The following is a 72,089-nucleotide window of genomic DNA, read 5'->3' as shown; positions in this document are numbered from 1 at the left end:
AGGTATGCTCATGCTTGCTTTAGATAAAGCTTGATAAACTCTTACAACTCAGAAGCGTGGCAACGAGTGAGTTTTTATAAAATATCGAGCAGGTAGCTGCAGTCGATGTAACAATTGTTTTTTGCTCATCCAGATATAGCTTTCTCCAGCTCGAGGTAAACAAGCATCAGTTGGGAAAAAGAAAAGAAAAGACAGAACTAAGAGTCACTGATTTGTTGCAAGCTAGGCATTGATGCTCCTGCTAAGAATGACTTGACGAGAGTGAGAGCTTGCTTCGGTCTATGCAGAGCGACTTCATGGCCAGCACCTCTTACAGTAACAAATGTCAGCCCTTTGTACTCCTGTGTCCATCCTCCGACCTGTTTTACCCCGTTAAGCATAGTATGTTAGTAGTTTGACGCGATCAGAATTGATACTAAATCAAGAAATAAGCAATTCCCGAGCTATACAACAACAACCAACCCGGTGTAATCCCAATGGTGGTGTCTGGGAGGGTAATGAGTGTGCAGACCTTACCACTACCTTGTGAAGGTAGAGAGGTTGTTTCCGTAATTCCCAAGCTATAGTCAGATCTAATTTGAGGTACTTTTAGACTATGTTGCGTAGGCTCTTCAAAACAGTTGTCACACCCGTGTCGAATCCTCAAAAAATGCACTACTTTTGGAGGATCCGACACACATCCATCAACATTTTCGAAGAGTTCGAGCAACATAGCTTTTAAAAGACTCAAAATGGAAAGGACAATAAGCTAAGATTGAGCAAAGAAAATACCTGTCCATCATCATACCACGCTCGCCAGGGACTAATTGTTGGCAGTTTTAGAGCATCTATGCTGTAACGGGTTGATGTAACTGGAATCACAGCATCCGTGTCACCACTGCCATAAAAAAAACACAATAAAAGATCCTCGTGTTATCTGCGTATTATCAATCTTGTTCTTGGAAAGTCTACAAGAGGCTGAAAAACATTTTGATGTGCATGACTGAAGAGTCTTCACTAGCATAAGAAATTCAAAGAATGATGTTTGTGAGCAGTTGAGTATATATCAAAGCTTTCGACTTCTATGGTTTCAAGAGGGAGAAAATGTTTATTCTTCAATGAGTTTACTCCCTCCGTTTCATTTATGTGGCATTATTTTCAAAAGAATTGACACATTTCTATATTTGGGAACGGTTTAACTTTGAAGGTTCGGACCTTAGTGGCATGATTTTATAGCCATAGTTTTCTCATTGCATATTCCCACAAATTCCAAAGGTCTCTTCTTTCTCAAACTTCGTGTCCAGTCAAACTAGATTACATAAATTGAAGCGGACGGGGTGTATGCTAGAGTGAAGTATCATCAGCGATTTGCAACTACATCTCATGGCCTTTTTCTTGCATCTTAAAATCTCCATGTTTTCCAACATAGCAAGTAAACATGAGAAGAGAAAGAAAAGCTTAGTATTTAGAATCAAAGCACACCTGAAAACCCAAATACGAAGGCCTGACTGTATCAGTTCACGATAGACGTCCAGCACTGTCTTGGGAGAATCCTTCCAACCACTGGATACTTCTTCACTGCAAGTAGGGCAAATGAGTAAATACATGGCGTGCAACCAAGTATAAGACATTACAATTGAAAGACATTGGGGCTCACTGAGTAGATTAACCTAAGCAATAATGCATTTTGACTCTTATACAATAAGGAAATTGCACGAGATTCCCTTTAACATCTTTTTTGCCCCATAGAATTCAGCTTTTTCTTTCTTTTAGACGGCAACCAGCCCTCAACTTTTGACACCATTGTAAACCACCATGTTAAATTCTTAACCTCTTCTACTTTTTATTTTGCTATGCATGTGGATGGCAATGAAAGAAAGAGGGAAGAGGTGAGAGAAAAGCAATAAAAGAGTAACTCGCTGCTAAAGAAGAGAAGATATATATAGCAAGGTTGCTGATTTTTCCAGTGAGCAGGTGCTGGAGGAGAAGAGAAACTGGCTCACTTCTGTTGTTTCGGGAAGGCGGATAATAAGAATAAATAGGAAGAGGATTCTTTTTAAGTCCTATTTTTGCCCTGTGATTCAATTACTTCTAATATAGAATGCAAGAGTTGTCAACAATATATTTATGTGGCAAATAGGTTCGTAGCACCACCATATGAATTCAGTAACATAATGTCCTCATATTCCGTAGATGTACACACTTCTTTTTTCATTGAAATCAAATTGAGAAATCTTCTCTTGTGGTAACCTGCTAAAATTTTATTCATTCCAAATACCAACTTTCGGGTAGCTACAACATTGCGACTAGGAATCCCCCTAGATCTTGAGGAGATATCCACTAAATGAACAAAATGAAAATACCTGCAAGCTACCCATTTGAATGACGAGTTTCTCTTATGAACATGAAGAGCCTCCTGAACTTCAGGAAGATTGAAGTAAATCACGGAGTGCTGCTCTGTACATGGATCATAGCTTCTTCTGAGATGGCCCACCCTCTATTTAACGGCATGAAATTTTATCAGTGATCAAAATAGTGCTGGTTAAATCTTTTTCAACATTTTAATCTCCTGTTCTATTCAGCATGGTATCCAAGTTCAAGAATTACATTGTCATCATTTAAGAAGTCTATACTAAAAAGATAACATATTGATAACATCTCAATCATCGTACAGGAAAATGGAAATAAATAGAAGAAAGTACAATTTAGTGATAGTTTACTTTCCAGTCCATCGCCTTCACAATTATAGGCCGGCAATGACCTCTAAAAGCTTGGCAAATGAGTACCAAATCCCAAAAATATCGTACGTTAGCAGTTTGGAATACCAATTTTGATGACGTAAACCATTTCTATCTTCCCCATTACGATATTTTATAAAGGAAGTCTAACTCTTGCCAAGGTCATAAATCTCGCTCTTCTGAGTTTTGCATATTAATTATACTGACGTCAAACTTTTGTTTGAGTTAAGCCATTAACAGTACTCACATGGTTATCACTTTTCTACATCTGTAAGAACTAAGAAGTGGCTCTCACTTCTTGCCATGCCATAACTCTTTCTAATGAAATACACTGACAACATTTGACAATGAGATAAAAGAACAGATAAACAAAAAGCAAAAGCTGTCCTCCAAAGATATTCACCTCATCACTGTAATCTGTCATTTACTTGAACTATGTTCGAAACTCATTCCTTCGAAAAACATTAATTGATACTTAGACTTCCCTGATACTAGGATTCATCAACATTAGCACTCTAAAACAGCCATGAGCCCATGATAGCGAACACTAAGTGAATAGAGTTAAACCTTTATCATTGAACTTAATGCGAGAGTAAAGTTCTAGTCACTTACGTTGCTCCTTTTGAGCAAGTGGTTTAGCATACTAAACTTGGCTGTGCATGTTGGGGTGAAGATGCTGTAGCTATCAATATTTCCAACTTCTTCATTAGCCTGATCCAGAATCTTATCACACTGCTCTGAGGGTCTTATAAATGATTGGTAGTCGCACAAAGCATTCGCCTGCTTGAATGTTTGGTCGGAAATCATTCCAGCTGACCACATGAATTGAAATAGTCCTAGGTGGTCATGATAGTCATCGGTCAAAGCATTTCCGACCTGCAATGCTCATTACCTTGTATTAATACTAAACTACACAAATGCAAATGATTCGTCTTTGATAATCTTATATGTGTGTGTGCATAGAGTTGAGAAATAGGCGTGCATACCATGAAACCTTTTAAGTTGATTACTTGCTTCTTTACACCCTTGTTGTACCTCACAATAGCTTGACTTAGCTGAGGAACATAATGCCCTGGTCCACAATCAGGAATAAGTAAAACCGAAGTTGTTTCGGTAATTGAATTTAGCTACTCAAGAAAACAAACATAAAAGAACCAGAATATATCAAGGAAACATAGTTGCTTGTATAAAGTCCAATCAAATATTGAGAGGCTAGATTGTTGTTGTCATCTCGACATCTTTGAATATTGAAATATTGGCCGCAGTAAATCATATGAAGAAAGATATTTATCAAAAACAGACAACAACAATATGAAGAAAGATATAAGATTAGTGGCAGTGTGGTGAATTGTCAACGAACAACTTGAAATCAATCAACTCCAAGGAATGCTAACGCCCAAGATTTGGCGTACAGTAAATTATATTACTTAGTTGTTTGAAATAGGGATTTATAAACTTTCTATCAACCCTTTAGGCAAGCAAGACAAACCATACTTGAATCTGTACTGTCAATAACGGCATCGAGCAAATGACGTCAATTAGTAAGTTATTAACAAGTTAAAGCATCTTTACGAGTCCATCTATACATTAATATATACAAGCAATCGAATTCCTGAAATATTTAAAGATTTCCTCTGTAAGCATAAGAGACACATAATTTCATCTTGATGACCAGTTACTTATTTTGCTGCAATGCACCCGATAAATTTGGTCGCCATCAATCGAGTAGGGTATCTAATCATATTGCACAGAATACAGCTAACCAGAAAATGATCAGAAATAGAAATTTCACAGGAAGCTTAGAAAATTAATTTTACCAGCATAGCTCTCTCCTGTAATATAAAAGTCTCTTCCTTTATATTCTGGAAATCGTTCAAGCCACTTCAGTAAAAATGCAAGGGAATCCGCAGCTGTAATGCAACAATTGAAGGAAATTTAATACATATATACAGAAATATATGAATGATAACATCAGGGAGATAACTTAAAAGGTCAAATTATTACCTGTACGAGCGTCACCATTGTTGAGATGATCAGATGAAGCGTTTGAATAAGAATAACCAACTCCAACAGGAGAGTCGAGAAACAGCAGGTTTGCAGCTGCAGAAATAGATAGAGTCAGACTTCGTCCTGATAAGTTCCTAAGACACTGCTTCCTAGAATTATGTCAAACCTATACATACTTCGGAAGCAATGTGACTCAGGGTAAAAAATGTAACAGCACATGGAAATATCCAGTGAGTTTATGCACTATAGGGTGATTGACTTAATCCTGCTTGTGATCATGCAAATTTAGTTTTTTGCTATCCTTTTAAAATTGTTTGGAGAAACACCGGTTGCCAGTAACTACTCAAGTCAGGCCAGGTAAAATCTTTAGGTCAAAGAATCTGTATATTATAAACTAATCAAACTCAAAATCCAAATCATGCTTCAACAAATTTAAGCTTCCTTGATAATCCAAAAACCAAATCCATGAGAGAGAATCCTTTTTAATCAGATTGGACCATTTACAACCTCATGTGAAATAGGAGAACCATAAGGTTCTGCCTGTCACTATATTCTATGTTACCAAATTGCTAAATTTTTCAATTAATGTCGAAAATGCTGAAGTGAATGGCATGAAGAGAGAGCTTAGAAATGCCTAATATGTATATTATATATCTCATAATTGATAATTTGACGAGAGAGCTTAGAAATGCAAAAACCCTCAGAAGCTAGCATAACTTTTTATAGCAAGAAAGAAGAGATATTGAGAAACATACCTAAGTTCCAAGAGTAAGGATTCCAATAAAGGGTCTTCCCATCTTTCTCAATATGAAAAGGTCCAAGTTCCTCAGCTAACCCATAGGCAATCGATGAACATCCCGGCCCTGCAAGAACCCATAATCAGTGAGAACAAATCATTTGGCACAATCGACCACATTGAGCAACCAAGAACTATTCTTTTAATAAATCTTTGTGTGAGGAAAATGATCATTCAACGTCAAGCATATGGGAATTGATGACTCTTTCAACAGTGGTGTACCTAGGAATTTATACAAAGAGATTCAAATGTAGCAATCTTTTAACCCCTTTGCCACTTCACTAGAATTGTTTCTTATGTCAAGGGATTCAACACCATATATATAAAAAATTGCTTTTGCCCTATTTGAACAGTATAATTTTTCAGCAAATCCCTTCTTTCTTCAACCTAGCTCCACCACTGCTCTTCGATTTTTGTTATATACAACAAAACAACCAAAACCAACCTAACACAAGGGCATTCAAAAGTCGCAATTTTTGAACCCCTTTGCCATTTCACGAGAATTATCTCTTATATCAAGAGATTCAACAGCTTACATGTAACAAAAAAATGTATTTTTTTCCCTATTTGCACAATATAATTTGTCAATAAATCCCCTCTTCAATTTTTGTTATATAGAACATAAGAATTAAAAAAAAAACAAAAAAAAAAAAACAACCTAACATGAGCTAAAAGAAAACAAGAAAATGTAACAAGAATGCAAAAGTAGTCATTTTTACCTTTGCCACTTCACTGCCATTTTCTCTTATTTCAATGGATTCAACAACCCATATATAACCGAAAAAACGAATTCACTATTACCCTGTTTGCACAGTATATTTTTTCAACAAATCCCCTCTTTCTTCAACCTAGCTCCATCACTGCTCTTCAATTTTTGTTATATACAACATAAGAATCAACAAACCAACCAAAACCAACCTAACACAAGCTAAAATACAACAACAACAAAAAAAAAAAAAGGGCATAATCTCATAAGTGGGATCCGGAGAGTGTAGTGTATAGAAAACCTTACCCCTAGGCTATTTTGGATAGACACTCCGCTATGGACAAATGTAACACAAGCTAAAATAACAACAACAACATACCCAGTATAATCCCACTAGAAATAGTACTAGAAAATGTAACAAGAATGCAATAAAACAAAAAAAAGAGCAAAACTTGAGAATGAGTTATTAATCAAACCTCCATTAAGCCAAAGAACAAGAGGTTTTGAAGATGGTTCATCTACAGCTTCAAAGAACCAATAAAAGAGAGCTCTTTCAGATTCTTCATTTACAGTAACATAACCAGCATAATTTTCAAAATTCACATTAAACCCTTGACCAGGAAGCTTACTAACTTTATCTAATTGCTTTTGTACTACATTTGAGTCTACAAAACAACTACCCAAATGAACCTCAGTAATGAAAAATAGAGCAAAAACAAGAAAACCCCACTTGAGATTTGACATTTCTTGGTAGGATTTTTAGTGAAATGGAGTATAAGGGGATATATAAAGAAGTATTTTTTTTTCCACTGTTTTTGTTTAATTTTTGAAAATAGAGACCTTATTGGCCAAGAAGATGGGGGGGGGGGTGAATTATTATTTGTTAACGTAAGGGGTACTGTTGTTTGTTGCAGTGTTGTGCACATGATTCATGTTTTTGCTTGTTGTGTTGATAGAAAAGCTGCAATCATTGTTGCATATGATGGAAACGTGTACATGTTGCAATTGGTTGGCTAAAAGAAAGGTTGGAGATTTTTGTTTATTTATCAAGAATTAACTCATTTAATGCTTAAATTAAAAATAGTCCGCGGATATATAATATATATACTTTCTTTGTGGATATATACTATATATGTGAACTTGTTTCCTTTTTAGCTCGTGCCAAAAATAATGTACACTTTCTTTATTTGAAAATAATTTATCTTTATGGAATGATTTATAGCCACACATAATACATGTGCCTCATTTTATACTAGTTCCAAAGTCTTCTTTATTTCTTAAACTTCGTGCACAGTCAAATACTTTCATATAAATTGAAATAGATGGAGTATAACTTATCTATAATATGTGGATAACTTTATGTATAATCAATATATAACTCTTTGAGGTGATTAATTCGAATGCATCGCTTTAGAATAAATCGCGGCAAGAAGTTCCGCTTTAGAATAAATCGCTTCCTACCAAAGACGACTTTGCTTTCAAGATCGAATCCAAGACCTCTAGTTAAAGATGAGAGGGTATTTGCTATGCCATCAGAATTGTAGTGTTTTATGTGTTTCGCTTTTGTGATATTCATTTCAATTTATTTGATGTAGTTTAACTAGCAACAACAACGGCCCAATAAAAATTCACTAGTGGAGTCTGGGAGGGTAGTGTGTACGCAAACCTTACTCCTATCCCGAGGGAGTGAAGAGGTTGTTTCCGAAAGACCCTCGACTCAAGAAGACGAAAAGAGAAAAGAGATAATATATCAGTATCATCAACAGAAACCAAAGGAATAGTAACAGCATCATAAAAATCAGAAAATAAATGAAAAGCAATAGCCATAACCAATAACTAGACCCGGTACTATGAAAAACAAAAGAGTAGTGAGAACACATCATTAACCACTAGCAGTCTAAGACAAAAATCCTATCAGACTAGCCTCATATAGTTACGAAGTAGAAATAGACTCAACTACCTCCTACCATACAACCCTAATATTCGACCTCCACAGCTTCCTATCAAGGGTCATGTCCTCGAAAATTTGATGTCACGCCATGTCCTACCTGATTACCTCCCCCTAATACTTCTTAGGCCGCCCTCTACCTCTTCTCGTGCCTTTCAAAGCCAGCCACTCGCACCTCCTTACCGGCGTATTTGAGCTTCTCCTCTGTATATGCCCGAACCATTTGAGTCTCTCGCTTCCCATATCTTGACATCAATAGGAGCCACGCCCACCTTCTCCCAAATATCATCATTCATAATCTTATCCATCCCAGTGTGCATAGTTTAACTAGCAAGAAGATTAAAAATGGAAGAAATATTTTGGAAACTTATGCAACATATCTTGAGATTTCTGTGGCTTCTAAATCATGTCATTAAAATCAAAATAAAACATTTAAAATTGGATTGCCTTCAAATATAAAAATATGTAATTCTTTTTTAAATACACTAATGAAAAATTAGTGTTACAATTCTCTATTTATGGATTGTGTAAAGGTTTCTAAATAGATTTAAATGGCATTGGATCACTCAACCCATTGCTTTAAAATTCTGAGTTGGATGTCCAAATTCTTTCTCAACCTTCTCCCTATATTAATATACTATTCATCCTAAAAAGTTTTTAAACCTGATTTTGATAAAATTAATCTTAAAGAATATTATCTCTCTCTTAAACTTTCATTCTATAGCATTTCACTAATTGGAGCAGCAAGGATGGATTTGAAAGAGAAAAAAAAGTATTAAATGTAAACTTATTTTCTAATAGAAATACATTTTGCATTTTTGATGAGTTATATTAAACATATTTACATGGAACAATCATCAAGAAAAAACTGAAACAAAGTGGACAATGACGTATTCATCCTATTAGTTGGAAAGTTAGATCCGTCTAGTTTTACAATTTTTATTAAATTGAAAGAGAAAAATAACCAATCAAAACTTTAGAAAAAATAACAAAAGAAAGGGATAGCAATTTCTTTCTTATCAACCGCACAAGTAACTTCCATATTCTAACAATTTAATTTGAAGATAATGCATAAAATTTTCAGAATCAGGCATCATAAAGGATCAAAATTGTCTTTACTAATATAGTCCATATGAGAATCACAGTTTAAATCAAGTCTTAACACTGAAGACATGATTCAAACTTGCATTTGCTTAAAGCAAGAGCATATCTCACTACTTTCCTAATCTGAATGTGTAATTGTCGTAGCAGGAGCAGAGTCGGTCAAATCATATGTGCATACATAAACTGCTCAAATAGAGGTTATGAACCCTTCTGTGTTAGAAGTAAATTTTTTGTTGTAAAGAACCTATTTCGGTACTTAACATCGGTTGATAACGCACAATGGAAGACATTCAACCCAATGAGACCGATATTTCAGATCTTGATTGGACGAAACGAAAAATATTATGAATAAATAGAAGTATGTCTTGTTCATTAATATCTCATAAACAACAGTCATACCAACTCTCACACAAGCTTCCCGCGGTTCATTCATCTGACTGTAAACTAGGTGAAGAAGTCAGCTAGTGTTCGGGAGTGCTATAAGAATCCGATGGCAAGAATAGTATCATATGCAGGAATAAGAGTGACATTGTTCACAAGACTATAATGTAGTACATGTTAAAGAGTTATAGGCTATGCTTAGACATCAATGTGTTTTCTCCCTTAAATAGTAGAGTTGTAGCATGGAAAACTAGAAAACTTGAAGTAGAGAGGTTTGAGCTTGTAGAATCTGCAAAAGGGACATATAAATCACAATGATAATATGACTTATATATCGCAATCCGATAATGTAACTTATAACCGCAATTTGAAAACGCGACTTTAAATCGGGATCCCATAATGGGACTTATAAATTGCAATTTTGTAAATGCGACTTATAAATACCCAAACACGATTTATAAATTGCAATTTCGTAAATGTGGCCTTATAAACAAAAATGCGACTTAACCTATAAATCGCAATGCTCAAATGCGACTTATAAATCACTATGTTCAAATGCAACTTATAAATTGCAATTGTCAAATGCTATATAAATCGCTATATTGAAATGCGAGTTATTAAGCGCGTTACAATGCGACTTTAGTCTGAATGGCCACTAATTGATCGACTACAAGTAGAGAACTGGGGCTTTAGTTTAATACTCAATCACGAACTGTTAAGGATAATATCTGCTTTTTAACATCTTTTTCCCTCTAAATGTCTTTGCTAAATTTGATAATTTTATTAGATTTGTCAATGGAACAGTAGTTTGAGCTTCAGCTGAACTTCAATGGTGATGAGAGCATGACCTCTTTGCCATGAGAGAAGGGAATGGAGAGAAGAGGGAAGAAGGAGAAAATTAATCTTCCAAAATTATGATCCTCTGATTGAATTCTAAGTGGAGAACCCACTATATACAAAAAATGAAAATGAAAGAGAATAAAACTAAACATAACTGACTAACTAATAAGTGAGTTGGCTACAGCTGTCAACTCACTGCTACACTAACCAACTAACTGAGGACTAAGCTAAGTAAAGCTCTTACTAATTTATATAATTAGTCTTAACACCCTCCCTCAAGTTGGAGGTGTAGTAAACACAACCAACTTGCCTAATGTAACACTATGTTTGATCCCAGTCAGAGCCTTGGTGAGAATGTCTGCTAGCTGATTATCTGTTCTAATGTGGTGGAATGAAATCAAGCCTGTTTGTAGTTTATCACATACAAAATGACAACCCACTTCTATATATTTGGTTCTTTCGTGGAATACTAGATTCTTGAAAACGTGGAGTGCAGACTGACTATCACGGAACACTGAGATAGGCATAGAAAAAGGGACGACCAGTTCTTCAAATAATCTGCTCAACTATACCAATTCCCCCACTACTTTCCTCAGGGCTCTATACTCTGCTTCTGTATAGGACAGAGATATAGTCTCTTATTGCTTAGACTTCCAGCTGACGGGGCTATTGCCTAGAAGAACTAACAACCTGTAATGGATCTCCTGGAGTCTGGGAAAGCTGCTCAATCAGAATCACAATAGGCTCTAACTGTGTGATCTGCATCTTTTGACATGAAAATCCCTAGAGTAGGATCCTTTTTTAGGTATCTGAACATGTGAAATCCTGCCTTCAAATGAGGCTCTTTGGGCTCTTGCATAAACTGCCTCAAGTGTTGAACACTGTATGCAATATCCAACCTTTTATTAGTTTGGAAATTCAGCTTACCTACCAGCTTCCTATAATAAGTAGTATCATGCCGAATGGTGCCTTCCCTGGCTTTTAGTTTTATAGTGGGATCTAAGGGTGAGGAACAAGAACTGTGATCCAAGCAATTGTACTCTTTCAACTAGTCCAACATAAACTTCCTTTGGGATGTAATGGCACCAGCATCTTTGTACATGACTTCCAACCCCAAAAAGGAATGCAATTGACCAGGTCTTTGATCTTGAATTGTTCATGTAGAAAGGTTGTGAGTTGTGCAATTGCCTGCTAATCAGTCCCAGTGAGCAAACACATTATCCACATATACTACAACATATAATGAGGATTCTCCATTCCTATTGTAGAAGAGTGAGGATTCATTAATGGAATGTGTATAACCCTTTGAACACAATGCTTCAGTCAATTTTGCATACCACTGTCGATTAGCTTGTTTTAAACCATAGAGAGACTTAATTAGCTAACAAACCAGTCTTGGTTTATCCACAACAAGTCCAGGTGGTACTTGCATATACACTTCCTCATTAATATCCCCATAAAGGAAAATATTGTTCACATCTAGCTTAGATATGGCCCAACCTTTCTTAACTGTTATGGCTATCAATTCTCTCACTGTTGTCAGCTTCACCACTGGTGAAAATATTTCTGTGTAATCAATTCCTGCCTACTGAATGTAGCCTTTAACTACCAATCTAGCTTTAAATCTTTTAATGCTACCATTAGTTGTGTGCTTCACCTTGTAGACCCATTTGCAACTTATTTCTTGCTTCCTAAGTGGTAAAAGTACTAGGTCTTAGGTTTGATTGGAATATAATGTTTCAAACTCTTGTGTCATTGCAACTTGTCATGCATGATCAATAGCTGCCTCCTCATATGATGATGATTTCCTGTCATGACAAACATTTCTCACAAGAACCTGACTATTATGGGTTAGTAGATTAGAGGCAATGTTATGATTCATAGAAAACAAAGCATTAAGGGAAATAGAATTTGGTTTAAGGTTAGGAAGAGAATTGTACATACTCTTACAAATAACCAGGTGGCCTATGTATTCTTTGAGATTGTCTCGGTTGTAAAGGTTGTACAGAGGATTGTTCAGCATAATGTTGTGGTGAATAAGGTAGTGGAGATATAGGTACTGTAGAAGGTGATAGGGAAGCAACAAGTGCAGGTGACATAGAGTTGGATGTGCTATCAGGACTCCTTTGACCAGGGAGAACATCAGACAATTGTTGTGCAATTTTTGTGTCACCAGAAGATTGTTCATAAAAGGACTCGATGAAGGGAAAAGAATGAGGAACATAAGGTTGAGAAGATGCATTCATGCTGACTGCAAAGGGAAAAATGGACTCATTAAAGATTATATCTCTGAAAATTTGGATCTTCTTAGTGCCTAGACTCGAACTTTGTACCCCTTTGTGTTAAAGGATAACTAACAAAGATGTGGTATTGTTCTAGGCTCAAACATGTCCCTGTGTGGTTTTGGTACAGTAGGATAGCACAGACACCCAAAGCTTTTTAGGTGAGAATATTTTGCTTTCTTTTGTACAATAGCTCATATGGAATCTAGTTTCTAATAGAGCCAGAAGGCAATCTGTTTATAATGTGGGTGGCACAAAGAACACATTCTCCCTAGTATTTTAGTGGCAATTTCGATTGGAAAAAAAGTGCTCTGCCTGTTTCAAGAAGATACTTATTTTTTCTTTCCACCACACAATTCTGCTGTGGTGTATAGGGGAAAGTTCTTTGGTGGATAATACCTTTAGATTGGAATAGCACACTTGCTTTCTGTGTTGGTGAATTCTAACCCATTGTCTGACCTTATGGCCTTTATAGTCACAACAAATTGATTTTCCACTAGATTAATAAAGCCTTTGAGCACTTGGAGAGCATTATTTTTACTAGATAAAAGGTGAGTCCAGGTAGACCTACTGAAGTCAGCCACTATGGTCATGAATGTGTAGGAACATGATATGGGCCCCATAGATCAATATGTAATAGTTCAAAAATTCTGCTAGTTGTACTAGTTCTCTAAGGAAATGGGAGTCTTTCTTGTTTAGCCATGGGGCAAATGGTACAGTTGAAAGGTTGTTTGGGAGAGAAAGTTAGAGGAATGAAAGAAATGTTCTTCCATTTGATAAAAGGGACATGTCCAAGTCTGTTGTGCCATAACACATTCTTATTATCTCCAATTCATAAATGAGAAGATGGATTTATAAGAGAAAATTGTCCTTCATTATTTGCACATGAACTATTTACAATTGGATGGAAGGAAACATACATATTGACATGTAATGGCTTATTTACAACAGAATGAGTAGGACATTATGTATTATAAGTGCAACAAGTAAAAGTAGCTGGTAAGATATCAGAGGTCTTTACTATAGGGCTTGTATTGTTGCTCTTCAAGCAGCTTGGGCACATGATGTACAGCCCATCATTGACCCTACCAATCACCAGAGGCCACTTCATTGAAGGGGCCTACAGTATTCAATACTATTTAGCAAAGGCAACAAGGCAGTTGAGATGAGAGGCCAGAGAATGAACAGAGATCAAATTGTATCTAAAGGAAGGAACAAACATCACCCTGTCTAAAGTGATCTTAAGAGTGAGTATCTCACTACCAATCTCTATCACCTTTACTTTGCAGCCATTTGGAAACATAACTAACAAAGGATAGGGTAAGGTTATTATGTTGGTTAATAGGGATCTATTAAAGGTTATATTGTTTGATGCCCCTGAATCTATAATCCATGAGTCAGTCTTGTTTTTGAAACATTCACATGATAACTTACCAAAATCAATAAAGGAAGTGTAGGCTATAATATCTGCAAAGCTTGCTGCTCCAGTTGGAATATTGGCACTGTTTGTACAATCTCGTCCTCCTTCTGATTAAAACTGTTGCAACAGACTCACTAGCTGACCATATTCCTCTTTGGTGAGGCTCACACTTTGAGCATTATCATGAGAAGCACATTTCTTAGTGTCAGTAGGTTGTGTATCTATGGCTGCCACATATGCATTAGCCACTACTCTATTTCCTCTATTGAGCTTACTGTTCTGGTTACCATTGAGATTATGTCCATAGTTGAAGTTTTGTCTTGGATTCTGATTGAAGTTGGAAACCAGATTGTGATTTGTGTTTGGATTCTGATTTTGACTGAAACTTTGAGGATGGTCATGAAGCTTATAACATTTCTCTTTAGTATGACCTGGTCTCTTGCAATGATCGCAGAATGGATTGTTTATATTGCTGTTATTGTTTTTAGGAGAGTAATTAGTCCTGAAGGACCCTGGTCTACTTGTGCTAGATTCAAGGTTGTTGATTCAAGAGCTAGATGGTTATTTGGCTTGATTTCTCTTTGTCTTTCCTCTTGAATTAGTAGTGAAAAAGCCTGGGCAATTGAGGGAAGAGGATTCATCATGAGTATACTACCTTGGACTAAAGTGCATGTCTCATTCATTCCCACGAGGAACTGTATCAACCTCCTATCTTGTTCAGCTTTGTGCATACTTTCCTTGGCCACACACGTGCAATTGCAAGTACAATGAGATTTGGCAGTTAAAGTGTCGAGTTCTTCCCATAACTTCTTCATCTCAGTGTAGTAATCAGTGATGTCAAGAGTTCCTTGGGATAGATCATTAATTTTCTTTTGAATTTGGTACAGTTTTGTTCCATTAATTTGATCATATCGATCTTCAAGTTCTCTCCATAATTCAACTGCATCTGTCACATACTCAATACTGTCTGCAATTTTTTTAGCTAGAGAGTTCAGGATCCATGAAGTTACCATATCATCACACCTTTTCCACAATCGATATTTCGATGAGTCTAGATCTGGTCTTTTGCATTCCACGTTGATGAACCCTAGCTTATTTTTTATTGGTAGGGCTCACATTCCACCTCTTCTCCATGAACATTATCCAAAACCATCAAATGGAACAGGAACCAATGCTGCTTCGGGATAATCAGACGGATGAATATAAAAGGGGCTACTAGTATCAACAATTAGCTGATTAGGAGATTTAGCCATGGACGATGTAGATTGTTCATCATCTTCGACGTTAGTCATCTCGCACAGTATGAGATCTTTAAGTGACCGAAGACTAAAAAGTAGTAATTACAGATCTAAAAAGCTAACAATGAATAGAGTACAACTTTTTCAAAATTACGACTCGAGATCGATGAAAAATGAAACTTGCATGAGTACGTTCTAATCGAATTACAGGATGACGGATCGAGATTTAACAGAATCAGAGGAACGAGTCAAAACCTGTGATAGGCTATGATACCATATTAGATTTGTCAATGAAACAGTAATTTGAGCTTTAGCTGAACTTCAATGATGATGAGAGCTTGACCTCTTCGCCATGAGAGAAGGGAATGGAGAGAATAGGGAAGAATGAGAAAATGCATCTTCCAGAATTCTAATTCTCTTATTGAATTCTAAGTGGAGAACCTACTATATACAAAAAATGAAAATGACAGAAAACAAAACTAAACATAACTGACTAACTAACAAGTGAGTTGGATACAGCTGTCAACTCACTGCTACACTAACCAACTAAGGACTAAGCTAAGTAAAGCTCTTACTAAATTACATAATTAATCTTAACAAAATTTACCTTGAGTATTTGCTACATTTGATATTTTACATACAACGCTATTTTTTTGTGTTCAATTAGTTGTAACATTTTGTGTTCTTTCTATTTTTCTCTTTAAGTTTTAATTTATGAGTAAATGAGAGGCATGCATTTGTAGGCTGGCTCCATATTAAAGAATGGCATGACCATTTGACCTATGTATAACATATAGTGGTCATACCCTGTAAAATTTTGGAAAAAATCTTGTATATATATGCACTTATACCTTAAATATTAGTATATAAACAACTTGGTAACCTGAACATTAAAGCCTTTAGGGGCACCAGTTGAACAGAATAGTTGTGCCCCTATAGTGTGAAAATTCTGGGTCCGCCTATGTTCTTGTATATCTACTATTCACACCATCTGATTCTTCGTTTCAGGAGGAGATCTTGAGCTCTATTTATATGTAGTACCAGTACTTTAATTTCTCTCATAGCAATGCAGAGAACTAGCTGACTTCTCCACAAGTTTGATGTTTAATTTGTATCAAAGTTCCAGAAGGAATAATAAGTAAGTCGTGTATATGCTCATGCATTTATGTTTTATATACATATTATTGTATATAGTGAAGGAATATTATTATATTAGTATATGAGTTGAAGGGGAGTCTTGGCGTAACTGGTAAAATTGCTGTCATGTGACCCGGAGGTCACGGATTCAAGCCATGGAAACAGTTTCTTGCAGAAATACAGGGTAAGACTGTGTACAATAGATCCTTGTGATCCGATCCTTTCTCGCACCCCGCACATAGCGGGAGCTTAGTACACTGTGCTGCCTTTTTTAGAAGTTTTTCTCCTAGTTAAAGTATAGCACTCTTTGACTATATAATACCTATTATTATTGAAATATATGTGTCAAGTTCACATGTAAGTTAATGCTTTATATTGTCAGGTGTTTAGTCAGTTGATGTAGTTTCTTTTTTTTCTTTTTTCTTTTTTGATAAAGGAGCCTGGGGGCGCTGATTATTATTAAGCATTAAACTTAAAGAGAGTTATTACAGTGTCAGACTGATTTTATCGAAACAATTCCTAATTTATCTTTGTGGAAAGTAGAGAAAGCAAATAAAGGTGGTTCGCTCCAGAAGTGTTCTCCACACTCAGCATTAGTATGTGAGTTACAGTAGCTCCCAAACTTCGCTAGTGTGTGCGTCATTTGGTTTCCTTTACAGTAGACATGCCTAACTTCCGATTGATCCAGTGCTTTTAACAGGAACCTGCAATCATGGAGAAGATTAGCATTAGCTTTAGTGTTTATGTAGTTGAATACTTTAGTAGTTTCCTTTAACCTTTTGTGTTGTCTCCATTTATTTTCTCTTTTTAGTTTTAATTTATGAGTAAAGCAGATGCCTGTTTTATTTGTAATTCTATAGAGTAGATGGTTCAACACGAAAAACTTTCTCAGTTGTAGTAATGTCAACTGGAGTATTTGATATCAAGAATGTTGTGAAGGCAATAATTAGTTAGAGTTAGCGACTAAAATATTTTAACACGTGAAATATTTACTTGGGTTTAGTCCATGATAAGCAGTTTATACACTTCCTCACGTTCTTTCTTTTGTAGAATTTAGTGAATAAGTTAAACATTTAGGGAACATTTAGGTCGTTTCTAGAAGGACTTAGATAAGATGGTGTGTGGTATCCCGCACACCAAAAAGCTTTTCGTAGAAGGAGATTTCAACGGCTACATTGGAGTGACATTTGGGAGTATGATGATGTGCATGGTAGCTTTGGTTTTGGAGATAGAAACGAAGGAGGAACGTCTCTGCTGGACTTTGCTAGAGCATTTGATTTGGTGATAGCAAACTCGAGTTTCCCGAAGAAGAGGGAGCACTTGGTCACCTTCCGGAGTTCGGTAGCTGAGACTCAGCTTGATTATGTACTTTGTAGGAAATCCGATAGAGGTCTTTGCATGGATTGCAAGGTCATCCCAAGTGAGAACCTCTCGACCCTTCATAGGCTCCTGGTCAGAGGAAGAGGAGGAAGAGGGCGATGTATAGCCGACATAGGATAAAGTGGGGAGCCTTAACGGAAGCTAAAGCGCAGGAGTTGCGGGTCAAACTGGTGACTATGGGGGCTTGGAGGAGTAGTGGGGACGCAAGCGCTATTAGGACCATGACTGCGCAGTGCATTAGGAAAGACGCGAGAGAGGTATTAGGGATCTCAAAGGGTTACTCTAGTGGTCACAAGGGAGACTGGTGGTGGAATGGAGAGGTGCAAGAAAAAGTGGATACCAAGAAAGCAGTGTATTTGAAGCTAGTGGAAAGTGTAGACAAGGAGGAGAAGAGGGCGAATAGGGAGCATTATAAGTTGGTTAAGAAAGAGGCTAATATAGTAGTTACCGCGGCAAAGACTGCAGTTTTTAGTCGTCTGTATAAGGAACTCGAGGGCCGAAGTGGGGATAAGAGGTTGTTCAGGTTAGCCAAGGTGCGAGAAAGGAAGGCGTGTGACTTGGACCAAGTGAAGTGCATCAAGGACGAAGAACGTAGAGTTTTGTTGGATGAGGCGCATATCCGTCGGAGATGGCAGACTTATTTCCATAGTCTCTTGAACGAGGATAGGGACAGGAGCATTGTACTAGGTGATTTGGAACTCTCCAGGAGTCGTTGTGACTTTGGGTATTGTAGGCAGATTAGAGTTGATGAAGTTGAGGATGCTATGCGTAAGATGAGCAGGGGCAAAACGACCAGGCCGGATAAAATTTTGGTAGAGTTTTGGAAGAGTGTGGGCAAGGCGTGCTTGGAGTAGCTCACTAGGTTATTTAATATCATTTTTAAAACGAAGAAGATGCCTGAAGAGTAGAGGTGGAGCACAATGGTTCCTGTATACAAGAACAAGGGTGATATCCAAAATTGCAATAATTATCAGGGCATCAAGCTGCTTAGCCATACTATGAAAGTTTGGGAGAGAGTGGTAGAGCTAAGGGTGAGAAGGAGTGTGATTATTTCCGAGAATCAATTTGGGTTTATGCTGGGGCGTTCGACTATAGAAGTCATTCACCTTGTTAGGAGATTGATGGAGCAATATAGGGAGAGAAAGAAGGACTTGCATATGGTGTTCATCACTTAGAAAAGGCATACAATAAAGTTCCGAGTGAGGTTTTGTGGAGATATTTGGAGGCTAGAGGTGTTTTTGTTGCCTACGTTAGGTTGATTAAGGACATATATGATGGAGTAAAGACTCGAGTGAGGATGGTAGGGGGGGAGGGGGGACTCAGACCATTTTCCGATTATGATGGGGTTGCATCAGGGGTCAGCATTCAGCCCGTTTTTGTTTGCTCTTGTGATGGACGTACTGACGCACTACATTCAAGGGAAGGTGTTGTGGTGCATGCTATTTGCATATGATATTGTATTGATTAATGAGATGTGAGACGGTGTGAACGCCCAATTAGAGGTATGGAGGCAGACCTTGGAATCTAAGAGTTCCAAGATGAGCAGCACCAAGACAGAATACTTGGAGCGTAAGTTTAGTGGCGAGACTCTAGGAGGGGGAAGAGAGATGATACTAGACTCGCGGGTCATCCCTATGATAGGAAGTTTTAAGTACCTCGGGTCTATTATTCAGGGGGATGGAGAGAATGATGAAGATGTCGCACTTCGTATTAGGGCGGGATGGATGAAATGGAGACTCATTTACAGTGTTTTGTGTGATAAGAAGGTGCCACCGAAACTTAAGGGTAAGTTATAGAAAGTGATGGTCAGAGCAACGATGTTGTATGGGGATGAGTGTTGGCCACTCAAGATTGCTCATGTCCAAAAGATGGAGGTAGCATAGATGAGGATGTTGAGATGGATGTGCGGGCACACCAGGTTAGATAGGATCAGAAATGAGATTATTCACGATAAGGTTGGGGTGGCCTCTATTGAGGACAAGATGCGATAAGCACGACTTAGGTGGTTTGGTCATGTGAGGAGGAGGAGCACAAACGCCCCGGTGAGGAAGTGTGAGAGGTTGACATTGGAGGGCCTACGGAGAGGTAGAGGTGGGCTAAAGAAGAGGTGGGGAGAGGTGATTAGGCAAGACATGGCGCAACTTCAGCTGACCGAGGACATGACCCTTGATATGAAGGTATGGAGGTCGAGAATTAGGGTAGTATAGTAGGTAGTGTAGAGTGTTCATAACATTAGTATTGGCACGTAGTCTCGTTTTCTGTTGGTAGTAGATTTTTATGACTAACCGTTGTTTTCTTTCATTGTTGATCACTTCCTATCTTGTTGTGTTATTCCGCTTTTATATGGCTTTTTGATATTGTCCTTTCTTGCCTATATTTTCATTAATGTGGTATTTATACTATCCTGAGCCGAGGGTCTATTCGAAACAACCTCTCTATCCTCACAAGGTAGGAGTAAGATATGCGTACACACTACAAAGGTTTGTGTACACACTACCCTCCCCAGACCCCACGGTGTGGGATAATACTGAGTATGTTATTGTTGTTGTTGTTAGGGTGTGTTTGGTATGACGGAAAATATTTTTCGAAAAATATTTTTCCATTTTTCACAAAATAGTTTGGAAAGTATTTTCCTAGATATCACATTTTTCTGAAATTGGAGGAAAATGACTTCCTTAGAAAAAATTAGGAAAACATTTTCCAAAAACTCCACAGACCCTCACATCTAATCCCAACCCCGCCCCCTTCTCTCCCTACCCCACCTCTCCCATCCAGCCCCCTCTCTCCAAAAGGCTTTTTTCTTTCAAATTTCAATTTTTTTCCGTCATCACCCACTATGCTATCCCCCCGCCCCGCCTAACAAATTATTTTTTTACTTCTTTTTTTTGTAATTTCAAATTTCTGTTTTTTGGTTTTTCTAAAACACCCCCCTCTGCCGCCTTGCCTCCCCCAAAAAAAAACATATTTTTTTTATATATTTTCAGTTTTAGTTTTTTCATCTTTCAGTTTACAGGTTCGAAATTTTACAAGTCAAAGTTATGAGTTCGGAGGTTTATGTGTTTGGAAGTTTACGGGTTTAGAAATTATTAGAAATTATAAAGTTTACGGGTTCGAAAATTCGCGGTTTCGAAGTTTAGCGGATCGGAAGTTTATGAAATTTGTGGGTTTGAAAGGTTGTTGGTTTGAAAGTTTATGACTTCATGTTTATTGTATCTAAATTATTTATGAATACTCTTGAAAAGTTATTTTCCTTAATTTGCGTACCAAACACCACAAAATAAGTAAGATTACTACTTGTTTTCCAGGAAAACATTTTCCACAGAAAATATTTTCCGTTATACCAAACACACTCTTAGTGGAAGTCAATTGTAATTTAAAAATATTTTGTTATTTTGAAGCTAATCTAACATGGCAAAAGAAATGGTAAATTATTACTTTTATTTAGTTAATTTTGATTTTAAAAATTAGAGGTAGCTCATCACTAAGATGTACAGTTCGATTTTTGTCAATTTTTTTTCTTTCTCCTTCCCTTTGTCCATTCGAGCCTGCGTTATTCCGAATTTAAAAAACAAATGTTAATTGTCATTGTTATTAATTATTGAATTATATATTTTTACTATTTAAAGTGTAACAGTTGTGAAAATCAAAGTTATTTGGATGTATCGTAATACTATTATTCTTCTAAGTTCAATACCTATAATATTTAAAATATCAACAATATATTTGCGTGGGCTACATGTTGGGCTAGACAACTATGTGATTTAACCCAATAGGCGTGTTCTTTCTTTGGGCCAACCTATACATGCTTGAGATTTTTACCTCCTATTGCAAAAGTTAGCACCTTATTTATTTTAAATAAATATCATTTTAAAAAATTATATTCTATAGATACTTTTTAATGTTTATAGCAAAATATCTAATTTTGGTTAACTCCTATACCTAAGCCACTAAATAAGATATTCAGTTACACTATTTTCTTTTCCTCTCTACTTTGATACATGGCATTCTCTTCCCACGCTCTCTCCTCTCTCTTTATTCTCTTCTCCTCCCCGCCGACGCAATTATGCTCACCGCCACACCACCATCTTCTGCTTCTAAAATCAGAAGAACAAACAGAGCGTTGATGGTTCAACGACTAAACTCTTTGTAAAGTTAAGTCCTTCGAGGCTTCTACCCCTCGGGCCAAATATATTACAAGCAGGATGATCCCTATCTTTCCCTTCTGGTAGATAAGCTCTCCAGTACCAATCCCTATCTTGAACTGTTACAAAGTATTTACCATTGGATGAGGTAGAATATTACCCAATACCCTAATATCGGCTTCAGCAAGCCTCACAGCAACATGATTAGATAATGCCTCTTAATTTCAAATATACCTTGACCAAATTGTTTCTGATTTGATCAGATTGGTTCTGAGGCGACAATTGGTAATTTATTGGATCGGATTCAGGGACCCATTGGGGCTGAGCACCTTGATTTTCTATTAATATATTTTCAATGTATCACACTGTATTTTCATGTATTTCATTGTATTCATTGTCTATTTTTTCATTGTAATTCAATATATTCCATGTATTTTATTGTATTCACTATTTTTTTTTCATTGTATTTCAATGTATCCCGCTGTATTCTATGTATTTTATTGTATTTATTGTCTCGCTATATGCCATGAATGTATTCATATGTTTTTTTAATTAATATAATTTATGTATTCAAATATATTATATAATTTCTCTGAAGATTGCTATGTTTCTGGGGTATTTTTCGGTTGAGAATCTTTTTTATAACTGGAAATACAAAATTTGTGTGTTGTAATTGAGTTTGTTGAGTTATATTAGGAGTCTATTATGTTAATTGATTCACTTTCCGTTTAAAAACAGTGTAATCCCATGTTTCACGCCATGAATATAGTCGAATACACTCGAATACAATATTTGATTAGCTGGACTTCCCTGATTCACGCCTATTTTTGCCATTGTATTCATGAATACAGTAACTTAAATACATCTAATACATCTTATAACAACAGAAAACGTATCTACAATCTGTAATATAGCAAATGGTATCTATAGATAGCTAATTACCACTAAAAGATAGTGCTTTATGAAAATTTCTCTACGAGCTTTAGTTTACTCAAAAATTGGAGAAATATAATAGGAATGTTCACACAAATAACCGATCGAATTTGCTGTTTACTTTTTCTAGCAAGTATACACAGATTATACACATATTATATATGGATATCATATATTATACATTTGGCAGTTATATTCAGTTTACTTAAATATTGGAGAAATATAATAGGGATCTTTCCACAAATAGCCGGTCGAATTTATTATTTACCTTTTCTAGCAAGTATACATAGATTATACATGGATTACATATATCACACATTCGGCGGCTATTTTAAGTTTAAGCATTTGGATAGGTGGCTATTTAAGTTAATTCTTCAATATAATTTTTTGGGGGGTGGTTTTAACGTTTGACCATGGACAGAATTTTAAGATCAAAAAGTTAAAGTATTGTCCATGCGTCAATACTTGTTAAACTTGAAGTTTTGCCCATGATATAAGATGAGACAAAATCTCAAGACCACCCACTTTAAAGGTTATTTGTGTACTACATCCAAAAAGATCTATAAGGTTATAACACCCATACCACGTCTTTTCTTTTTTTAGTCGAAACCAGAAAAATAAGAAGAATTAAATAATTGCTCACCAGACCGTTTAAATTAAAAATAGCATGCAAATATATAATATAGGTATATAATTCATATATAATGTGTAGAAATTCAAGATCAAAAGTTAAAAATGTTACGGACCAATACTTGTTAAATTTGACGTTTTGCTCATGGGACAAGCGGGAAAAAAAAAATTCAAAACCACTTGCTTTAAGAGCAATTTGTGTACTTCATCCAAAACTAGACCAAAAAGATCTATAAGCTCATAACTCCTATACCATGTCTTTTCTAAATTTATCTAAATAACTGTTTATCTGACCGCTTAAATTAGAAACAATATATGTATATATAATATTTATGTAACACTATTTAAATGTTTCTTTGTTAGTAATTTTTTACATTGTTTTTTGCTTTTTCAATTTAGAGACAATACGAGTCCAACTCACAATTGGAGGGAGTTATTATTTAGTTTGTTATAAAAAAAAAAAAAATGCTAGGCAAATATCTCTGATAGACACAAACCATCCACAATTTGGGAAGGTTAAACAATTAAAAATTACTCACTAATTTAAAGGAGATTTGAAATCTGAATCATCTTAAGATTATATATTTTTAAATCCTTTATGGCTCCGTTAATTTAAGGTTAATTATTTTTAAGAAATGCTTAATTAAGATTCCAGATCCATCAGCTATGACCCACTAGGATTCTTTATTTGGAAGCATTTTTTTTTTTTTTTGTGAGACAAAATATGAAAAATATCTGATCAAACGTGTACTTGCACCGAGTATAAGGAGGGCCTTTTTGTCCCTTTCTTTCTTAATTCACTCATTTTCAATGCTTTTGGCTACGAAAGAGAGCGTTCGAGCAATGATTAAGTTGTTTTCGTGTGATTTATAGGTGATAGATTCGGGTCGTGAAATTATTCAATGATATTTGCATTAATTTTTAAATTACTAAATTAAAATTCTAAACTTATCGATCGTATCCGTCGGTATTATTAAATTATTATTTTTAATTTATCGACGGATATCCGTCGGTATTGATATTATTAATATTATATTATTTTATGATATACCAACGGATATTCATCGGTAAGTAAAATTATTTGACCAACTACTTTCAGAAATGTACCGATGGCTTGTGGGGTCCATCGGTAATTACCGATGGATTCTGTCGGTTTATTTAATCGAGGAAGGATTTACCTACCAACCACTTACCGACAGACTTCCGTTGGTACAACTTTATTACCGAGGGACGTCTGTCGGTAATTTGCATCGATAAACATGTGATTTTTAGTAGTGAATTATATTACACCTTTTTAGGACACAACTCTTCTCCAAATCCTGCATAAAAGCGATATGTAGAAATAGAAACAGTCGTGGAAACACCTCTTGCAGAAATACAGGATACGACTGCGTACAATAAACCCTTATGGTTCGATTCTTTTCCAGATCTCATATATAACGGGAGTTTAGTGCACCGAACTATTTTTTTTTTGATGTCTCTATCAAATTTTGCACATTCCCATGTGAGTGAGCAGCCATGAATTTCGGCTGCGCTCTTTGATAGCTACGTTTTGAGATGTTCTTGATTTCTTCTATACTCTTTTTTTTTTTAAATTTTTAAAACCTTTTTGGTTAGTACAGGTCGTGTGAATGAGGGAATCTAATTTTAATTGATATCCTTACTCTCCGTTAGGGGCGAAGCTAGAATATTTTCGATTGAATGCAGTTTTAGTTTAAACCTTATATTGTATAAAGAGATACTAAATCAAATTTGAAATCCAATACAAACATATGATGTCGTTATCCTAAAATTTAAAAGTTATATAATTTCTTAGCCTTTGCGCTCTCCCTAGACAATGGGTATCAATAATATCATTCCGCTCTATGAGCAGTGTGCACAGGGGCGGAGCTATTGCGTGAGTTAAGTCGAACCCAATAATTTTGGTTCAGATTTTGTATTTGTTTCATGAAATTCATTTAATATGTACAAATTACTAATTTAGAATCCAATAACTTAATAGGACTAATATTCCAAATATAAAAGCTTCAAATTTTGACTCCATGTCTATGTGCATCCACTCAGCTATGAGATATACATAAGATTTTCCTCAACTCATCATACATATATTGTGTCATAAAAAAAATGGTTAGATACATCTCCACTCAGGGGCGGAGCTACGTGCGAGTTCGGCTGAATTTTGCAGCTTTGGTCATTTATATTTATCTTATGAAATTCATTGAATATGTACAAATTATTAATTTAGAACCCACTAACTTAAAAAAAAAAAAACTAGAATTCCGAACTCATAAGTTTCAAATCCTAACTCCGCATCTACCTCCACTTATATGAAAACACAACTCAATCGTTGTTAAATTTAATGTTATAAGCCTATAATATGTAGTATTAGTGTACCTCCATCTGAAAAACATGTTTGTATCCATACAATGAACATGAGTTTCATTAACAACTATAGGCATTGTCAATATATATTCAATAATGTAATTTCAACATGTGATAATCACTCACCAAATACATATTCTTTCAGCTTATTCAGTGTCATATTCATAACTTAATCTAGATTTATAAACAATGTAACTTTTTAGCCAAATTACAATATCATAACATTTCTATCTTCACGAGGTAGGGGTAAGATCTACGCAAACATCATCCTTCCTATACTTCACATGTGGGATTAAGTTGAGTTTATTGTTGTCGTTGTTGGACAGTATTCATAATCATATACTTTACTACGGATCCAAAATTTAAAATTTATAGATTCCTACGATGATTTTGAGTTAATACTATAATAGTCACTGGGTCCATAATTAATTGTTTATAAATATTTAATGCTTTCTTTCGTTGTTTCTCCACCTCACCCTTCTGTGTCTTACTTAAATAAAAGATAGATTTAGAGGTTCTGAATTTGACTTGACGATAGATATTTCTTTAAGTATATTCTTGGTTTTATCCAACGGAAAAGGCCAATATACCCATGTACTATTAAAAAAGATTTAAATGTACCCTCGTTATATTTTGAGTTTAAATATATCTCTGATGTTATACTATTGGTTCAAATATATCCCTTTTATGCTAAATTTGTACAAAGTGGACATCCAATCCTACATGATCCTGACATTTGATGAGGTGGATGCCACATGGCTTGCCACCTCAGCGCCCCTAACCCATTCTACCCCTCCCTTCTATTTTTTACCACTAAAATTTTCTTCTCCTCCACCACTATTATCACCATTACCGCTTGAAAAATATTGTATTTTAAATTTTAGTCTTTTATATATGGATTAGGGGTGTTGAGGTGGCATTTCATGTGGCATCCACCAATACCACGTAAGACTGGATGTCCATCTTGGACAAACTTAACATAATAGGGGTATATCTGAACGATTAGTATTACTACAGGGGTATATTTGGACCTAAAGTATAACAAAGGTTATATTTAAACATTTTCTCATAGTACATAGGTATATTTGGCTCTTTGCCCTTTATCCAACAGTGTTACATTAGAGGTGGGCATCGGTCGGTTCGGTTCGGTTATGAATATTATCGGTTTAGCATATCGGTTATCGGTTTACAAATTTGATAAAACCGATAACCGAATCGATAAGATATCGGGTATCGGGTATCGGTTAATCGGTTATCAATCATTATCGGTCCGGTTATCGGTTTACCCAATAAGATAACTCAATCAAGAGTTAAACAAAAAAGAAAAGACAATTCACCGGAGTTAAGTAAAAAAGAGAAGAATTCACATATAGCATACTAAAGACTTACGCTAGGAGTAACTAGTAAGGTCTATGAAGAATGAAGATGAAGCAACTGAAGAGTGGGGTTGAGAAAGAATAGGAGTGAATGAACTGAAGCTCTAACATTTGTATATACTTAAGGATAAAGTCGTAATTTTATTAATTCTTATTGGGTTATCGGTTAACCCATTAACAAAATTGGCAAACCGAGGCCCGAACCGATAACCCAATAGTAAAAAAATTCTAAACTGTTACCGAACCGTTAACCCAATAACCCGATATCGATAACCCAATAAAAAATTAACGGTTCGGGTTATCGATTTTATCCGATATATACCCAGTCCTGTGTTACATAGAATTTTAAATATGTATATAAATTTTTTTATAGACAAAAATACGACGGAATACAAGACATGAGTCATAGGGTTTAATCACGTAATAATTAATAAAATTTTGATTTAGTTTTATGTATATTTGGATGCACGTTATATGAATTTCACGAAGATTCCAAGACGTTGAATAATTAGGCAGAGTTACGTGTTACGACGAAGGCTTCAAGTGCAAATGAGTAAAAAAAAAAAAAAGGATTTCTTCCAATCAAACATTGATTCAAGTTAATGAGTTGTCTTTATTTTTTATTTATTAATTTATTTAAAAAGAATAAGTTGCTGCTTGTACGTATCCAATTACATATACAAACTATTCAAGTTTGATGACGCGGACCCAAAATTTTAATGTGACGGCATCACTACTATTTTACTCAACCAATACCCTAAAAGCTTCAAGTGTCATGGTGTCAAGTTATTTATATACGTATTTATTTTCAAGGCAAACGCATTTTCAAGTATGCTTACAATAGATCTTAGTGACCCGGCCCTTCTGTCACGATCCAAATTTTTCTTTGTAGGATATCGTAATGGCACCTAATCTTTAAAACTAGGTAAGCCTAACAACATGCGGAATATAACTGAAGTAACAATTAAATCTTAAAATCCAACAACTAGTATAAAGGAAATCTCCACAACTCAGTATATACATACTTGCCCAAAACCCAGCAAAAAACAAGTCACATGCTATATGAAATGATACTTAATATCCCTATGTAATAGTGTCTAAATAAGGACAAGGAAATAAAATAATTCAGGTGGAAGGGGGACTCTGAGGCTTGCAGATGCCGACAGGTATATCGTAAAGTCTTTGCGTACGAACTCAACTCACTCATACCTGGTCTGGTAGGAATTACTTGGATTTGCACAAAAAGATGTGTAGAAGTATAGCATGAGTATACCACAACGCTACCTAACCCAACCCGCTATAAATATAAATTATAGGAATCTAATTCGAACAATATAATTGTCACGATCCAAAATTCAACTAGTCGTGATAACACCTAACCCAACCCGCTAGGTAAGCCAATTAACAATTAACCAATTCCAATAACAATTAATAAAGCAAATAAGTAAAGAAATATTGAATCAGATATATTCCCCAAGGACTGGTAGTACAAATCATAAGTTTCTATAGATAGAATTCACAAAGCTGGTATCAAGTAAATACATCGTCTATTTGAAAAGTACATAAACTGAGTTTTATGAATCTAAGGCTACCATGTACAAGAGGCAGTTACAACCGGAACGCAGGTACGTCTTCAATTCCAGCTCCCATAGGACACAATAACATCAACAACCAACATTTGCACGCAAGGTGCAAAAGTATAGTATGAGTACAACTGACCCCATGTACTCAATAAGTAACAAACCTAACCTTAGGTTGAAAGTAGTGACGAGCTGGAACAAAGGTCGGGTCCAACACCAATAGCCAATAGCAATTCATAGCAATGTAAATCAAGCAAAGAAGTAATTCAAAGATAAAATGCTCAGCTTTTTCATAATTTCCTGAAAAATAGTTCCGCTTTTCAACTATATCAGTGAAAATCCAAATCCTTTACCGAAATCATTGAAAATATGAATAAGTTTAAAAACTATAAATTTTTCCCAAAAATTCTTTCCACAATAAATAAGATGTTTCATTTTCTTTCGAGATAACAAGTGTGAAATACCTCTCTATGTCCATATATCAATATGTGTGAGAAGTCATGAATGACGTGATACCGTACAACATGAGAAAAATGCATCTTTATGCATGTATGTCATGTGTGCATATCACTGCCATGTATCTCATAGATGAACTCATGTACTCACACTCTCAGAGTACTCAATCTCACTGTCTTACACTTTTCACTCATCATGCTCAAGCACTCAGTATTGTATATGGCCAAGCCGGCCCAAGGAAGATCCATCCCAGAATATATACATCAACTGACCAACAGTCACTCAGTACTGAGTAGGGGCAAATCGAGCCCATGGGGAAGATCCATCTCCAGGTATATAAATGCTTCGGACAAGATCCATGGAAGATCCATCCCCAGGTATATCAGGGGAAGATCCATCCCTCAGTATAATCAACCGCGCTCATTAGGGGTGTGTGCAGATTTCGGAGGGGCTCCTTCAGCCCAAGCACTATAATCCGCATGGATAACTCACATGCTATAGTATCAATATCAGAATCTGCACGGACAACTCACGTGCTATAGTATCAATATCCTCACAATCAGGCCCTCGGCCTCACTCAGTCACCAATCTCTCTAGTCTCTCTCTTGGGCTCACAATGTCATGAAACTAGCCCAAAAATTATGATATGATATATCAATAAATAACAACAGAAACTGATATATGATGTGCATATGAATGCATATGACTGATTATATAAAGAAATGAAAGCAAAAAACTCAACAGTAGAAACGACCTCAGTAGATCCCAACAGGATAAACATGTAGTCTAGACATGGTTTCTAACATGGATCACAACTCAATAGCTCAAATACATAGAAATTGCATGGTTATAGGTAAGATCATGTAACTACATAGTTCCACAGAAATAACGAAGTCACAATTCACATTGTGCATGCCCACACGTCCGTCACCTAGCATGTGTGTCATCTCAACACCAATCACATAGCACGTAATTCGGGGTTTCATATCCTCAGCACCAAGTTTAGAAGTGTTACTTACCTCGAACAAGTCAATTTCAATACCGAGCAAGCCAAGCGATGCTTCAAAATTGCCATCTCGTGCGTACCGACCTCCGAACGGTTCAAAACTAGCCAAAAGCAACTCAAATACATCAAATAATGTCAAAGGAAACAAACCCATCGATAAATGTTGAATCTTAATCAAAAGCTCAAAATCACCCAAAAAGTTCCATCCGGTCCCGCACCTCAAAACCAGACAAAACTCATAAAATTCGACAAGTCATTCAATTACGAGTCCAACCATACTAGGTTCACTCAAATCCGACTCCAATTCGATGTTCAAAACTAAAAAATTCACATTATGAAACTTTAGGCCAAAACCCCCAATTTCTCTTTAAAATTCATCAAGCAATTGCCAAAAATGAAGATGGATTCCTGAAATAATATCCAAACCAAGTGTAGAATACTTACCCCAATCCTTGTGATGAAAATTGCTCCAAAAATTGCCTCAATCCGAGTCCCACATCTCAAAATATGAAGAAAGAACCAAAACCTCGATTTTATAGTTTCTGCCCAGCATTTTTGCGTATGCGGTTATAATGTAGCATCTGCGACTTTCGCTTATGCGGATAAAATATCGCCTTTGCGAAGTCCATGGAGACTGGTCCTTCCGCACCTGCGACATTTCCCGCCTCTGCGCACGCACATGTGCGCCAACAACTCCCGCTTCTGCGCCACTCGCCGCTTCTGCGACTAATCCTGCGCTTCTGCGAACGCGTAGATGCCCTCTTACTTCCACTTATGCGATTTTCCTCAGCAGCTCACACCTCGCTTCTGCGACCACCTGCGCAAACCAGTCGCATGTGCGATCACACCAGAACCAACAACCCACACTAACCTTGGCCAAAACTTCCAAAATGCTCCGAACCTTGTCCGAAACTCACCCGAGCCCCTCGGGACCCCGTCCAAACATACCAATAAGTTTCATAATATAATACGGACCTACTCGAAGCCTCAAAACATACATAACCATATCAAAACAACGAATCGCACCTCAAATCGAACTTAATGAACTTGAAATTTTCAACTTCCATAACTCGTGCCGAAACATAGCAAATCAACCCGGAATGAACCCAAATTTTGCATACAAGTCCCAAATGACATAATGAAGCTATACCAATTCCCGGAACTACAATCCAAATCCGATATCAAAAGTCCACTCCTGGTCAAACTTTTCAAAAATTCAACTTTCGCCATTTCAAGCCAAATTCAAGTATGGACCTCTAAATCACAATCTGGACCCGTTCCTAAGTCCAAAATACCCAACGGAGCTAACGGAACCGACAAAACTCCATTCTAAGGTCAAATACCAAAAAGTCAAACTTGGTCAACTTTTCCAATCTAAAGCTTCCTAGTTGAGAATCATTCCCCCAAATCAATTTCGAATAACCTGAAAATCAAAACCGATGATTCACACAAGTCATAATATAACATACGGAGCTACTCATGCCCGTAAACTATCGAGCGAAGTGTAAATGTCCAAGACGACCGGTCGGGTCAATAATTACGGCCTTTACGAAGAAATAAAAATTTAACTCAAAAAATTAACTCGGTCCCGTGTCTCGGAACCCGACCAAAAATTATAAAAATTTGAACACTCATTCAACGACGAGTCCAACCATACCCAAATTACTAAATTTTGATCACAACTCGGCCGTCAAATCTTCAAATTAAAGCCTATGAAATTTCTGCAATTTCCAACTCAAAACAATAATTAAATGATAAAAACAACAATAGGTTCATGTAATTTAACCAAAATCGAGTTAGGAATTCTTACCCCAATGATCTCTTTGAAAATCTCCCGAAAATTCGCCTCACACCGAGCTCTCTAAGTCCAAATATGTAGTATGAAAATTGAACCCTCGAACAAGACCCCTTTTTGCCCAGCAATTCTCGCTTCTGCAGGCCTTGGGATCGCACGTGCGGAAAAATCATCGCATGTGCGGATCCCACTTAAGTCCAGAAATTCCGCTTCTGCGGACTATGGCTCGCACCTGCAAGCTTGCTTCTGCGACCATAGCCTAAGCCAGCCTCGTCCGCATCAACGATCACACCTTCGCACCTGCGGACTCGCATATGTGGATAACTCCCAGCACTTGCGATCCCAGCTGGGCAAAGCCAGCTTCGCTTCTGCGACCAATTGCTCGCTTTTGAGAGTCTGCATCCGCGACCAATCCCTCCGCAGGTGCGATGACAATAGAAGGTTGGAATTTCAGCAAATTGCACATGTCCAATTTTGATCCGAATTCAATCTGTTTCATACTCGGGGCCCCCGGGACCCGTCCGAATATACCAACAAGTCTCAAAACACCTAAGGGACCTACTCAAGGCCAAAAATCACATCAAACAACATCGATTCTATAAATTGCCACCCAAATTCAAGCCTGTGAACTATGAACTTTCGAATTCCGAAACCAATGTCGATTCATATCAAAATAACTCTGATTGACTTCAAATTTTGCACACAAATCATAAATAACATTACGGACCTATTCCAACTTCTGGAATCGGAATCCTATCCCGATATCAATAAAATCAACTTCGGGTCAAACTTTCGAAATCTTCCAAACCGTAATTTTTCTAACTTTCGCCAATTCATGTCGAAACGACCTACAGACCTCCAATTCAACATCCGGATACGCTCCTAAGTCCAAAATTATCATATGGAGCTATTGGAACCGTCAAAAATCTATTCCGGAGTCGTGTATACAAAAGTCAAATTACGGTCAACTCTTACAACTTAAACCTCCAACTTAGAGACTATGCGTCCCATTTCACTCCGAAGCTCACCTGAACCCGAAACCAACCATCCTGACAAGTCACATAACCATAATATAATATAGAGGAGGCAATAAATAGGGGATCGTGGCTAAAATACTCAAAACAACTAGCTGAGTCGTTACACCTTCCCCGGACTCAAGGTATAGCGGAGACTTAGTGCACCAGGGTACCTTTTATATCAAAAATTTCTATCGAAGTTTTCGAGTAAGGTGTTCCTTCAATACTACACATAGGTCCGTCTCTAATCATACACGTAAATAGTTTAAGACTTTGTCAAAAATCACTATCAAAGGAGTATGGATGCATAAGAAACAGATCAAGTCGGTTATTATAAATCAAACTAAAATGTTATCTTAGAAAATCTTAGTTTTAATGGTAGAGTTACTCGATATGTATAATATAGAAAACATGAGCTATCAAATAAAAATGGCCGGACAACACACAAACTAGCGTTAACACCACCGTTATAAAAACAAAATTATGAACCTAAAAAACAATACGTAGATTCTATCCGCGAAATGGTGAAAAAAATTCATAAAAACATAATGAGCCATGAGCAATATACTTATAGTGAAAACTGGAAAACAAAAAGTCAAAAAAAAAAAAAGGTTGAAAAAAAAGAAAAAAAAGGAAAAAGTGAAACAAGTCTTGGAATTTTAAATGTTTTTTAATAAAAAATATATAGGAACTTTCGGAGTAAAAGTGATGAAATATAAATGAAACTTGCTTTTCAAGTCATCTCAAGTCATTAGTCAACTTTTTCCTTTATCTCGTCGCAATTTGGTAGAGCTTTTAAGATTGTATTTAGTTTGAGCTCGAAAATATTGAATATGTGAGTATATTACAGATTTATAGTTTTATTGAAACGTGTTAATAATCTAATTATAATTTGTATAATCGTGTGGTCAGTGGCGGACCCAGAATTTTGTGCAAGCGGGTTCAGTCGAAAAAGTCCATAACTAATATAAGCGGTATAAACCGTATAAGCGGGTTCAAAAATAATTTCTATACAAAATTTATCTTGCTTTAACCATAATTTATATATATACATAATATTATTTTTTGAACGGAACCCGCTTCTAATCACTTGGGTCCGCCCCTGCGTGTGGTATAGTAAAATCTTTAATCGAATAGATGCGAATTCAATTCTCATTGGTTCCATTCACCTTCCCAATATAATAAGTACTAAATTCTTTTTTAAAAAATTAAGAAAATATGAAAAAGGATTGGGGAGCCTCTAAACTTCTCGATATCTCAAAAGCACATTGGAATCGTCTCCTTAATGCCTTTTCATTATCTTCTCAACAAATTGAGTTTGAATAATACAAATTGGTTAGCTGATGCTATAGCTAGATATCTCGAGTTCGATTCTTAAAATAAAAAAATTTCTTGATAAAAGATGCTTTATCCCTTTAGCGTGGATTACAAATGCCAAATAATCAACCAAAAAAATTCAATTTCAAGAAAAATTACTAAAAAAAGATGTACTTACACAAAAAAAATATTTTCAGAATTTTCTTAAATAAATGAAAAACAATGAAGAATATTTCATGGTACAAAACCTTATAGAGGGGGTTGGTCCGGTTGGATATCCAAAGTCCAAAGCCAATAGGGATCACAATAACAAGGGTATTATTGGAAATTCACATTCCACAATCATTGATCTTAAAATCTATTTATTCATATATATATAATAATAACAAAAGAATACTTGTATAATGTACTATATACCACCTACATACATATATCCTACGTGTATACAAATCATTATCTACGAAAAGTATAAAAAAAATAAAAATAAAAATAATCAAAAAATACATGTAATACAGCTGAAACTTTTTACCTCTTCTTTCTTTCTTTCTTAGGACTCTTTCTTTTATAAATCTTCTTTAATTGGGAAGAACACAGCAACTTCGGCTGAGTTATTTTTAAGTATAATTTTTAAAGTTTTTTTTTTCAGTTCTTTTTTAGTTTTATTAAATAAATATAAGCAATCCCTCACCAGCACTTGTTTAGAAGAACAAGAAAAACACAGAACCAAGCAACCCAGATAACCTCTTCATATATACTATTATATATAAGAAAAAAAATAATATAGAAGAGTTTTCGTGTTAAACTTGTTCTTACTCATTCTCTAAGATAATTATATTCTGTCCCCTTTCTCGTGGTTTTTTTTATAGTTTAATTTTCTTAAATCTTGCTTTTGGTTTTCTGTACAGTGTTTTCTTTTTAAATTTCTAGAAAAAATTTGTCTTTTTTATTATTTTGGTTACAAGAATCATAGATTTCATCTGGGGTTTCTGAGAACTGGGAGTTTGGTGGGGGCGGGGGTTGTAAAGTTTGGATTTTTATGTGATTTTTTCTGATTTGAAGTCTGAAATCTGCACTTTGTGAAGAATTGTTTGGTGGGTCAGTGAAATTTTGGAGTTATATTGCTGAATTCCTTTGTGGGTCTGCTGAAATTTGGGAAAAAATTGTAAAATATTTGGTGGGTTGTTTTTGGTTTTGGTCAATTTGGGAGGTTTTAGTAGATTTAACCTTAAAAATCTGATCTTGGTTGGGAGATCCCTTTTGGGGTTTATTAGGATTTGAGTAATTGGTGATTTTCACATAGTGTTTATGGCACTTTGACATCTGTTTGATAGATTTTCTGGGTTGAATCTTGAGGATTTGGGTTCTTGAAGTTGTGATTTGGAACTTTGTTTTGGTTGTTTGGTTGATATTTTGAGGGCTAAAATGAGTAGTTCAAATGCTTCATCAGGTGTAGTTCAAGTAGGCAAACTTTTGGTTCATATTGCTGAGAATGGGCAATCGTATGAACTGAATTGTGATGAATATACTCTTGTTGATGCTGTTCAGCAATTTCTTGAATCTGTTTCCGGTATTCCGATTGGTGATCAGCTTCTTTTGTGCTTAGATGTGAAACTTGAATTGCATTGTCCCCTTAGTACTTATAAGCTCCCATCCGATGACCGGGAAGTTATCTTGTTTAATAAAGCTAGAATGAGGAGCAATGCGCCACCTCCATTACCCGAGGAAGTTGAGATAATTGATATTCCTGACCCACCATTGCCATCGTCTTCTCATGACCCTCACCCTTTGGATGATGCTACAGACCCTGCCTTAAAAGCGTTGCCTTCTTATGAGAGGCAATTTAGGTTCCACTTCCAGAGCGGTCATGCCATTTATAGCCGTTCCCAAATGAGGATCGAGACTTGTGAGAGGCTTTTAAGAGAGCAAAAAGTGCAAGAACGGGCATTAGGGATTGCTAGGGGCAATCTTGATCACTTCTATGGGATGATAGTGCAAAATTACAATGACTTTTTAAAGTGTTATTCCCAGCAATATCGTAGCCATTCTAATTTGCTATCTAATTTTGGAAGGGATATAGAGAAGTTGAGGTCTTGCAAACTTCATCCTGCTTTGCAGACTGCTAACCGCAAGTGCTTGCTGGATTTCGTGAAAGAAGAGAACTTGCGGAAGTTGGCAGAGGATTGTAGTGGTTCACATAGGCAGTTTGAGAATAAAGTCGCCGAATTTAAGCACGAGTTTGGAGAGCTAGAGCACAATGCTAAGCATTTATTTTCTACCAAAGGTTCACATATTATTAGGGAAGTGGAACTAGCTATCAGAGACCATCAGAAATATGTCAGTGAACAGAAAAGCATAATGCAGGCTTTGAGGTTTTCTCTCCACCTCTTCCTCTCTTACTTTCTCTGAGAAGCTTATTAATTTACATGTGGTGCATACCTGCCAATATATTTATGTTGTGCTTGTCTGCAGTGTTGTCAAAGGCGAAAAGCTCTAAAAAATGCTCCAGGTTGATTGGGGCTTTAAGCATTTAAGTTTGGGTTTTAGTTTTAAAAAAAAGGCGCAATGAAGGAAAAAAAATAAAAATATACACTATGTAATTTAAGAAAAAGGTAACAAAGTCATTCATACTGTTTTCCTTAACAACTAATACACTTATTTGTCGATATTTGTCGTTTAGTACCGCTCGATTCAAGACAGAACTCATGGACAATGAGTGCACACGCCTTATTGTCTTCTCTATACGGAAGCACAGCTTAAGCGAGGCAGAGCGCCCTTCCCAAGCTTTTTATGAGCTTCAGGGCATAAGCGCACCTTAAATGAGCATTTGACAACACTACCTGTCCGCAGTGCTAATCTACTGATTTGGAGGCTAAGCTTGGGGACAGTTTTCTGCTTGCTTCATGTAGGTTTTGGTGATACTTAGACTTGTAGAAAGAAGTTCTTGGTAATGAATTATAGAGTCTTTTGCACAACGGATGGACCTTCTCTAAGAAAATGTTATAGATACTTCTTTTGGCCCCTTTTTTTAGATATCTAAAGTGAGTGATACTTCCTTGGCTCTTACACCTTGCAAGACTTTCGGGTTAAAGGTAACTCAGTAACTTAAATACTTTCTGTGCGAGTTATTTGTGGATGTCATGTTCACGGATGGCTCAAATGATTTAAAACTGAAGTCACGTGTGAAGCGACAAAGGGTGAAATCTGATTCGGAAGTTCTCGAGCACTCTCCTTCGTTGATATTGTTCTTGTTTAGTTCGACCTTTCTGTGGTCTCAGATTTTTAGTAGAAAGAACCATCCTCATTTATAAGCTGAAGCATTAGTTTGACTTTGATCATTAGTTTTACCAAATGATTTTTTGTTTTCCAGTAGGGGGTCACGTTTCAGAGGTGAAGGTAGTTGATAGATGACAACTCCTTATATGTCAAAATAGATCCTTAGACCATATGTATTTCTTTCTGGGTTAGCTATTAAGCTATATCCAGCAATTTGGAACATGTAAAGAATGCTCAGGATGTTTACAATCTTTGTCATGTCACAATGATCTGGATGGACGAAGGTAAGGAGCCCTGGATTTTGATGTTTTTTAACCTTAGAGTCTGAAGGATTATAGGATGACTGTTGAATTAATTGCTTTGAGTACATTCGTTGCTTTACCTGGATATAGTCAATTTGTTTTTCCTTGGATAAGAATGACTATTGACACAGCTTTTAAGATGCTGTTAGTTTGCCTTCTTATGTTTGATATCTCTGTTCATTTTATATGCAGCAAGGATGTGAATATGGTAAAAAAGCTTGTGGATGACTGTTTGGCCAACCAGTTATCATCTTCACTCCGTCCGCATGATGCTGTTTCAGCCTTGGGACCGATGTATGAATGCCATGAGAAAAGTTACCTTCCCAAGATGCAGGCTTGTGATGGTGAAATCTCAAATTTGGTTGACTTCTGCAATGATAAAAAGAATGAAATGAACATTCTTGTGCATAGTTACATGCAAAAGGTAGCATATATCCAGTACACCATCAAAGATATACGATGCAAGTTTGCTGTTTTCCAGGAAGCTTTGAGGCGTCAAGGCGATTTATTCGAGCACTTAAAAGTGGTCCGAGGGATTGGTCCTGCTTACAGGGCATGCCTTGCTGAAGTGGTACGAAGAAAAGCGGCAATGAAACTATACATGGGAATGGCTGGACAATTAGCTGAACGGCTTGCAACCAGGAGGGAGACAGAAGTTCGTAGAAGAGAGGAGTTTCTGAGAGTTAATAGTACATACATTCCTCGGGATATTTTGGCTTCCATGGGACTGTACGATACCCCTAACCACTGTGATGTCAATATAACTCCTTTTGACACTAAATTGCTTGACGTTGATATCTCAGACATTGATCGATATGCTCCTGAGTATCTGTTGGGACTCTCTTCCAGGAGTGAAAAACACGGGACATCAAAGAGTCCGCTTTCCATGTCTAACGACGGTTCTCAATTAGCTGAAACTGAGTTAAGTGACTTTGCTGAGAAAATTGATTGTGAGGGATTACTTCAGGGTTCAGAGGTTCTGGATATTGCTGGAACTAGCAAAATGGAAGTGGAGAATGCAAAATTGAGGGCTGAACTTGCTTCTAAGATAGCCTTTATGTGTTCTACCTGTCCTGATTTTGATTATGAATCGCTTGATGACAGTAAAATTGATAGTGCACTGAAAGAAGCAAGAGAGAAAACCTCTGAGGCTCTACATCTGAAAGAAGAGTACGAAAAGCACCTTCATTCTATGCTTAAGACGAAACAAATTCAGTGTGAATCTTATGAAAAACGGATTCAGGAGTTGGAACAGCGGTTGTCTGATCATTACTCACAAGGGCACACACATTCTGCTGATGAGGGTGTTTCTAACTTAACTGTTTCAGCTGTGAAGAATGATGACAGCAAATCTGACATGCCTCATATGCCCACTGAAGTCATGGATGAGGTTTCTTGTGCTTCTAGTTCATCAAATATCAAACCTGGCTCTAAACAAATTAAGGAACAAGAAGGCTTAGATGACAATATGACTGATTCCTCTGGCATGATAAACCCTCAGTTGGATTCATCTATGCTAGATCCACATCGTGAAGAAGAGCATGAGAACCTTCCCGTGAAAGACAAGAAAGATACCGGATTAGCGGCTGGTGGAGATATCACACTTGCGACAAGTTCCATGGCTGTGAGTATATCCCACCCTCAGAATGACATACCTTCTGAAGTAACTGGTGAACAAGATTTGGATGCTAAAGAAAGATCGGATCTTCTCCTGGAGTTGCAAGGTGTCGTGGCTGAAAAATCAAAGCTACTGGATGAAAGCGAAGCCAAGGTAAAATCCTTAACAGAGGAGGTAGCCAAGCTGGTGAGAGAGCTGGAGATCAGAGGGAAGCTTCTTGATGAATCTCAGGTATTCTTTAGTTTCCTGAACTTCTTTAAATTTCTGGTAACTGCTGGAATTATCATGACCTTAGAATTCCAGATTCTTGAAAGTATAATCTTAGCGTCCATAGCTTGTCTTCCATGTATTTATATGTTTTTTGGAGTCATAACTTTCTTTAGAGAAGCTGGTAGGAGGATCGAAGTAACTAGTGTTCTCTTCCTGTGCAAGAATAGATATATCGCTTGAGGATCATTGACATGCAAGAACAGAAGTATCGCTTAAGGATCATTGATGTAATTTCAATGTGGTTGTGGATAATTTTATGGGTGTATTTCCTTGGTAAAAGAAATTTATGTATGCATTTCCAATATTAGTGTTAAGGAATTAGGTTATCCTGCTAAATTGCTGCTCCTGGAAAATTTATGCTTGGATGCTAAATGGATGTCCTTAGGATTTGTTGATTTATTACTGCGCCACTATCTCTTCTCATCTTCTTGAGCCGAGAGTCTATCGGAAACAACCTCTCTACTCCTCCGGAGTAGGGGTAAGGTCTACGTACACACTATCCTCCCCAGACCCCACTTGTGGAATTCAACTGGGTTGTTGTTGCGGTAGGTCAATCATAAGAATGTTGCGTGATATGTGGGTTAGGCTCACATGATGGGCTGAATTCTGCCACAAACAAAAGCCCGGTATTTAAGTGGAAAAGGCAGAAGGGCAGGCTCATTATCCACCCAGTTTAAAACCGTGCGTCACTGGCACTTGAGGATTTTTCGATTATAAAAAATATTTTATGTGCTATGTGACTATAGGAGGCTATTTGCTTCACTTACTAGTTACCTGGGAGTTGTAATACATAGATGATTCGTGAATAATAATGAGTGGTTGTTGTGTGATGAATAATAATACATGGACTGTTATACAAAGATTGTGATGTCCAAGCCTAGAATTAGCTTTATCGGAGTATTGCTAATGCATGTTGATATTTTATGTTGTATAAATAATACAAAGATTCTGCATGGGTTAGTTACATGGAATTTTATACTATATCAGTCTTATAGAGTTATATAAAATGGAGAGTTTTATGCCGGAATTATGTTTTCTCGTACAGCAAAACCGAGCAAGCTTTAAGTGGTTTATTGGTAAATTGCCTAGTCATATGGATAAATCAAATTATTATCTACAGTGAAAAAGAATGGGTTGTAAAGCTATCAAATCTTGATCATTCCTAATCCTTAACCAACCAACCCAAATCCTTAAAATTTTAATGCGTTTTCTGGAAGAGGACATGTAACACTGAAGGTACAGAAATGCTCACTGAGAATGCATGAATAAAGTCTTCTGTTTTTCGTTATTCATTGACCTGTGGTTTGTCATTTCCAATAATACCCCTCTGTAGTGCTGATGTAGTTCCTTGGATGTAGTGCAAGCTTTATACCTAAAGTGTAATGAGTAAAATTGTAAATGAATGAAGAGTTAAGCCATACAAATTTAATATCTTGGGGGATGAATAAATTAGCTCTATCCTATCGGTCACTCTTTGTCATAGTTGTTGAGAGAGTTTTCTCTACAATACTAGGTCAAAAGTTCAAAGCTGGTAGTTTGCAAACAAAAAAAAAAGAAGAAGATGGATTTCTCTTGCACTGTGAAGACTCTTACAAGTTACAATAGAGTCCTTTGTTAGAGTTAGGCCTAATGTGTGACGGCAATTGTTATCTCATGGTATGCTAATTTATTGATCGACTTTTACTTAATCCTTTTCTATAATTAACTTGCAGATGAATTGTGCCCATCTAGAGAATTGTCTTCATGAAGCGAGAGAGGAAGCTCAAACCCATCTATGTGCAGCTGATAGAAGGGCTTCTGAGTATAGTGCTTTGCGTGCTTCTGCAGTTAAAATGCGCAGCCTCTTTGAAAGATTGAGAGCGTGTGTGTTGTCCGGTGGTGTAGCTGGTTTGCCTGAGTCCTTGCGTGCGTTATCTCAATCTTTAGCCAAGTAAGTTCTCGCCGTTCACTCTGCTTTATACTTTGTTTTGTGATGCATGACAAAAACTTACTAATCTGTAAAATACTTTTTTAGTTGGTGGTCATAAAATGTTTAAGATGCAAGATCCATCGGGAAATAACGATGTGTTCATTTTTCCATAACCAACCCCATTAAAGAACTTCTAGCGTGCCATTAATTATCTTGATGCCTTTTCACCTAGCCTTATTCTTTAGTTTTCTTTATTTTCAGAGTACAATATTTCCACATTTTAGACATGGGTTTCCTCTATTTTAACTTGCTTTCAACTCAATGATGAATCACCAGCTTGATATTTGCATGGCTCAACACCTTCAATATGTATATTATATCTTATTCAAGAAACTTGTCAAAGTTCTTCTCAAGGATAAAATGCTTAAGCCATGATCTTGTTTATATTAGTTCCAGTCCTCAAATCTAACCTAGTGATCAAAAGGAATGTCTTGCGATTTTGGCAATTGGAGTCGTGTCAAGGGGCTTTTTTTTTGCTTGCTTCTATGCAGTAAATGAGAATAAGTGGAGTGAAGAAATGTGTTGAATAACTATAAAAATTTTCTTTTATCCCTAAATTCTACAAGGGGAGAACTAAATGTAACTAGGGAGCAATTCCTGATATTATAACATGTTTGTTTTTGGATTAACTACTTAAAATATTAGGAGTTAGGACAATGACTACCATTTGTTGACTGTCAGCCCATTGGTTTACTGGTGGAGTGGACTAAAAATATAATGGTAATAATTACTGTATATGCAATCTTTTCACTAACACAGGCTGATGCAAGTTAAATTGATTTGTTTTTAGTTCAATCAATGAAAAAGAAGAAGATGGCTCAGCTGAATTTCGTGAATGCATTCGGGTACTTGCTGATAAAGTTGGTGCGTTATCAAGGCACCGAGCGGACCTGGCTGACAAATGTACCAAGTTTGATGCTGCAAATAAACAGCTAGCGAAGGAGTTGGACGAAAAGAAAGAATTGGTTAACACCCTCTATAAAAAGCATCAACACGAGAAGCAGGTACACTTTATAGTAACTAGTATTCTGGTCATATACATAGTACCATTACTACAATGTGATCTATTCTCAAGGTATTTGTAGTTTGTCTATGTTTGAGCTTTCAGTTTCATAGACAATGAAAGTACTGTTATGTTAAGCAATGGTTTGGAAATACAATTAATAAGGATAGCATGTAGCGGCTGTAAATTGTTCTCGTTTTCTCTCTTTCCTTGATCTTTTTTTGGGAAGTGTTCCCTCTTAGATTGATCTTAATCTATATTGCGGAAAAAATAGAAATATTGCTGGTTAGGACAATGGTTTGGGCATGATTTTAAAGTGACAGAAAAAGTTTGATCCATTGAAATTTCTTGTTTATGCGACTTATTCTTTCCTAATTGTTAATCAGGCAAACAAAGAGAAGATATCGTTTGGGCGTTTAGAAGTCCATGAGATTGCAGCATTTGTCCTCAACTCTACTGGAAATTATGAGGCTATCAATCGAAACAGTCCTCGTTACTATCTCTCTGCAGAATCTGTGGCTTTGTTTACTGACCATCTTCCAAATCGTCCAAGTTACATCGTAGGGCTGGTTGTGCATATTGAACGACAGACTGTGAGGCTGCCACCCTCAACATCAGTTCGAGCTGACCATGATAGAGACCGTTTAGATATACTGACTTCTGACACAGGAACGACCAATCGTTTGTCCTTGAATTCAGGATCAACTACGAACCCGTATGGTCTCCCTGTCGGCTGTGAATACTTCGTAGTGACAGTAGCCATGTTACCTGATACCGCCATTCATTCGTCACCTACTTCCTGATCTCATGAATGGAAATGAAAGAAATGAGGGAAGAAAAACAAAATTGTACAGAATGATTTATATAGTAACTAGTACTCTTTTTAGAGGGATTCTTTGCTTGATTTCCCAATGTACAGCTGATGATGAAAATCAATCAGAACTCTTTCTGTGTATATAGCTTTTTTCTTATAAACATGTAAAGTTCTGTGAATATTCATCCTCCTTTTGTTAGTGCCTTTATCAAAACATTTGAATATTCATCCTCCTTTTGTTAGCGCCTTTATCAAAACATTTGAATATTCATCCTCCTTTTGTTATTGCCTTTATCAAAACATTTGAATATTCATCCTTCTTTTAGTATGCGGTTGTTATTGCTGGTTGTTACTGCTTTTTTTTTTCTTTGTGCCAGAGGTCTATCGGAAACAGCCTCTCTACCCTCAAGGTAAGGGTAAGGTCTGCATACACACTACCCTCCCCAGACCCCACTCTTGGGATTATACAAAGTTTTTTTTTGTTGTTGAATCCTTCTTTTGGTAGTGCCTTTATGGCTTTATCAAATGTTTGATTATAGCTCATGGCATCATCGTCATGAGATTTGCAGGCCCGACTAATCCGGATTCGTGTGATGTAAGCCCCACTAAAAGGGATAATGCTCCCTATGAGGAGTTATTTCGAAGGTCTGAACGCCCCTTATTGAATTCGAGATGTCTAGTTAAGGGCAAGTCGCACCACACTCATTGGTGGTTGGTGCCTTTGATCTTTTATTTTAGCTGGACTTTGTTGTGAAAAACCTTGTTTAGTGCCTAGTGCTTGTCCATTTATCCTTTTTATTTTATTGAATATGTTGAGTTATTAATTATTTGTTGTGGCAGCTGAATGTTTGGCTATTAACTAGAGGAGTCAAGTGTTGTTTTTACTTTTCAGTAAGGTGAAGAAGCAAACACCTTACTGGATTGAAATTGGTGGCCATTTTAGTAATTTGAAAAAAGAAGAAAATTATTCACACCTAGTACAATTTCTGATATATGTTAAAGGTAACAAAGCTTTTAAAAGTCACAATTTAAGTGTAAGATTTCAATCTCACTAAAAGCCTTTTCTTCCTCTCATTATTCTTGAGTTCATAGTTGTAACTATCCTAAGTGATATGATTGTGTAAATACATTTTTAGACCATCAATGCATGTGACTTCAAATTATAGTATTACGAAATCAATTCTATTTGACCTAATGGTTATTGTCATACATCTGGATTTTTCTATTTGAAGGGGAGCCTTGAAGCAACAGTCAACTTGTTTTTGTATGACCTATAGATTACGGGTTCGAGCCGAGCCACGTTGCTTGCATTAAGGTAGGCTTCTTACATTGTACCCCCTTAGGGTGCGACCCTTCCGTAAATCCTGGATGAATGCAGCATCGAATAGACCTTTTTTTGGATTTTTCTATTTGTAAAAAAGAAAATTAATATTACCAAGAAATTCTAGCCATTTGCGTTTGCCAGCTAATAATTAACATTAAAGAAACTTTTCATCTAAAATATTAAGCCAACTAATTTTTTCCCCGATATTAAGCCAACTAGTGTTTTTGAAATTATTTTTATTTTTAATTTCTCTATGTCGGTTAGGTTAACTCAATTATTTAGAAAATATTCCACATAAATAATGGACCCCACAACCAAAACCTTTAAAAGCCAATTTTACCACTCTTTGCCCCAAAAACAAACCTCTGAATTTCAAATCCCTCTTTCTTTCTTCTCAATCCACCGCCCCTCTTCAAAATTTTGTCTTTTTTTTTCTTATATTCACACCCCCTTTAACCCTAATTAGTGTCTCTTAATTACTCTTTCAGTTCCTTAACAACAGGTGCATACTTGTTCTATATATATTTGTAGATGAATCAAGAATTGATTATGCTGTTCATACTGGTTTTATTCTATTGTTAATTTCTTGTTTTCGGATTTTTTTTCAAATATCGTCTTCTGGGTATTTGAGTTTTCGATGTTTCTTCGTATTTTTTAGACACCCATATGGCGTTCTTGATTTTTTTTTTTTAGGTTTATTTGATTTTTTTAATTGTGTTTTTAAGGTTTGTTAGCTTGTGTGTTGCTGTAGATATTAGTTACTACTACATGTCAGGTGTAATGAGTTTTTCATTAATTTGTGGAAGTATTAAGTGGCCGTTTGGTTACAAATTACAAGTATATAAGCAAAAATAATCCTGGTATAAAAATTCGTATTGTTTTACATAGTGTTTGGTATGAAGTACACAACCCTGCATTGCAAGTTAATCTTGGTGGAACTTTATATGATTCCAGTATTAAACTCATACATCATGCGTATTTTAATACCGAAAATCAAATGTTGTATAGCTAATAGAGGTATAAGTTATATAGGAATCTATGTATTATTTTATACGTAATAGAAGGCGGAATAAGCAATACGTGTATAAGAGCATCTAAAGCCAAAAATGCCCTAAAAACAATCCCTGTATTATCTAATCACCGTATAACAATCCCCACTATTATTTATTCTCGACATAAAAATCTCCGTACAAACAATCTATGCATTACAATCCCTGTTTAACTAACCCATCAATCAAATGACCGGTAAGTGTAATAAACTGAGAATACGATTAATTGGTGGATATTGTTAATAGAGATTGCCGGACAGGTTCTATATAATTCTCATATGTTTTTATGGTGACCGTTTCTTTTGCTTCAGTTTTCGTGTTATCCCACTGTTTTTGGTAATATGTCGTGTTATTGTTTTTTCCATGGTTTATACACTATTGTTTTCCTTTCAACAAGGGATGTGACTATGCTTCCCCTGTTTTGAGGGTCTATCAAAAACAACCTCTCTACCTTCACAAGGTAGGGGTAAGGCTGTACACGTACTACCCTCCCCGGACCCCACATGTGGGATTACACTGGGTTTGTTGTTGTTGTTGTATGTTTTTATGGTGACTGTTTCAGTTATTTCTGTGAGTTTTAGGTGTAATAAGCTGGGAATAGGATTTATTGGTGGATATAGTTAATGTAGACAGGTCCTATTTAAACTCACATGCTTTATGGTGACCCTTTTGGCCTTTTGGTTATTTATGGTAGTTTAATTTATTAAATTGGTAACAGTATTTATCAGTGGATAAAGTTAATAGAGAGAAAAATTTACTGTCGGTTGGACAACTTTTCATCACTAGATTTATCTATAATCTATGTATGGACGCTTTGCAGTGTGCATAACGTGCATGTGTTATAGATGGTATCGTTTTACATTTCAGCAGGTGTGACCTATTGTTGTGGTTATTGCAGTAGCACAATAAATGGAGGGCCTTTGTTGCTGAGGTGATTTGCCGCTTTGCATTAGCTTCTTCGTTGGACGAAGCTAATTTCAAGTTCATCTGATCATCAAATATGGTTGGCGGCCCTTTAAGTCGGAAATGTAAAACGAATGGCTCCATCTGTAGTAAAGTTGAGGAAAAGCGGTTAGAAGCCCCAGTTCCTACTTCAGTGTCATCTGTTCGGAGATCTCCTGTTTTATCTAGCAAGAAGGACACCACCCATAATCTAAAGAAGAATTCATCACTTGCTTTTAGCACAAAAGTATTGTGTGGAAAAGAAACAGAAAGTACACCGGAGTTGAGGAGTGCTGAGACAAGGAATAGAAGTTCATTTTCCGCACCTACAATTAGTTCTTCTAGAAAAACTAATACAGAAAAGCAAAATGGTAACACTAAATTTTCTTTCCTTTCATGTCCTCCTCTGGATGAAGAACAATATACTTTGATAAAGCATGACTTTTTGCTAATATTGATTCCAATATTAGCAAAAGAAGATTGTGAGGAACTCCTTGAGTCAAGTACCTATGTCCACACGACCAATTTCCTTTTCTAATCTTAGTTAATTATAATAAGATTTTCAAATGGCCGAGGATAATCTAAATCTGGTTTGGATATGCTTTCACGTTTTCCTCATGGTTTTGTGGCTTGTCTCTTTATTATCTTTTATTTTTTTAAATTTTCAAGTCCATGTAGTGAGCAGCCAACTAGATTAGTGAAAAAGGCATATACTCGTTTTTGGTATAAGAGAAGCCAGTAAGATTACATTGTAACTTGTGAGTATCTCCATGTAAAATGACACGTAATGAATAATTTCCCCCATTTTATTTTGGTCCCTGCAAGTTAACTAAGATTAATGCTCTTGCTCTCGTTTCTCTCCCTCCCCTACCTCGCATAAGATAGAAAAGAGATTGGACTCAATTCCTCTCTCTTACCTATAAATAAGGGGGGTCAGATACTTTGACTGTTAAGCCTTCTTTGGCGCTCAATATCTTTGGTTGTGAGACCGGCGCTATTTCAGATTGCTTTACTGATATGGAACTGGAGCTTACTTCCATGATAAAGAGAGACATTCCTATAATTCCTTCAGTCTTGATGTATGTTCCGTTATTCATCCCTCGGGTCTCTGACTGAATTGTTCATGTCAGGCGTCGACAACGTAGACAGATATTCTTAATTAATGGCTAGAGTTCATATTGAGGGGCTACATGAATGATATGGTATTTGAGGTTGTGGCTAAGCATTATATGCGTTTTTGCCATTTGGTTTAGTATAGAGCCAAACTAGGGACAAATTATTTGGAATATTATAAGTTATCTGGAGTACTTATACTGCTTCTTAGATTTGAAGGTTACTGATGAAACCTATATAATGCATTAGAACATATACTTTTTCTGCAAATGAATTCTGATTTCGAGAGTCAAACAAGTTGTTCTTTGACTACGGCTTTTTCATATACCTTTTTAAATATTTTGAATTGTTAATTATTGTGACTTATAGTACTTTTTATGTAGTTTCCAAATATATAAATTTTACTTTAAAAAACTTAAAGATTCTATGTTCGAATTCATGGTCAAAGTTAAGAAGTTTGACTCTCGAAATTGGAAAATATCATCCTTTTCGGGACGGAAGGAGTAAAATTTTAGTATCAGCATGAAAAGTACTCCTTTCCCTTATTTTAGAGGATCCATATACTTTTTGTTCCAACTATTGCTTCATGAGATTTCTTACATTGATTACTACTTCTGACAGATCATACAGTCCAAGTCCCGCAAATGAAGACAAGGTTAAAAAAAGGTTCGGAATCAGAAGCAATTAAGACAAGCCAAGTGAAAGATACTCCTGCTCCTGGAAGACCACCCTTGCCTCCTGTAGCTAAGAAAATCAAGAAGATTTCAGCGGCCGCGTCTCAAGTCCTACAGGAAATAACTCCAATCCAGACTTCTATCCATCAATCACAACCAACACCTAGACATACAAAGAGCTCTGAACTTCAGAAGACTTCATCTAAGACCCAGCTTTCGCATCAAAAGATGCAGGGCAAAGCTCTTGTCCATCAGTCCAAATTTCAAAAGGCTCCAACTTCAGACCTTTCGCAAAAAAGGACCCTCAACCAGAATTCGGTGGGAAAGACAAGGATCCCTACTTCCATCAGGCAGTCTAAATCGTCCACAAGTACCAAGGAGCCTTTAAGAATTAATGAAGAGCCTATCCACCATATTATATGGGAAGGTATGTCCAAAATTTTATCTCTTCTTAGTGTTCCGAGACCACTATCTAGGGTAGGAAAGCTGCGCTTTAATCTTAAGCAAATGGGATAGATGGGCTTACAGAACATAAGCGATCCTAAATTTACTGGTTGGTAGATATATAGATCCAGTCATACTATAAATGTTATGGCGAGTTAATATGCTTACTTTTTTCTGGAATGTGCACAACAACGATGATTTCAATGGCATAATCTTTCTTGTGCTGCCCTTATCGGGATAAACACAGTGTTCGGCAGCATATGCATTTCAGTTTTTTCTGCTTTAGTGCATTGCTAATCAATAATCTGTACACTGCAGGTCCGGATGAAACATTTGAATCTTCTGGAATCACGTGCCCACTATGCGAAAATGATCTGTTGTACATGCCTGATGAATATGTAGACGGATATTATGATGATGTTGAACCTTCGGTTCTCCCAAATGTTGCTATTTTGCCGTGTGGTCATTCTTTTCACAGTGTATGCTTGGATGGAATTGCCCCTGAAGAAAACTCAGGTGATCCTCCATGCTATTTTTGTCTCAGTTGCATGTCTTGAGTATTATGAGTCCCGTCTCCTTTCTTCCGGATTCTCAAATCAAATTTGTTGGGGGCATTCTTGAAGCAGCTTCAAGTAAATTTTGCCAACTGTACAGATCCCTTATGGTCTCCTTCCCTTTCGACTGTGTAGCCGCTCTAGCAGATACTACAAGCCCTTTGTCCCACGCATCTAACCAGCTCGGGTGGGTCACCGTTTTTGCCGAAAACTCTCATTTTGTGAAGCGTTGGAAAGCCTCGAGATGACATGCAGAATAAAGTCTTTCTTCAATTTCAGCTGCTCATTTTAGTTCAATTTATTTTTGTCAATTTAGAAATAGCAATATATTGAGGCCAATTTCTCAAGATTATTTCCAGGATTTTACATGCTTATTAAAAGTTTTCAGAGCTTCAGTTTTGGCATGGTTTTTTACTTCCTCCATTTCCTATTTATACAAATTAGGAACATGCCTCTTTGAGTAATTTAACGTCATAGCACTTGACCATAGTTGATTTTGTGTTGCATGCATTTCTAGATGTTTCATGACGCCAAAATCTGCCTTAATATGACTATTGAAAATACAGCAGCATAAAGTATATAATATCGTGTTGCATGTCCCCAAAACACCAAAAAAAAAAAAAAATTCGAAACGTCAAAAGGCAACGTTAGTCATGTGATGCAATGAGTATTGCTCACTAGACCGTTTTCTATGGACCTAAAAAAGTTTAGACCAATCGGAGTCCGTCACCAAAAAGTTGATATAATCACAAATTCGTGTTGCATGACCATGAAACGCCATAAAATAACCTCGAAAGTCATGGCGAAGCAATGAGTATTGGTCATTAGGCCGTTTCCTATTGACCTACAAAAATTCAGGTCAATCGGAGTCCGTTAATAAACTTCTACAAAATCAGCATGTACTAATACACGCGAGAAAGTGAATATAATCATAAAGTATAGCATGATCTCGAAATGCCATAAAATGAACTCGAAAGTCATGGGGAACCAATGAGTATTGGTCACAAGGTCGTTTTCTATGTTACTACAAAATTTCAGGCTAATCAATGTCCGTAAAAAAAATTCTACAAAATCAACATATACTAATACACACCAAAAAGTGAATATAGTCATAAATTTGTATTGCACGACCTCAAAACCCTAAAAAATAAACCCAAATTGCCAAAAAGCAACATTAGTCATGGCGAAACAATGAATATTGGTCACTAAGTTGTTTCCCATGGACCTAAGGTATTTTAGACCAATTGGAGTCCGTCAAAAAGATTCTATAAAATCAACATGTACTATTGCACATGAAAAAGTAGGTATAATCATAAATTCGTGTTACATGCCCTTGAAATGCCACAAAATGAGCTCGAAAATCATGGGAAAATAATGAGTATTGTCAGTAGGCCGTTTCCTATCGACTTACGAAATTTCAGGCCAATCAAAGTCCGTAAAAAAAATTCTACAAAATAAGCATGTACTAATACACACGAAAAAGTATATATAATCATAAATTTATGTTGCATGACCACAAAGTGCTAGAAAATAAACTCGAAAGTCATAGCGAAGCAATGAGTATTGGTCGCTACGCCGTTTCCTATGAACCTTGGACACTAGCACACAGAAGATTTGAAATCATCCTGAATACCAATTTTATGGCCCTGAAATGCCAAAATACAAAGAACATGGAGAAGCGATGACTATTGTTCTTTAGGTCGTTTCTTATTGGCCCACTGAATTTTAGGCGATTCGGAGCCCGTCGCCCGAGTTCATGAAGATGGTGTGAACATTAGCACACGGAAAATTGGAAATCGTCCTCAATTCCTATTTTATGGCCCTAAAACACCAAAAAATGAGGAATGGTCATGGCGAAATAATAACTATTGTTCATTAGGTTTATTAATGGGCCCAAAATTTTTTGACGATTCGAAGCCCGTCGCTCAAATTCATGAAGATAGCGTGAACATTAGCATACGAAAAATCGAAAATCGTCGTGAGATCCTATGTTTTTTCCCTAAAATGCCAAAAAACGTGGAACAATCATGGCAAATCCATGACTATTGTTCATCTTATGATGGGCCTACAAAATATTTGGCAATGCAAAACTCATCGCCCGAATTCATAAAGATGGCGTGGACTATAGCACAAGAAAATTTGGGAATCATCCTGAATTCCTATTTTGTGGCACTAAAATACAAAAAAACGAGAAACAATCATGGTGAAGCGATGACTATTGTTCATTAGGTAGTTTTTTGATGGTTCCGCAAGATATAGGAGATTCGGAGCCGGTCGCCCGAATTCATGATGATGGCGTGTACTACAACACACAAAAATCTGAGAATCGCCCTGAATTCCTATTTTATGACTCTATAACGCCCAAAACGAGGAATGGCTATGGCGAAGCCATGACTATTGTTCATTAGGTCATTTTTTATGGGTCCGTAAAATTTTAGCAGATTCGGAGTCGGTTGCCGAATTCATGATGATGGCGTGGACTACACACAAAAATTTGGGAATCGTCTTGAATTCTTCTTTTATGGCACTAAAACACCAAAAATCGTGGAACGGTCGTAGAGAAACGATAACTATTGTTCATTAGGTCGTTTTTTATGGCCACAAATCTTTTAGGAGATTCGGGTCTTTCGCCCGAATTCATGCAGATGACGTGGATTATAGCACACGAAAATTCAAGAATCATCTTGAATGTCTATTTTATGGCCCTAAAATACCAAAATAGAGAAGCGGCCATGGCGAAGTGATGACACTATTGTTGATTAGGTCATTTCAGATGGGCCCGTAAAATTTTAGAAAATTTGGAGCCGGTCGCCCGAATTCAAGCAGATGACGTGGACTATATAGCACACGAAAATCTAAGAATCATCATGAATTCCTGTTTAAAAACAAGGAACGGTCATCGCAAAGAGATGACTTATTTTCATTAGGTCATTTTTTATGGAACCGCAAAATTTTAGGAGATTAGGAGCCGGTCGCCTGAATTTATGCAAATGGAATGGACTCTAGCACTCAAAAATATGGGAATTGTCCTGAATTCCTATTTTATGGCACTAAAATGCTAAAAACAAGGAACGATCATGATGAAACGATGACTATTGTTCATTATGTCATCTTTGATGGGGCCTGAAAATTTTTAGCAGATTCAGAACTGGTCGCCTAAATTTATACAGATGACGTGGATTGTAGCACACGAAAGTCTAAGAATCGTCTTGGATTTTTTATGGCCTAAAACGCCAAAAATGAAGAATGGTTATGGAGCGAAGATTATTGTTCATTAGGTAGTTTTTGAGGGGCCCGAAAAATTTTATGAGATTCGGAACCGATCACCCGAATTCATGTAGATGGACTATAGTACACGAAAATGTGTGAACTGTTCTGCTTCCTATTTTATGACCCTAAAATATCAAAAAATATTTTAGCCATTTTTTATGGGCGCAAAAAGTTATAGGGGATTCGGAGCCGGTCGTCCGAATTCTTGCAGATGGCATGAACTATAACATACGAAAATCTGAAAATTATCTCGAATTCCTATTTTATAGCCCTAAAACACCAAAAAAGAGTAACAGTCATGAAGAAGTGATGACAATTATTCATTAGGTTGTTTTTGATGGACCTGTAAAATTTTAGAGAATTCGAGGCCAGTCGCCCCAATTCATAAAGATGGCATAGACTATAGCACAAAATCTGGGAATCGTCTTGAATTCCTATTTTATGGCTCTAAAATGTCAAAAAATGAGGAACAGTCATGGCAAAGCGATGACTATTGTTTATCAAGTCATTTATACGGGCCCGCTAAATTTTAAGAGATTCGGAGCCGGTCGCTCAAATTTATGCAGATGGCGTGGACTATAGCACACGACTATATTCATGCAGACTTGTCCTGAATTCCTCTTTTATGGCCCTAAAATGCTAAAAAATGAGGAAGGGTCATGGCGAAGCAATGACTATTGTTCATTAGGTCATCTTTTATAGGACCACAAAATATTACTCCCTCAGTTCCAATTTATGTGAACCTGTTTGACTGAATATGGAGTTTAAGAAAAAATAAAGACTTTTTGAATTTGTAGTCCTAAACAAGTCAAAAAGGGGTCTAGAGTATTTATGTGGTTATAAAAGCTTCTCACTAAGGGTAGAATTACAAGTTTAAGCTAAATTATTTCCAAATATAGCAAGGGGTCATTCTTTTTGGTATGGACCAAAAAAAAAAATAGGTTCACATAAACTGGAACGGAGGGAGTAGGAGATTCGAAGCCGATCGCCCAAATTCATGTGATGGCGTGGACTATAGCACACGAAAATGTGAGAATCATCTTGAATTCTTATTTTATGGCCCTAAAGCGCCAAAAAATGAGGAACGGTCATGGCAAAGCGATTACTATTGTTCATTAGATCGTTTTTGATGGATCCACAAATTTTAGGAGATTCAGAGCTGAATGCATGAATTCATGCAGATGGCATTAACTATAGCACACGAAGATCTAGGAATAGTTTTGAATTCCTATTTTATGGCCCTAAAATGCCATAAAATGAGGAACGATCAGGGCAAATCAATGACTATTATAATTTATGCTATTTTTTATGAGCCCGCAAGGTTTTAGTAGATTCGGGGCTGGTAGCCCGAATTCCCGTAGATGGCATGGAATATAACATACGAAAATCCGAGAATTGTCCTAAATTCCTATTTTATGGCCCTAAAACGCCAAAAAATGAGTAACAGACAAGGTGAAGCGAAACAATGACTATTATTCATCAAGTTCATTAGGTCTTGAGTTCATATTTTATTACACTAAAACGCCATAAAACGAGGAACAATCATGGAGAATCGATGACTATTGTTCATTAGGTCATTTTTATGGACCTGCAAAATTTTAGGAGATTCGGAGTCGGCTCCCCGAATTTATGCAGATGGCATGGACATAACACACAAAAATTATGGAATCGTCCTGAATTTCTATTTTATCGCCTTAAAATTCCAAAAAACGATGAACGGTCATGACGAAATGATAACTATTGTTCATTAGATCATTTTTATGGGCCCTTAAAATGCTAGGAGTGTTACATCCCATGTTTTCGTACGTGGAAGTACACCACAAGTAAATTGATACAAGATCGAAAATGAGATAGCACGTCCCCCATTTTCGTACGCTAAAATTTCGTCGTAAGTTAATCAACGTAAGTTCGGGAATGAGATTATTTTGAGATTATAAGCATTATGCTATTTAAAACAAGTGATGAGTAAATTCGTGAAGTTAAGAGGGTAAGCAAATTGAAGAAAATAAATTTCGTCAAAGTTTGACATTTTGGGATAAAATATGGCCCGAGTTAAAATGCCCGGTACTTATGGACTAGTACCATACAAGGTACCACATGACCATGATAGTAAGGTATATAAAGTGTGTTAAAAGTGAGTAGTATTTTAAGTAATTTGAGATAATTCTTAAATATGTGGATAATTGATTAATTATTGGTTTAGTAGGAAATTACCAAGTTAATTAAGAAGTTAGTAATTAATAATAATTTGGATAATTCTTAAATATGATGTGGCAACCATATGAAGCCCAAATGATGACTATTCATTTACATACCATGTGGCATGTGTAGAGGAAGTGGGTAGCCGACAAGGATTGTTATGTATAACTAAGAGGAAAGTACATAAATTTACCAAAAAGCTTATGCATTGTCACGACCCCAAATACCAGTCGTGATAGCGCCTATCACATTACTAGGCAAGCCAACCAATCAATGAATCACAATCCTTTTTCCTTTAACAATAAGCCATTTACTAACACATATTTTAAGTACCAAATTCCATTATAAACGTTTAAAGCAACATAAAATATGCGGAAGTAAAATAACAGGAAACTACACAGTCCCAAATATCTGGTGTCACGAGTCTAAAGCCTCTAATACATGTCTGAATAACTACTACATCATAAGTCTAGGAAAATGCGCAAAGATAATGAGATAGGGAGGAGAAAACAGGGCTGCGGACGCCATGCAACAACTTTGAAATCCCCGTCAAACACTGGATCAGCTGAAGACCCTCACTCGGACGCCGGGCACCTGGATCTGCACACAAGGTGCAGGGAGTAACGTGAACTCAGTAAGTAAATAAAGTAAATAAGGTCTGAAAGCAGTGAAGAGCAGTAAAAAATCATATAACTGAAGAAAAACAACAGGATAACAGGTCAACTTCACAATTAAAAACCAGTTTCGTCGCAAAATCATTAAATTTCAGTTTAAACACTTGAAGTCATATTCTTAGTAATTTTTCCAACAGTGGATTATTTTAAAAGAAGAGTGAAATCAGAAAAAATATCATAACTGGGCCCCTCAGGCAAGGTATCACTCAGAATATGGCCTCTCGGGCCGCTTCTCAGTCACTCGTGACTCAACTCTCGTCACCCAATACTCGCTCTCAGCACTCTGGCTCATTAGTATCTCATAGTAATAGAAATCATAGTAACCGCTGCGGCGCTCAGCCCGATCCGTAATTTATAGTCGACTGCGCTCACTGGGGGTGTACAGACTCCGGAGGGGCTCCTACAGCCCAAACGTCATATCGCTGCGGCGTGCAGCCCAATCCAATACATATATTGCTGCGGCACTCTGGCCCTATATATATATATATATATATATATATATATATATCGTTGCAGCGTGCAACCCGATCTATATAAGTATCACTACGGTGTGCAGCCCGATCCATAATATATATACATATAATATCCTTACTATTAGGTTCTCAACCTCTCTCAGTCATTAACCTTACAACCTCGCACAACAATAGAAATTAGGGAACTCAACCCAAACAATCCTCACAATTAGAAGTGGAGTGATAAAACCAGTTTTAAACATTTAAACGGGTAAAATATGACTGAGGATATGTTTTCAACAAGTAAAGTGAGGAGAAACAGTAAAAATGCCCCTAAGGGTCTCAACAGGTCGGCACAAGGCCCCAAACACGGCATACAACCCATAATATAGTATGAATAGCTAAAGTACGGAATATCATAAGGTTCAAAATCAAACACGCGGCTTAATAGTCGCTACGGGATGGACCAAGTCACAATCCCTACCGGTGGACGCCCACACGCTCGTCACCTAGCATGTGCGTCACCGCATTTATCAAAACAAGTCAAATACTGGGGTTTGTACCCTCAGTTCCATATTTACAATAGTTACTTACCTCAAACAGGTGAAAATACTATTCCGCAACACCTTTTCCATTCGAATCGACCTCCACTCTGTCGAATCTATCCAAAATCGGAATCACGACGTCAAAATATGCTAAGGGAACAAAGCCCAAGCGAAAACAATCAAATAATACCAAAAATCTCAAAATTGGCCAAAACCCGACCCCCGAGCCCACGTCTCGGAACTCGATAAAAATTATATCAACGGAATCTTAACGGAATCCTTATCCTCCACGAGTCTATACATATCAAGAACACTGAAATCGGAGTCCAAATGACCCCTCAAATCTCCATTTAAATGTCTCTTAATCTCAAGCCCTAATCCCCAATTTTTCTTCCTTAATCCCCACTAAAACCATGATTAAACAGTGCAAAAATGATATTAATCCCAAGTAGTTAAGCTTAGGGAACTTACCCAGTTGATATCCTTTGATTCCTCTCGAAATCCTATGCCTTAGCCTCTTTCCCGTCTTCAAAAATGATAAACTTAGCAAAATTTTGCGAAGAAGACAATATATATCTTCTGGCCAGGGATTTTCACACCTGCGCCTGTATTTCCGCTTATGCGGTACCACATATGCGGTTCTTCCTCCGCTTCTACTGAAATCACTTAAGCTCCCCTTTCCGCATCTGCGGTCAACTTTTCGCATTTGCGCCCTTGCAGATGCGGTATTCCAACCGCTTCTGTGGTTCCTGACAACTTCTCCAAATTCTGCTTCTGCGGCCAACCTTCTGCTTATGCGGCATCGCACCTGCGGTCCCCAATCCGCAGGTGTGTAAATACCAGAAGCAGCAACTTCAGCAGTTGTAAAAAGTTCAAACTTTTCCGTTAACCATCCGAAATCACCCCGAGGCCTTCGGGACCTCAACCAAAAGCACAAACATATCCTAATACCTTATTCAAACTTGTACCAATTTTCAAAACACCTCAAATAACATCAAATCAACCAAAACACATCGGATTCAAGCCAAATTTTCTAAAATCTTCCAAATTCCGTTTTTGATCAAAAGCCCAACCAAACCACATCCGAATGACTTGAAATTTTGCACACACATCCCAAATGACAACGGAACTACAACAACTCTCGGAATTCCATTCTGATATCTATATCAAAATCTCGCCTACCAACTGAAAATCGCCAAAATATCAGCTTCGCCAATTCAAGCCTAAATCTACTCCGAACCTCCGAAACTCATTCGGATCATGCTCCTAAGTCATAAATCACCTCCTTAAGCTAACCGAACCATCAGAACTCTCATCTGAGCCCTCTAACACATAAGTCAACATCCGGTTGACTTTTCCAACTTGACCTTCTTCACAAGAGACTAAGTGTCTCAAACCTTACCAAAATCATTCTGAATTCTATTCGACCAACCCAATATCACAAAACACGGATAACAAGGCATAAAAAAGCAGAAATGGGGAGAAACGGAGCTTTAACTCATAAGACGATTGGTCGGGTCATCACATCCTCCCCAACTTAAACAAACGTTCATCCTCGAACGAGGTAAGAAACATACCTGAAGCCTCAAACAGGTGAGGATATCTACTCTGCATCTCCCGCTCAGTCTCCCAGGTAGCCTTCTCCATGGGCCGACCTCTCCACTACACTTTCACTGAAGCTATATCCTTTGATCTCAACTTTCGAACCTGTCGACCCAAAATAGCTACTGGCTCCACATCATAAGTCAAATTATCATCTAACTAAACCGTGCTAAAACCCAAAACATAAGACGGGTCCCAAATATACTTCCGGAGCATGGAAACATGAAATACTAGGTGCACACTCGACAAGCTGGGTGGCAAAGCAAGCTCATAAGCCACCTCCCCAATCCTCCAAAGCACCTCAAAAGGCCAAATGAACCGAGGACTCAATTTCCCTTTCTTTCCAAATCTCATAACACCCTTCATGGGTGAAACCTTCAACAGAACCTTCTCGCCAACCATGTAGGACACATCCCGAACCTTCATATCAACATAACTCTTTTGCCTTGACTGCGCTGTACGAAGACTCTCCTGAATCACCTTTACCTTTTAAGGCATCCTGCACCAAGTCTATCCCCAATAGTCTAGCCTCACCGGGATCGAACCAACCAATTGGAGATATACACCGCCTCCCATACAAAGCCTCATATGGAGCCATCTGAATACTCGACTAGTAGCTGTTGTTATAAGCAAACTCTGCAAGCGGTAGAAACTAATCCTATGATCCTCCTAAATCAGTGACACAAGCACACAACATGTCTTCCAATATCTGAATAGTGCGCTCGGACTGTCCATCCGTTTGAGGGTGAAAAGTTGTGCTCTACTCAACCTGAGTACCCAACTCTCGCTGCACAGATCTCCAAAACTGCAAAGTAAACTGAGTGCCCCTATCTGAAATGATGGAAACGGTGATACCATGCAACCGAACAATCTCCTGGATATAGATCTTTGCCAACCACTCTGAAGAATAAGTAGTACACACAGGAATGAAGTGCGCGGACTTGGTCAGCCGGTCCACAATCACCCAAATAGCATCAAACTTTCTCAAAGTCCGTGGAAGTCCAACAACAAAGTCTATAGTGATACTCTCCCACTTTCACTCGGGAATATCTATCCGCTGAAGCAAACCACCCGGTCTCTGATGCTCGTATTTCACCTGCTGACATTGAGACACTGATCCACAAATCCCACAGTATCTTTCTTCATTCTTCTCCACCAATAGTGCTGTCTCAGATCCTGATACATCTTCGCGGCACCTGGATGAATGGAATACCGCGAGCTATGAGCCTCCCCCAGAATCAACTCCCAAAGCCCATCCACATTGGGCACACAAATCCGGCCCTACATCCTCAACACCCCATCATCCCCAATGGTCACATCTCTGGCATCATCATGCTGAACTCTGTCCTTAAGGACAAGTAAATGCGGATCATCATATTGGAGCTCTCTAATGTGATCATATAAGGAAGACTGAGAGACCACACAAGCCAATACCCGACTGGGCTCCGAAACATCTAATCTCGCGAACCGATTGGCCAAGGCTTGAATATCAACTGCAAGAGGTCTCTCCCCAACTGGAATATATGCCAAACTCCCCATACTCACCGCCTTTCGGCTCAAAGCATCGGCCACCACATTGACTTTTCCTGGATGGTACAATATAGTGATATCATAATCCTTAAGCAACTCCAACCATCTCCGCTGCCTCAAATTGAGATCTTTCTATTTGAACAAGTGCTGGAGGCTACGATTATCACTAAACACCTCACAAGACACACCATACAAGTAATACCTCAAAATTTTCAATGCGTGAACTATGGCAGCCAACTCCAAATTATGAACGGGGTAGTTCTTCTCATGGGGCTTCAGCTGTCGAGAAGAATAAGCAATAACTCTACCCTCCTGCATCAAGACACAACCAATACCAACTCTCGAAGCATCACAATACACAGTATATGAACCTAAAGCTAATTGCAAAACTAACACTAGAGCTGTGGTCAAAGCTGTCTTGAGCTTCTGAAAGCTCTCCTCGCATTCGTCCGACCATACAAATGAAACACCTTTCTGAGTCAGCTTGGTCAAGGGTGATGAGATAGATGAGAATCCCTGAACAAACCGACGATAATAGCCTGCCAAATTAAGAAAGCTGCAAATATCTGTGGCTGAGGACTGTTTTGGCCAACTCTGAACTGCCTCTATCTTCTTCGGATCAACTTGAATACCCTCGCTAGATATCACGTTCCCTAAGAAAGCCACTGAACTAAGCCAAAACTCACACTTGGAGAATTTTGCATAAAGCTTCTCCTTTCTCAATCTCTGCAACACAACTCTCAAATTCTCCGTGTGCTCCTCCTGACTACGCGAATATACCCGAATATCATCAATGAAGACTATGAAAAATGAATCGAGATAGGGTTGGAACACCCTGTTCATCAAATGCATGAACGTTGTTGGGGCATTAGTCAGCCCAAAAGTTATCACCAAGAACTCATAATGACCATATCGGGTCCTTAAAGCTGTCTTAAGAATAACCGAGTCCTTGATCTTCAACTGGTGATAACTTGAACGGAGATCAATCTTGGAGAACACTCTCGCTCCCTGAAGCTGGTCGAATAAATCATCAATGCGAGGCAAATGATACTTGTTCTTAATTGTTACCTTGTTCAATTGCCTATAATCAATGCACATCCTCATAATGCCATCCTTTTTCTTTACAAATAGAATCGGCGCACCCCAAGGTGACACACTAGGCCAAATGAACCCCTTATCAAGGAGCTCCTGAAGTTGTCCTTTTAATTCCTTCAACTCCGCTGGTGTCATGCGATACGGCGGAATAGAAATGGGCTGAGTGCCCGACACCAGGTCAATACCAAAATCAATGTCTCTGTCTGGTGGCATGCCCAACAGGTCTGCAGGAAACACATCGGGAAAATCCCTCACAACTGGAACATAATCAATACTAGGAGTCTCAACACCGACATCCCTCACAAAGGCTAGATACGAAAGATATACCTTCCCAACCATACGCCGAACCTTCAAGAATGAGATCACTCTACTGGGAACATAGTCAGTCAAACCTCGCCACTCAATCCGTGGCACACCCGGTATAACTAATATGACTGTCTTGGCATGAAAATCCAAAATAGCACGACACGGAGATAACCAGTCCATGCCCAAGATGATATCAAAATCCACCATGCAAAGTAATAACATATCCACTCGGGTCTCCAGACCCCCAGTAGTTACCATACACGACCATTACACACAGTCTACAACAACAGTATCGCCCACTGGGGTAGATACATGAACATGTGAAACAAAAAATTCACGGGGTGTATCTAGATGACGGGCAAAGTGTGATGACACATAAGAAAAGGTGGAACCGGGATCAAATAATACAGAGGCATCTCTGTTGTAGACTGAAACAATAATTGAAATCACAACATCTGAAGCAGCAACATCTGATCTACCTAGGAGAGCATAGAAACGAGCCTGACCACCACCTAATCGACCTCCCTCTCTAGGGCGACCCCTGGCTGACTGACCTCCACCCCTAGCTGGTTGGGCGGGTGGTGAAGTAACTGGAGCAGAAGTCGAGGGCTGACCCCTTTGCTGAGATTGACCATCATGAAGACGAGGACACTGCCTCCTTATATGCCCAAACTCTCCGCACTCATAACAACTCCCCATTGCTGAAGATGGGGACTGAAGGGAACCCCTATCATCGAAATGACCAGTAGAAAGGCCTGGCATGGAAGAACCCTGCACTGATGGAGAACGGGACGAACTCTGGGCTGGGAGGGCACTAAGTGATGAGTGACCCTTGTGAGAACTGTGAGAACCATGACCCGATGATGCCCCACGATACCCTGGGCGAGCTGAATGAGCTTGTCTGAAGGGACGACCTCTGCCCTACTGGAACTGACCCCTCAAAAGAGCACCACTAAAGCTACCATATCCCCGAGACCTCTTGGCCTCCCTCTCCTCTTGCTCCTGGCAGCAAACCATCTCAATATCATGGGCGATGTCAACAACCTCCTCAAAAGTAGCACCTGTCACCCTCTCCCTAGTCATGAGAATCCGAAGCTGATATGTGAGACCATCAACAAACCTCATAATCCTCTCTCGATCTGTAGGAACCAACCAAACCGCATGACGGGCTAACTCAGAGAACCACATCTCATACTGCGTCACAGTCATCTCTCCCTGATGCAACTGCTCAAACTGCCTATGCAGCTCCTCTCGGTGAGACTGTGGCACATACTTCTCCAGAAAGAGAACAGAGAACTGCTGCCAAGTAAGGGGCGCTGCACCAACAAGCCTACGCCTCTCATATGCCTCCCACTAAGTGAAGGCAACCCCAGAAAACTAAAAGGTGGTAAAAGCTACACCACTGGTCTCTAGGATCCCCGTTGTATGAAGCATCCTCTGACACTTATCCAAGAACCCCTGTGCATCCTCGCCCTCTGCACTGCTAAAAGTCAGAGGCTTGAGCCTACCAAACCTCTCTAGTCGACGCTGCTCGTCGTCTGGTATAACTGGTACCACAAACTCCTGAGCTGGTGCAACCGGCTGGGCTAGAGGTGCCCCCGGTGTCTGGAGTCCCTACATAACCTGCTCAGGTGTGCGAGCAATATGAGTCTGGGTGCCTCCCCCGGCCTGAGAAGTAGGTGCGGCCGTAGTAACTGAAACCACTTGAGCCAAACCGGTACACACTAATAAGATTTGAGCTAAAGCCTCCTGAAGGCCTGGAATCACAATGGGCATAGCTGGTGCTGTTGTAGCGTTCACAACTGGGACCTGATTCTGAACTGGGGCAACTGGTGGATCTGCAGGTGCTGCCCTAACTGCTCTTCCCCTACCACAGCCTCGACCGCATCCTCGGCCTCTGGTGGCCCCAACTAGTGGTCGTCCACCCCCCCCCGGTAGCACGTGTCCTCACCATCTATGAGAGAACGGATTAACATAAGTTTAGTATTCGGATCAACAAGTTCGCACGACAAGAATTTCAAGAATTTGAAGATTTTCCTAAAGGTTCTGCAACCTCTCGAGGATAAATACAGACGTCTCCATACCGATCCGCGAGACTATACTAAACCGGCTCATGACTCGCGAGACCTATGTAACCTAGGCTCTGATACCAACTTGTCACGACCCCGAATACCAGTTGTGATGCACCTATCACATTACTAGGAAAGCCAACCAATCAATGAATCACAACCCTTTTTCCTTTAACAATAAGCCATTTCCTAACATAGGTTTTAAATACCAAATTCCATTATAAACATTTAAAGCAACGGAAAATATGCGGAAGTTAAATAACATGAAACAACATAGCCCCAAATATCTGGTGTCACAAGTCTAGAGCCTCTAGTACATATCTGAATAACTACTACATCATATGTCTAGGAAAATGCGAAAAGATAATGAGATAGGGAGGAGAAAATAGGGCTGCGGACGCCACTACCTTGAAATCCCCGTCAAACACTGGATCAGCTGAAGACCCTCACTCGGCCGCTCGGGCACCTGGATATGCACACAAGGTGCATGGAGTAATGTGAGTACGCCAACTCAGTAAGTAACTAAAGTAAATAAGGCCTGAAAGCAGTGACGAGCCGTTAAAATCATATAACTGAAGAAAAACAACAAGATAATAGGTCAACTTCACAGTTTAAAACCAGTTTCGTCGTAAAATCATCAAATTTCAGTTTAAACACTTGAAATCATATACGTAGTAATTTTTCCAACAAAGGCTTATTTTAAAAGAAGAGTGAAATCAGTAAAAATATCATAACTGGGCCCCTCGGGCAAGGTATCACTCAAAATATGGTCTCTCGGGCAGCTTCTCAGTCACTCGTGGCTCAACTCTCATCACCCAATACTCGCTCTTAGCACTCAAGCTCATTAGTATCTCATAGTAATAGAAATCATAGTAACCACTGCGACATGCAGCCCGATCCGTAATTTATAGTCGACTACGCTCACTGGGGGTGTACAGACTCTGGAGTGGCTCCTACACCCCAAGCGTCATATTGCTGTGGCGCGCAGCCCGATCCAATATATATATCGCTGCGGCGTACAGCCCTATATATATATATATATATATATATATATATATATATATATATATATATATATATATATATATATATATATATATATATATATATATATATATATATATATATATATATATATATATATATATATATATATATATATATATATATATATATAATATCCTCACTATTTGGTTCTCAACCTCTCTTAGTCATTAACCTCACAGCCTCTCGGGCACAACAATATAAATTAGGGAATTCAGCCCAAACAGTCCTCACAATTAGAAGTGAAGTGATAAAACCAGTTTTAAACATCTAAATAGGTAAAACATGACTGAGGATATGCTTTCAACAAGTAAAGTGAGGAGAAACAGTAAAAATGCCCCTAAGGGTCTCAAAAGGTCGGCACAAGGCCCAAAACACGACATACAACCCATAATATACTATGAATAGCTAAAGTACGGAATATCATAAGGTTCCAAATCAAACACGCAGCTTAATAGTCGCTACGGGACGGACCAAGTCACAATCCCTACCGGTGCATGCCCACACGCTCGTCACTTAGCATGTGCGTCACTGCATTTATTAAAACAAGTCAAATACCGGGGTTTGTACCCTCAGTTCTGGATTTACAGTGGTTACTTACCTCAAACCGGTGAAAATACTACTCTGCAATGCCTTTGCCCCTAAAATCGACCTCCACTCGCGTCGAATCTATCCAAAATCAGAATCACGACGTCAAAATATGCTAAGGGAACGAAGCCCAAGCGAAAACAATCAAATAATACCAAAAATCTCGAAATTGGCCAAAACTCGACCCCCGGACCCACGTCTCAGAACTCGATAAAAATCACATCAACAAAATTCTTATCCTCCCACGAGTCTATACATATCAAGAACACTGAAATTGGAGTCCAAATGACCCCTCAAATCCCCATTTAAAGGTCTCTTAATCTCAAGCCCTAATCCCCAATTTTTATTCCTTAATCTCCACTAAAACCATGATTAAACAGTGCAAAAATGATATTAATCACAAGTACTTAAGCTTAGGGAACTTACCTAGCTGATATCCTTTGATTCCTCTCGAAATCCTATGCCTTAGCCTCTTTCCCATCTTCAAAAATGATAAACTTAGCAAAATTTTGCGAAGAAGACAATATATATCTTCTGGTCAGGGATTTTCGCATCTGAGCCTATATTTCCACTTTTGCGGTACTGCATATACGGTTCTTCCTCTGCTTCTGCGGAAATCACTTAAGCTCCCCTTTCCGCATCTGCGGTCAACTTTCTGCATCTGCGCCCTCGCAGATGCGGTATTCCAACCTCTTCTGCGGTTCCTGACAACTTCTCCAAATTCCGCTTCTGCGGACAACCTTCCGCTTATGCGGCTCTGCACCTGCGGCGGCTACGCACCTGCGGTCCCCAATCCGCAGGTGCGGAAATACCACAGGGAGCAACTTCAGCAGCTGCAACAAAGTCCAAACTTTTTCGTTAACCATTCGAAATCACCCCGAGGCCCTCAGGACCTCAACCAAAAGCACAAACATATCCTAATACCTTATTCAAACTTGTACCAATCTTCAAAACACCTCAAACAACATCAAATCAACCAAAACACATTGGATTCAAGCCAATTTTTTTAAAATCTTCCAAATTCCATTTTTGATCAAAAACCCAACCAAACCACATCCGAATGACCTGAAATTTTGCACACACATCCCAAATGATACAATGGAACTACTACAACTCTCGGAATTCCAATCCGACCTCTATATCAAAATCTCTCCTACCAACCAGAAATCGCCAAAATATCAACTTCGCCAAATCAAGCCTAAATCTACTCCGAACCTCCGAAATTCATTCCGATCATGCTCCTAAGTCATAAATCACCTTTCGAAGCTAACCAAACCATCAAAACTCACATCCGAGCCCTCTAACACATAAGTCAACATCCGGTTGACCTTTCCAACTTGACCTTCTTCACAAGAGACTAAGTGTCTTAAACCTTACCAAAATCATTCCGAATTCGATCGACCAACCCGATATCACAAAACATGGATAACAAGGCATAAAGAAGAAGAAATGGGGGAAAATGGAGCGATAACTCATGAGACGACTGGCCGGGTCATCACATGGATGAAGCTTGGCATTCAAAAACTCTCCAAAACTTCAAATTGATCACAAAGAAACGTGAATTAATTAAGCAAAGTGACGGATTTTGGGCAAAATTTTCATACAAAGTTACACTGCGTAATAGCAACGGGATTTGCAATCTAAGAGGGCGCGATACAATCTTTCTCAAGAACATCGTACAGATTTTTCCCTACTTCAATCCGCCATTACGTGTTGTCGAAATTGACATGTGTTGGAAGGATTGTCAAGAGAATCGGCTCAGGTATGTTAAGGCTATCCCTTCTTTCTTTTGGCATGATCTATACGACACAAACAAAATGAGTAAATGCATAATTTCCATAAATGACTTTATTCATAGAAATACTAAAGATGCTTATGTTCTTGATTCCCCATGTGTCATATTATTCTATCATCTATTCATGTGTCTAAGAAAATACGTAAGTTGATAAAGTTCATTTCATGATATTAATCAAAGGAAAATGGTCTTATGATACTCCGAAAGATTTTATTGACGTACTTCTCTTACATTTCATTCATTTACATTGACCCATGACCAGATGGTATTATATAAGCGTATATATGTATATATATGTATATGAGATATGGGAAAAGGTTATAACGTTATATATGCACCATCACCTGATCATCTGGCATATGTTGATGATTTGCCCACCGTGGACGAGATGATATGATGGGATGCCCTCAGAGGTTTGATGATGTTATGAACACATGTACCTATGCACGACATGACATACATACACATATGCATGACATTATGAGTATTTCATTATTTACAGAGTTATTTAGACTTACATGTCGAGTCATTTACTCCATGTTTCTCTCATATTTATTATTTACTAATTTTCATTCCTTACATACTTGGTACATTATTTGTACTGACGTCCCTTTTGCCTAGGGATATTGCATTTCATGCCCGTAGGTCCTGATAGACTAGTCGAGAGTCCTCCAAGTAAGCTATTAGCTCAGCGGAAGATGTTGATGCACTCCATTACTCTAGGGTTGCTTATTTGGTAAGTATGATTAGTATATGTATTGGTTGGTACGACGAGGTCAGTCCCGAACTTTATGATAAGTATGTACTCTTAGAGGCTTGCAGACAAATGTCATGTATATAGATATATGTATGGCCTTATCGACCTATATTTAAAGTATATAACGGATCACGTGGGCCTTATAGGCCCGTATGTCACATGTATAAGTTTCTATATCAGGTTGGGTCATTTTATGTTGGGTATTCGCTCATGTTTACTTTAGTTGTATCATGATGCGCCTTCTGGCCTACCTATCTATGGTGATGTAATAAGAAAGATACGTTACGTTGGTACTCGGTTGAGTAAGGTACCGGGTGCCCGTCGCGGCTCATCGGTTTGGGGTCGTGACAAAGAGAATCGAGGTCGGTCGCCCGAATTTATGTAGGACATTGACTAGAGCATAAGAAAATTATGGAATCGTCCTGAATTCTTGTTTTATGGCCTTAAAATGCCAAAAACGATGAATGGTCATGGTGAAAAGATGATTATTTTTTATTAGTGCATTTTTATGGGCCCTAAAATTTTTTAGGAGATTCAGGGCCAGTCGCCCGAATTCATGCAGATAACATACAGATACGGACCTACATGGTGATGAGAGGGGTCATCGAAACCCGCTAGCCTCGACAAATACCGTGTATATATATTTGTATATATATCAATGACTCCTGAAATAATTTTGATGTGCCCCCTCAAGCAGAAAAGCTGAACAACTTCGTTGGTTTTACAAGTTGCGTTATGTCCTCCCTCACTAGAAGACCTGGGTTCGAGACCCAACACCAGCTCTCTTTTTTAATTTATTTTTCTCTTTGAATTCAACATAGTGTAGTATCCTGTATTTAGTGGTCAACTTATTTTTTTTCTTTATCTTTTCTAAGTTAATGAACAATAATTCAGTACTAATACATAGAAGGGGATAAGATATTCCATTAACAAAAAGCCAATCACTTTCTTTATCTTTATATCTAAGTTTATAATCGTTATCACTTTCTTGACATGTATAAAATTAAGTAATTCACCAAAAATTCCCCAAAACAGTAATTAAAAACTCCAAAAACCGTTCTGCTTTCAAGGATCACTTCGGCAAAGTAGCAAACGTCTATCCATTCAATGATAGTGCTTGAAAACGGCAAAGTGCTTGGATTGCTTAATAGATCTTTAATCTTGATCATATTTGACTAAGTTTTTTTTTTTATATTTTTGAACATCCTTTCTGTCACTGAGTCATATTCCTTAAGTTTTCAAGGAGTTAGTGTGCTAAATTTTGTCGTTATTAGCTGACATATCTATGTCAAAAATACCAGTGCCCCCGCTGCGTTCAAATCCTGGGTCCGCCTCTGATGGCATAGACTATAGCACATGAAAATCTGGGCATCATTTTGAATTTCTATTTATGGTCATAAAAAGCCAGAAAAATAAGGAACGGTCATGGCGAAGTGATGACTATTGTTCATCAATCATTTTTGATGGGCCCGCTATGGTGATTCATAGCCGATCGCCCGACATGCAGATGGCGTCGATTATAGCACACGATAATATGAGAATTGTCCCGAATTTATCTTTTATATCCCTAAAATTTTAAAAAACGAGGAACAATCAGGAAAACAATGACTATTGTTCATTAGATCATTTTTTCCGAGCCTGCAAAATTTTTTTAGGAGATTCGGAGCTGGTCACCCGAATTCATGCATATGGCGTAGACTATAACACACGAAAATATGAGAATCATCATGAATTCATGTTATGATCCTAAAGCGCCAAAAACGAGGAAAGGTCAAGACAAGGTAATGACTATTATTCATTAGGAGGAAAGGTTGTTTTGTGGGCCCGTAAAATTTTAAGTGATTTGGAGCCAATCTCCTCAATTTAGGTAGATGACATGGACTATAGCACACACAAATCTAGGAATCATCATGAATTCCTATGTTATGGTCCTAATATACCAAAAAATAAGGAACGGTCATGGCAATATGATGACTATTTCATCAGGTCATTTTTAGGGGCCTGCAAAATTTTAGGATATTCGGAGCGGGTCGCCCGAAATCAAACAAGTGGCGTGGACTATAACACACGAAAATTTGGGAATCGTCCTGAATTTCAATTTTATGGGCCTAAAACATCAAAAATCAAGGAATAGTTATGGAAAAGTGATGATTATTATTCATTAGTTTGTTTTTATAAGCCCTCAAAATTTTAAGAGATTCGGAGCCGGTCGCCCGAATTTATGCTGGTCGCGTGGACTATAGCACACGAAAATATGTGAATCATCCTAAATTCTTATTTTGTCCTAAAATGCCATAAAATGAGGAACGGTAATAGTGAAGCAATGAATATTGTTCATTAGATCGTTTTATGGGCCCATAAAATTTTAGGAGATTCGGAGCTGGTTGTCTGAATTCATGAAGATGGCGTGGACTATAGCACACGAAAATCTGGGAATTATCTTGAATTCTAGTTTTATGGCCCTAAAATACCAAAAAAATAAGGGACGATCATGCCGAACCGATGACTATTGTTTATAAGGTTGTTTTGATGGGCACGCAAAATTTTAGGAGATTCAAAGTTGGTCGCCTGAATTCATGCAGATGGTGTGGACTATAGCATACGAAAATCTGGAATCGTTCTAAATTCCTATTTTTTGACCCTAAGACACCATAAAAAAGTAACGGTCAAGGCGAATTGATGACTATTTCCATTAAGTTATTTTTAATGGGCCCTGCAAAATTTTAGGAGATTCGGGCCGGTCACTCGAATTCATGCAGATGGCATGTACTATAGCACGCAAAAATTTGGGAATCGTCCTAAATTTATATTTTATGGCCATAAAATGCCAAAAAATATGGAACAGTCATGGCAAAGCGATTATTATTGTTCATTAGGTCATTTTTTTATGGGCCCGCAAAAGTTTAGGACATTTGGAGTTGGTCGCCCGAATTCATGCAGATGGCATGGACTATAACACATGAAAATTATGAAATCGTCCTGAGTTTTCTTTTTATAGTCTTAAAATGGCAAAAAATAATGAACGGTCATGGCGAAGTGATGACAATTATTCATTAGATTGTTTTTATGGGACCTCAAAATTTTAGGAGATTCGGGGCCGGTCGCCTGAATTCATACAAATGGCATGGATTATAGCACAGAAAATCTGGGAATCATCCTGAATTCCTGTTTAATGACCCTAAAACGTCAAAAAATGAGAAACGGACATGGCAAATCAATAACTTTTGTTTATTAGGTCATTTTATGGGTCTACAATATTATCGGAGAATAGGAGCGGGTCGCATGAATTCATGCAGATGGCGTGAACTATAATATACGTTAATATATGAATTGTACTGAATTCCTATTTTATGGCCCTAAAATACCAAAAACGAGGAACAATCACGATGCAGCGATGACTATTGTTCATTTGGTCATTTTTATGGGCTTGCAAAATTTTAGGAGATATGGAGTCGGTCGCCCGAATTCATGCAGTTGGCGTGGACTATAGCATACGTAAATCTATGAATCGTACTGAATTCCTGTTTTATGACCCTAAAATGCCATAAATGAGGAACGATCATGGCGAAGAATTGACTATTGGTCATTAGATCATTTTTATCGGCCCGCAAAATTTTAAGAGATATTGAGTTGGTCGCCCAAATTTATGCAGATCGGCTTAGACTATAACACATGAAAAGTTTGAAATCGTCCTGAAGTTCTATTTTATGGCCCTAAAATACCAAAAAGGTGGAACAATCATGGAGAAGCAATGACTATATTTCATTAGGTTGTTTTTAATGTTCCCACAAAATTTTATAAGATTCAAAACCTGTCACCCGAATTTATGCAGATGACATGGACTATAGCACGCGAAAATCTGCCTGTTTTATGGCCCTAATATGCCAAAAGATGAGGAAAATTCATGGCAAAGCGATAACTATTATTCATAGGTAATTTTTATGGGCTTGCAAAATTTTAGGAGATACGGGGTCGGCCACCCGAATTCATGCGGATGGCGTGGACTATAGTACACGATTATTTGGGAATCGTCTTAAATTCCTATTTTATGGTCCTAAAATACCCAAAAAGAGGAACGGTTATGGCTAAGCAATGAAATTAGGTCTTTTTTGATGGGCACGGAAAAATTTAGGAGATTCAGAGCCAATCACCTGAATTCATGCATATGTCACACAGGAAAATCAGTAGTTTTACTGAATTTCTGTTTTATGGCCCTAAGACGTCA

General features: G+C 37.6%; 4 protein-coding genes across 5 annotated transcripts in view; 3 read left to right on the top strand and 1 right to left on the bottom strand.

The window, feature by feature from the left end:
• The window catches only part of LOC107831113 (serine carboxypeptidase II-2), a 7,160-nt gene extending 8 nt beyond the window's left edge, over positions 1–7,152 (bottom strand). The window contains exons 1-10 of the mRNA XM_016658844.2: positions 6,703–7,152; positions 5,480–5,587; positions 4,722–4,817; positions 4,535–4,627; positions 3,704–3,789; positions 3,330–3,593; positions 2,343–2,476; positions 1,462–1,557; positions 772–877; positions 1–359 (exon numbers count right to left, since the gene is read on the bottom strand). The exon at positions 1–359 is cut by the window's left edge and continues 8 nt beyond it. Of these exons, the coding sequence (XP_016514330.1) occupies positions 198–359; positions 772–877; positions 1,462–1,557; positions 2,343–2,476; positions 3,330–3,593; positions 3,704–3,789; positions 4,535–4,627; positions 4,722–4,817; positions 5,480–5,587; positions 6,703–6,970 (1,413 nt within the window). The 5' untranslated portion in view covers positions 6,971–7,152 and the 3' untranslated portion in view covers positions 1–197. The remainder of the gene's footprint in view (positions 360–771; positions 878–1,461; positions 1,558–2,342; positions 2,477–3,329; positions 3,594–3,703; positions 3,790–4,534; positions 4,628–4,721; positions 4,818–5,479; positions 5,588–6,702) is intronic.
• Positions 7,153–18,054: 10,902 nt separating this feature from the next.
• On the top strand, positions 18,055–19,434 carry LOC107831112 (uncharacterized). The gene is made up of 2 exons (XM_075222335.1): positions 18,055–18,489; positions 19,312–19,434. Exons 1-2 carry the CDS (start codon positions 18,055–18,057, stop codon positions 19,432–19,434), a joined length of 558 nt encoding a protein of 185 aa, XP_075078436.1.
• Positions 19,435–35,138: 15,704 nt separating this feature from the next.
• Positions 35,139–44,066, top strand: LOC107831115 (autophagy-related protein 11). The gene is made up of 5 exons (XM_016658845.2): positions 35,139–36,958; positions 38,357–40,013; positions 41,765–41,982; positions 42,812–43,025; positions 43,411–44,066. The coding sequence occupies exons 1-5, from the start codon at positions 36,012–36,014 to the stop codon at positions 43,825–43,827; spliced, it is 3,453 nt and encodes a 1,150-aa protein (XP_016514331.1). The 5' UTR covers positions 35,139–36,011; the 3' UTR covers positions 43,828–44,066.
• A 1,439-nt stretch (positions 44,067–45,505) lies between these two features.
• LOC107759258 (uncharacterized) lies at positions 45,506–50,322 on the top strand. 2 transcript variants are annotated; one of them, XM_016577143.2, is made up of 5 exons: positions 45,506–45,664; positions 47,110–47,524; positions 48,888–49,367; positions 49,703–49,900; positions 50,039–50,322. In XM_016577143.2, the coding sequence occupies exons 2-5, from the start codon at positions 47,212–47,214 to the stop codon at positions 50,071–50,073; spliced, it is 1,026 nt and encodes a 341-aa protein (XP_016432629.1). In that variant the 5' UTR covers positions 45,506–45,664; positions 47,110–47,211; the 3' UTR covers positions 50,074–50,322. The 2 variants fall into 2 exon arrangements, with proteins under 2 accessions (XP_016432629.1, XP_016432628.1); XM_016577142.2 differs by having other exon boundaries at positions 50,011–50,322.
• Positions 50,323–72,089: the final 21,767 nt, after the last annotated feature.

This window comes from Nicotiana tabacum, chromosome 9 (genome assembly GCF_000715075.1).
Source record: "Nicotiana tabacum cultivar K326 chromosome 9, ASM71507v2, whole genome shotgun sequence".
Lineage (NCBI taxonomy): Eukaryota > Viridiplantae > Streptophyta > Magnoliopsida > Solanales > Solanaceae > Nicotiana > Nicotiana tabacum.
Note: the sequence above shows the minus strand (reverse complement) of the source record. Positions and strands in the feature narration are given on the sequence as shown.

Excerpts from the sequence above, each read along its gene's own strand:
- LOC107759258 (XM_016577142.2), top strand. The coding sequence starts at position 47,212 with ATGGTTGGCGGCCCTTTAAGTCGGAAATGTAAAACGAATGGCTCCATC. Across the intron at positions 47,525-48,887 it reads TAATACAGAAAAGCAAAATG|ATCATACAGTCCAAGTCCCG; the intron begins GTAACACTAAAT and ends TACTTCTGACAG. Across the intron at positions 49,901-50,010 it reads TGCCCCTGAAGAAAACTCAG|CTTCAAGTAAATTTTGCCAA; the intron begins GTGATCCTCCAT and ends TTCTTGAAGCAG.
- LOC107831112 (XM_075222335.1), top strand. The coding sequence starts at position 18,055 with ATGTATAGCCGACATAGGATAAAGTGGGGAGCCTTAACGGAAGCTAAA. Across the intron at positions 18,490-19,311 it reads GGTTGTTCAGGTTAGCCAAG|GGGTCAGCATTCAGCCCGTT; the intron begins GTGCGAGAAAGG and ends GGGTTGCATCAG.
- LOC107831115 (XM_016658845.2), top strand. The coding sequence starts at position 36,012 with ATGAGTAGTTCAAATGCTTCATCAGGTGTAGTTCAAGTAGGCAAACTT. Across the intron at positions 36,959-38,356 it reads AGCATAATGCAGGCTTTGAG|CAAGGATGTGAATATGGTAA; the intron begins GTTTTCTCTCCA and ends TTTTATATGCAG. Across the intron at positions 40,014-41,764 it reads AGCTTCTTGATGAATCTCAG|ATGAATTGTGCCCATCTAGA; the intron begins GTATTCTTTAGT and ends ATTAACTTGCAG.